The sequence below is a fragment of the Carassius carassius genome, chromosome 28 (assembly GCF_963082965.1).
Source record: "Carassius carassius chromosome 28, fCarCar2.1, whole genome shotgun sequence".
Taxonomy (NCBI): domain Eukaryota; kingdom Metazoa; phylum Chordata; class Actinopteri; order Cypriniformes; family Cyprinidae; genus Carassius; species Carassius carassius.
This window is the reverse complement of record NC_081782.1, coordinates 31275774-31347862: the sequence shown is the minus strand read 5'-3', so window position 1 is coordinate 31347862 and position 72089 is coordinate 31275774. Positions and strand designations below refer to the sequence as shown.

Sequence of the window (72089 nt, the reverse complement as noted above, 5' to 3'; positions counted from 1 at the left end):
TTATGTCCACTCTCTTAAAGCAGGTGTATCAGCTGCTGGGTATCGAGAGTTTACGTACAACTCCCTATCATCCGCAAACGGATGGCCTCACAGAGCGTTTCAATCAAACACTCAAACAAATGCTTCGCAAGTTCATCAGTGAGTCAGGCAAGGATTGGGACCAATGGTTGCCCTACCTCCTGTTTGCATATAGAGAAGTTCCCCAGGCCTCGACTGGGTTCTCTCCCTTTGAGTTATTATATGGACGTGAGGTGAGAGGCCCTTTGACCCTGCTTCGTGAGCTGTGGGAAGGAACCCAGGGTAGCGGGGACTTGGTAAACGTGATCTCTTATGTTGTGCGGATGAGGGAACGGTTGGAGGCGATGGCGAGACTGGCTCAAACTCACATGGCTGAGGCACAGAGATCCCAGAAATCGTGGTATGATCGATCTGCATGTGAACGGAGTTTTAACCCTGGCCAGCAGGTGTTGGTGATGTTACCAAGCCAGGAAAGCAAATTAATGGCGAAATGGCAGGGTCCATTTGAGATCCGGCGGAAGCTGGGACGCACCACTTATGAAGTCACCACACCAGGCTTGGACCGGCCTAGTCAAGTCTTGCACATTAATTTGCTGAAGGAGTGGATTCCTCGTCCTGAGAAGGAGTCACCAGTTTTGATGATTCAACAGGTGATTGAGGAGGAGGAACTGGAGGAGCAATATTTGCCTCAGCCGGTCGCAGGATGTGTTAATCTGGAGCATTTGCCAAAGGATTGCCAATCCCAAGTGAGAGCGCTTTGTCACCCTGGCCTTTTTTCTGAGTACCCTGGAGCCACCACGTTGATTGAACATGAGATTGTGTTGAAAGGTGATGCTGTTGTTAAAAGGATGAGTTATCGAATACCTGAGCGATTACAGGCCTCCTTAAGGGAAGAGATTGATCTGATGCTGACGTTGGGAATCATCGAGCCGTCTAAGAGTGAGTGGTGTCACCCAGTGGTGTTAGTCCCCAAAAAGGATGGAACCTTACGGTTCTGTATTGATTTTCGATACCTGAACTCCGTCTCTAAGTTCGATTCCTATCCAACACCCCGTATAAGCGACCTCATTGACCGCTTAGGTCAAAGCAAGTATCTGACCACCATTGACCTCGCCAAAGGATACTGGCAAGTTCCTCTCACTCTTCAATCTAGAGAGTTGACTGCCTTTAGAACCCCATGGGGGCTATTCCATTTTAGGGTCCTCCCTTTTGGCCTGCATGGGGCTCCAGCCACTTTTCAGAGGCTCATGGACCAGATATTACATGGTTTGTCTTTTACGGCCGCTTACTTGGATGACATTGTTATCTATAGTGACACTTGGGAACAGCACCTACAACATCTGCAAGAAGTTCTGCGGCGACTCCAGCAAGCTGGCCTCACCATCAATCCACTCAAATGTGCTGTAGCCCGGACTGAAATTGAATATCTGGGCTATGTCATTGGTAAAGGGGTGGTCAGACCCCAGGTAAAAAAAGTTCAAGTCATTCAACAGTGTCCTTTACCCCAAACACGGAAGGAATTGAGATCGTTCCTTGGTATGGCAGGTTTTTATAACCGATTCATTCCTAATTTCTCTGGCAGAGCAGCAGCCTTGACGGATATGGTGGGATCCAGATGCCCCAATCGACTTCAGTGGTCAGAGGAAGCAAAGATGGCTTTCCAAGACATCCAGACTGCCCTGGGTGAGGACCCTGTGTTGCATAATCCTGACTTTAATGAACTGTTTGTTGTGCAAACAGATGCTTCGGAACGAGGTATTGGAGCTGTGCTACTGCAAGGGCCAGGTGATGGACGACAGCTGGTGGCTTGTATCAGCCGTAAACTCTTCCCGCGAGAGGTCCGGTATTCTACAATCGAAAAGGAGTGCTTGGCTGTGAAATGGGCTCTGGATTCCCTAAAATATTATCTGCTGGGGAGAGAGTTTATTGTGGAAACTGACCATAAGGCTCTACAGTGGTTGAAGAGGATGAAGGACACAAATAGCAGAATTACTCGGTGGTACTTGGCCATGCAGCCCTTCCGATTCATTGTCCAGTATGTTCCAGGGAAAGACAATGTTACGGCTGATTTCCTCTCTCGGTGTGTCAGTGACGTGCCTGAAGGGGAGGGGAATGTGATGGCCGAGGACGTGGCCACACCAAAGGGGCAGTAACTGAGAACCCATGCACACATGCATCCCTCTTTCTGGGTTGTTTACACAATTATTTTAGATTATGTTTAGTATTTCATGACACATTTGTTACAGATACCTTGGTTACAGATCACGCTATTCGCATATTTCATAATAATGACAGACACAGATTTAGTTTACGTTCATTGTTTTATTTTCAAACTTGTTTTCTGCCATAAATTTCTAGTTTGGGTGCACACTTTCTAGTTGTTACTGGCATGTTAACATTTATTTCTTTTGAGTTGAAGTTCTTACGTGGAAAGAGTGGAGGGTTGGTGCTGTCTGGGACGTAGCGCTTCGGTGGAGGTCCGTTCCGATAAAGGACCGGCTGGCGTCAGTGGCTGCCATTTTGTTCTGTTGGATTAAACCATGTTGCTAATTAGCTGGGGGTGCCAGATTAATTATATCTGTTTATTTGGTTATTATAATTCTATGTATATTTTGTTGAGTATGATTCTTTGGCTATATTACTTTGTGGATGACCCATTTATTCATGTTTCTGAATTTATTACTTTATTTATTTGAATTGTGTTAAGTAATGTTGGTGTTATTCCCTGTGTATGTGTAATGGACTAGTCCTTTGTGTATATAAGTTCCCCATGTGTGTCATTTGAGAGGTCATGTTTCTTTTTGTCTAGTTTGGTTTTGATTACTGTTAAGTTTGGTTCTGTTCAGTTGACCCTGTTTTTGGGCCTAGACCTGACTTTATTTTGTTCAGTTTTCAAGTAATTTAATTTGTAATTTTGTTTGGCATTTAATAAATCATTTTCTTGTTTTTGGAAATCCTGCATTCTTTGCCCTTGACTGCTTGGTCCCTCACAGTGGGGAAGGTTAGTTTCAAATGATCACTCTTGACCACAGATGTTGGGTGCAGAGGAGGTGGATGTACAGACACGGATGTGTGGGGTGTTGACGTTTCACCTTCTGCAGCAGTGGAATGAGGAGGTGATTTTCGTGTCATCGAGGGAAAGTCAGTCACTGTTTTCCCAGGAAATTTGAAGTAACTGCTTATTTCTGATTTCAGCTCTTTCAAGGAGTCGCTTATGGTATTCAATTGGAAGCTACATTGACTGATTTCCTGGAACAGTTGGCCACGATCCTTTTGAGTACTGTGCTGCATTTCCTAGATGTCTTTCTGCACCTCTAGTTGCAATTGTTCCACCATAAATCTGACTTCAGAAATAATGGTGTGCCCACTTTTCTGCAGTTCTCCTGTCACCATCACCTTCTTGGCTTTTGTCAGCTGATCAGTGTCCTCTTCATCATGTAGTTTTTTATCAGTGATCGAGGCCTGAATTTGCTGGTGGTTGGTTTTAATCTTAGCAGTAAAGGTTTCAATCTTGGCATCATGCTGTGAAGTGGTAGTTGCAAGTTCCTGGGTGAGTACTTTCAAAACTGTGTCCTGCTGTTTGAGGCAATTAAACAGGATATCCCAGTTCCCTTGTACTTGCTCTGATAATTGATACATTCCTCTGCAAGGGGTCGGGAGAAATCCAGGTAAGTCATGCTGTGTTTCTGAAGGAGGTGTAAGTTCCCGGGAAGTGCACAACTGCATGTCACTAGTCTGTGGACGAGGAGCCCTTTCTCCTGGTGGTGGAGAGGAAAATCGTACATGGGTTCTTGGAGTAAGAGGGTGTAACTGTGTAGGAGTGGAGCAGAAAGTGGGAACAGAAGGCAGTTGTCTGGGTTGCTGCAGAGTTTGTTGCATCAGGGGCCAGTTGGGGGTTGCAATATCTGGAGGATCAATTGCAACAAAAGTGGATGGTGATTGAGGGTTATGGGCCATGGTTGGAATGTATGTGTGAGTGTGGCAATGGTCAATTGTGAAATGTAAAAAATAAAAAACGAGAACACTATTTAGCCAGTCTTAATTTCTTTGGGCAAAATAAGGAACCAAAACAAACTACAGGGTGGGTACACTTGCAAAATTCAGAAAAGAAAATACTATGCAACCTGTGTCAAAATCTTTTGGTCAAATGGGCACCAAAATAACAAACTACAGAGTACTTCACAGAATTTTTTTTTTTTTTTTTTTAATATAACACACACACTTTGGCTCAAACGTTTTCAATAGTCTGCTGGTTATATCGTAGTTCAATTCACTAAAAAACGAGCAAAAATGTTGATAATCACAAGAAAAAAGAAACCCAAAACAAAACAGTTCAAAAGATAAAGTAATATATTCAAGTTTTTAGATTACAAATTTCATGTTTCAAATGATATGTTTCATGTCCCTGTTCGGGCGCCACTTCTGTAACGGTGGTGACCCGATAATAAATAGAGAAACTCAAACCAATGATTTTCTCTTTAGGTTAAACTTAAATTCGGGCGCCTGACAGGAGTAACCCTGTCAAAAGTTTAAGAAAAAACATATCCCAGATAGCATAAATACCACCAGTTACATATATAAACTCAAATTCAAAGAAATAAATCACAAATCTCATAGGATTCCATTTAGACAACTGTATTTCTCACAAGAACAGAAAAAACACCATTTTAAATTATCAGTCACAAGAACAGAAAAAGAAAAAAAAAACTCTTTAAATTATCAGTCGAGGTTCAGTAAAAAAAAAATACAAATAAAATAAAAAAATATATATGTTACTCACTGCAGTTTGAGAGGAACCTGGTTAAATGCTCGGGACATTTTAAACGCTCTGCGCTGAAGACATCGCCATGGAGAGCGGTCCACTCTCTAGCATCCACTCCGGCAAAGACACAGCGTTCTCCCGCAGAGGATTATGTCACCGCCACACAGGTAAGTGTAGACACCTTCCTTCTCCCTTAATATTTTCCGTCCAACTACCAGCCAGCAGTTCATTTATTGGGTACTTCCAAATGGCGTTTAACTATATTACCAGCAATTCGTGGGGGCGTGGTCACATTAGATATAATGAAGGGAGACTTGAAAAACAGACATTGCGTTGTTTTAATATGGATTACTTTATCACAGAATATCTGTTTTCGGCGGCACTTGTTTAGTTAAAAAATAGACATGTCAAGCTTTCTATAGATACCTCTCTCATGTATTTTCGTTGAGTATTCACAGAGTTACAGTTCATTTAAATGACGTGTTTGTAAAAGAAGATCAGCGCAGACAAAGGGTGCAGACAGCGCACCTTGTTTGTTATCTTTATTTTATAAGTCCACAAAGTTTTGTTGTTATGTCTGTATCCAAAAAAAAAGTAGACCCTTTACAGATTCGATTGATGTATTGCTCTTATCTGTACGATTAAAACTGAAAGTGTAATTTAAGTTCTTTTCGGGGTTATCAGGAGAAAATGACTCAAAACGGGTATCCGCGTTAATCGACTCGAGAGGGTTAAAGTGGACGCCACAGAATATTCTGCCATGATTCCAGTTCAAAAGAAGCGTATATGTTCCATTCAAAAGGTATTAAAGTGTGCGAGATGTGACTTCTATGCAAATCTTAATGATTACGGTTAAGGCGGGCACTGTGCGATTTCTGTGCGATTTCGGCAAGGTACCAACTCACACTGTACGAGTAGATCGCATGCGATGTAAAGCCAAAGCTCACAATTTTTATGCGCTCACTGTACGGTCTGATCGCCGAGTTGTGATTTGACTGCTCACACTATACATGGGGAATCAACCGAATCAACACGTAGGATCCCTCAGAACCCGGATGTTTGTGGCTGTTTCAGAATAAACATGCTTTCCCGGGATAAATGCACTGCATTGGTGATATGCGCAATTCTATCTGCTGAAACGTCAAAAAAGAAAAGAAAAAAAAGGCGTCGGTGTATCTAGACGCACAGGTGGCTCGGAAGACGTGGCCAATATGGTTTATCCATTTTGCAACGCGAACTGGAGGTAGGCCTGTTTCACTAAGGAGGTTCAACCAACTCTGAGTTTAAACTTGAACTCTGAGTTGATTTACCCTGAGATGGGAAACTCTGAGTTTTTGGTCACAGAACAGCTGAAATGTGTTGGTTTAATCAACTCTAAATTGACTGACTCTGAGTTAAGCGCTTGCACCACAACTATAAAAAAGCCATTATCAATGAAGTGCCGATATTACAATTCACCATGGAAACAACTCCCACCAAAAAGCTGACATGTGATGGGAAAAGTGAGAAGAAGGAGCTCAGCAGAAGCCGGACTCTAACCCAATCAATCGTGTTACAAGCTAGTTTTCCATGCCCAAAACATTACTGCCTACACCATTGAAGCTGACATGTGTCGTATTTAACCTTATGTGTCGATGGAGGGCAGAGCTACAGTAGATTTGCACTTAGTAATAGACACTCAGAATAATCTTGTTTTCCATTTGCATTAAGATTATTTTTATTACCACACTGGCATATAATTTTACTTAAGTAAAATGCACTTAATTTAGATCCCCCAGGAAACAAAACTAAGTATCTTATATCATTTTCTTATATAGAAAATCAATCTTTATTTATTTATTTATTTTTTATCTATATTTGTACTTGAGGGGGGGGGGGGGGCATTTAGTAAGAAGAGCATTTTTCCAGCGTGCATCAATGAAGTGTTTAAAAAGGGGAGGAGACCGAAAGAAACTCTGGGTTTACCGAGGAAAACCTGCTTCTGACCAGGTTAGTTTCATAGTGTAAGTTACCATGGTAACTGACTCTGAGTATAAGTTACCTCTCTTTCAGAAAGGGGCTTGACTTACCCTGCTTTCTCGGGTTTGACAAACCTCCCATTCTGAAACAGAAAACCTAGAGTTTCCCAAATTTCAGGGTTAACATACTAAGAGTTATCACTTAACCTCCTTTGTGAAACAGGCCCCAGGCTTTTTCTTCCCTCTTTTATTTTTATTTTTCTTTGCCATAACTCCACAAGTTTTTCCCTCCACCACTTCAGTCCACACTACACGTTGTAGTGTGTAGTCCACACTACACACTACACGTAGTTCCTCTCACTGGACACACACTTAAAAATCCATCGCTGGCACGTTTAACTCGTCTTACCCAATGCTCTAGTGAAGATTTTTCCACAGCCTATCACGATGTACGTAACTGCCTGGAATCTGTCTCTACCCTGCATAACCTGGATGCTGATGGACATCTTAATCTTTTTAATTCCTCCTGCTCAGATATCATGAATTCTATTGCACCTTTGGGGTACAAAAATCACAAGCCTGCACCAGTGCCCTGGCACACTGACACTACACGTACCCTTAGATGGGTATGTAGACAGGTGGAGCGCCAATGGAAAAAGGACCATCTGCAGGTTTCGTATGAAATCATGAAAAATGTCTATAAGGTGTTTCAGAAAGCTGCAAAATGCAAACATTTTTCTGAACTTATTTCTAATAATTGCCATAAACCTCAAGTTCTCTTTGCTACTATTAACTCTGTTTTAAATCCCTCTGTGCATCCCATCTTAGAGCCCTCTACTGCTCTCTGTGACAATTTTGCTTAACAAAGTTATTTGTTGATAAGATCACAATTTTAAGATCTCAATTGTCTAACTCAGTGTATACACATGATGTTCCATTATGTTCTTCCATCTGGTCTGAGTTTGAGCCGATTGATCTGGACACATGTAATGCAACTGTTTGGTCACTTAAACCCCACTATCTGTCCACAGGATATTATTCCACCTTCTTTCCTTAGGCAAATTATGGACACAGTTGGACCTGGCCTGTTACTTTTAATTAACAAATGCCTGTCAACTGGTTCCATCCCTTACAGTCTGAAAGTTGCTGTGGTGACGCCCAATGTTTGGAATAACGGCGTTTAAAAGAACGGCGTTAGGTAACGACGTTATTTTTTCAGTAACGGGGTAATCTAACTAATTACTTTTCCTGTCGTTACAACGCCGTCAATGTTACTGAACGTTAAATGCGGTGCGTTACTATGCATTGATTCAATATGCAATCCGAACACACCCCTGGCTCACACAGCGAGTGAGCAGGTGGGTTAATAACGAGATAAGCGATTATGATTGGCTAAGGCAGAGTCATGTGTTTCATGGTAGCCAATCAGAGCCAGTGTTTTTTACACACACGCGCCAGCGGCGCCAAACACACACAGTCACACACACGCAACAGCTACACAGAGATTCGCAGCAGCAGCAGAAATGGCAAGTCAGGAGCAATCCGATGAAACGTTGGCATTTTCAAGGTGGAGATATAAGCACTACTTCAAATTCATTGTAGTCAAAGGGAAGAACGTGCATGTAATGTGTGGCACACGCATCTACAAAGCTAGTGGCCAAAAACACTTTTCTTACAAAGAGTGCAGGATAAAACTCTTGCTGTCTGTTGACGTGCAATAAATCTCGAAAGTTATGTACGAACACCTGTCTGTTCTGCTTATTTCAACTGACTTGTGAAAACTGCAAAAAAAATAAAATTCTTTGACATATAGCAACTTTTTTTTTTTTTTTACAGTAACGCAAACAGTTACTTTCCCTGGTAACGAGTTACTTTTATTATAGAGTAATTCAGTTACTAACTCGGTTACTTTTTGGAACAAGTAGTGAGTAACTATAACTAATTACTTTTTTAAAGTAACGATCCCAACAGTGGTGACACCATATCTTAAAAATAATAATCTTGATCCTTCCACTCTTTCTAACTATCGTCCTATTTCTAATCTACCTTTTATTTCAAAGATCCTTGAGAGAGTTGTACTGATTCAACTACAATCATACTTATCCACAAATTCTCTACATGAAACATTTCAATCTAGTTTTAAAGCTCTACACAGTACTGGATCTGCTCTTTTAAGAGTGTCAAGTGATATTTTTACTGAAACTGACTCTGGGAAATCAATGGCCTTAGTTTTATTAGATTTGAGTTCTGCATTTGACTTAGTCGACCATGAGGTCCTGTTGTTACGACTGGAAACATCTGTGGGCTTTCGAGGCGTTGTCTTGCAGTGGTCCCGCTCTTATCTGAACAACAGATGTTTTAGTGTCCGTATTGGTCATCAATCCTCCACTAGTGTACCTCTGAACTGCGGAGTCCCACAGGGATCAATCCTCGGCCCCATATTGTTTATTCTGTATCTGTTACCTCTGGCTTCCATCTTTAATAAATATGAAGTATCCTTCCATTTGTATGCCGACGATACTCAGATTTATTTTCCTTTAATACATAATGATAAAAATGGTCTACAACCCTTGTTTGCCTGTTTAAGTGATCTTAAACTTTGGCTTTCAAGTAACTTTTTAAACCTAAACGAAAATAAAACTGAAATAATTATCTTCGGGCCCAAGGAAAACGGTGTGTTTGATGTTGAGCGTGGTTCTCTCGCACCGTATGAAAGAAATCTGGGCTTTCTGTTTGACCACAACTTAAAATTTGAGAAACAGATCAGTGCTGTTGTAAAGTCATGCTTTTTTCAGCTCCGCCAACTCTCTAAAGTGAAACCGTTTTTAACTCAGAGTAATCTTCAAATAGTGAAGATTCGGAATCACACATTCGTAATATCACGACTAGACTACTGTAATTCACTTTACTTTGTCTTCTCTCTCTCGCCTACAGCTAGTGCAAAACGCAGCAGCTAGACTCCTCACTGGGACACGCAAGTATGAGTCGATCACCCCTATCTTATTCAAACTCCATTGGCTACCTATTAAATTTAGAATTTATTTTAAAATTTTACTTTTTGTGTATAAAGCTCTTAACAATTTGGCCCCTCAGTACCTGACTGATCTGCTCTGTCTGTACACTACTCCTCGTACTTCGAGATCCAGTGATCACTGCCTTCTCATCGTGCCTAGATCCAGGCTTAAAAAACGAGGCGACCGTGCTTTTGCGACTGCAGGCCCAAAACTTTGGAACAGTCTGCCTCTCTATATCAGACTGGCTCCTTCAGTTTCCATCTTCAAATCTTCTTTAAAGACTTTTTTGTTTTCTCTTGCTTTTGATGCTCATTGATTCTGATACGATTACTGCTTATTTGTTTTCTTTTGTTTTATTTTTTCAGTTGTTTCTTTTGTCCTGTACTGCTCTGCATTTTATTCTCTGCTATGTACAGCACTTTGGTCAGCCTTGGTTGTTTTTAAATGTGCTTTTTAAATAAATTTTGTATTGTATTGTATTGTATTGTATTGAGAGGCGACCTAAATTTCTGACATGTCAGAAATCCATCAGACCAACCGATTGCCAGTCGGGAGAGGTTAATCGCCTCTCATTTCCCCTTGTACACTGCATGAACACTGCACGACAAATGACTCACGAAAATGCTGAAAATCGACCCGACCCGTAAAAGAGTCCCACGAGTCAGAATTCGGCTCAAAATCGGATGAAAATCGTACAGTGTATGCCCGTCCTTAAATAACCCTGCACACTTCTGCAGTAAGTTTTGTCTGTGTGTGAAGATGCTGCAGACAGTGGTGTCACACAAATCTGTGGTTTTAAGTGATATAAACTTCAGCCGATTTCCTGTGTGCAGTGTTAGAGAGCAGTGAACGCAGAACACAGTTCATTCGTGGAGCTCTCTTTTAATGAGCTGGTTATCTAAATCAGGTGTGTTAAATGAGAGACAAGCAAAATATGCAGAGCAGGGGGAATCATGAGGACCAAGATTAAGAACCGCTGGTCTACAGAAATCTGCTCAACTTAACTAGTGAAACTGATTCAAACTATGTACAGTATATACTGTACAAATGGGCATCTAACAGTCTAACATCAAACATTAGATTTCTTAAGAACATTTTGGAAGGGGACACAAATATCTTTTGCCTTAAAGCCAAATTGCCTGAAAAATGATCTTATCCCAGATAGCAAAATACACTCGGGCTATTTCCGGTTAGATTCTCGCCTCCTGGAGACTTACCACTCGGCCCGACTCCATCTGCTACACTCAGGGCGGATGCCTGTGGACTCACTGCCCAATTCCGGTCAATCGGGCCAGATAGCTGGACTCAGAGGTGTCATGCCTATTCAAAGTGATTTCTGAGCCAAGTGGATTTTAAATGCACCTTCCAAACGGCAAAAAGAAAAAAATTATGTGAAAAAAATGATTAGATCGTTCAGCGCACAGCATCAGCTGCTAAATTCAGATCTGCATTCGCGTTCGTGGTTTTAAGAAAGTACACAGAGCTTAGCGTGTGTACGTAAAGGTTCCTACCCACTTATGTCTTTGCTGACGTTGAAAAGACGTCCACTGAGGAGCCAGAATGAAAGTTTTTATGACATTTTTTGACGTGTTCTGTACGTCCGATTTAGACGTTCAGAGAACCTCCTTACAAGGTTAAAAACTAGTTCAAAAGTGGTCAGCGGAAATATTTCAACATCATTTAAGGTTCATTTAGGCATAACTTATACTGTTTTTGGACCAAATCAACACTCTCAGGATGCGTTAGATTTAGAGTCATGTTATTTCAATGTACTTTCCAGACACTGTGTTTGTCCTAAAATCAAGAAAATAAAATAATCTTTATGAAATAATGAAATAACTGACGATTGAGCATGTGGTAAAAATCAACTGCAAATCAAATATAGTAAATCTCTTAAGATCTCAGCAGAGGAGGATCAAACATCTCCACAAACATGGAATCATTAGATTGACTTTATTTCTGTCAGACATCTAGAGATGTTAGACAAGCTAACACAAGAAGTATGAGGTCCAAGATCCCAACTAAACCCAACACTGATTCAAATGAATCAAATATCAACATTTAAACCTCTGTTAATTCTCAATAAGAGCTTATCTATATGTCTGACAGAAATAACGTCAATCTAATGAGTGAAGCTGATGAAGCTGTTTGTGGAGATGTTTGATCCTCCTCTGCTGAGATCTTCAGAGATTTAATGTCTTTGATTTGCAGTTGATTTTACCATATGCTCAATCATCAGTTATTTCATTATTTCATAAAGATTATTTTATTTTCTTGATTTTAGGACAAACACAGTGTCTGGAAATTACATTGAAATAACATGAGTCTACATCCTGAAAGTGTTGATTTGGTCCAGAAACAGTATAAATGATGCCTAAATGAACCTTAAATGATAACCACTGACCACTTTTGAACTAGTCTTTAACCTTGTAAGGAGGTTCTGTGAACGTCTAAATCAGACGGACAGAAGACGTCAAAAAAAGATGTCATAAAAACTTTCATTCTAGCTCCTCAGTCGACGTCTTTTCAACGTCAGCAAAGACATTAAAAAGACGTCCACTGGACGTAACTTTGCCCAGTGGGTAAATATCGCAGAGGCGCTGAACCGCATGGGAGAGACAAGCTCAGTTTTACAAACCTCGGGCGAGGGGAGCATCACCTGAGGCAGCTGATATAAGGCTCCACCTTAAAGACCTAAGGGTTACCTTGAATGAGATGCTGAAAAATGCAAGAAATAACTTCTTTTCTCAGCTTATATCCTCGAATAAGCGAAATCCCAGAATTTTATTTAACACTATCAATAAAATAGTTTCTCCAACTAGCCCTCAAACAAATGTTTTAACTAAATCTGACTGTGATGAATTCCTTCACTTTTTTGTTAATAAGATCAGTGATGCTAGGGCAAAGCATTGTTCCATCATTGCTCCTGAATTCTGACAAAACAGAAACACTAATTATTGCCCCTGAAAGTAAAATCCCTAATATAATAAAACATAGTGGTGATTTGGGCTCGTCTGTCCAACCGAGCCTCAGGAGCTTAGGTGTTGTTTTCGAGTCAGCTATGACCTTGGAGCTGCATTCTAAACAATTAGTTAGAAACTATTTCTTTCAACTGAGGAACATTTCCAAATTACGATCATTTGTGACCAAGGGTGAGTTGGAGATGATCATTTATGCATTCATCTCCTCTCGATTAGACTACTGTAACAGCCTTTTTACCTGTTTGAATAAGAAGGAGCTTTATCGTCTCCAGGCTGTCCAGAACTCTGCTGCAAGGCTTTTAACTCACATTAAGAAAAGAGAACACATCACGCCGGCTTTAGTAGCACTTCACTGGTTACCAGTCCAGTATAGAATTCATTTTAAAATCCTGGTCCTTACTTTTAGAGCCTTGCATGGCCAAGCCCCCACATACATCACTGACCTGATACAGCTTCATACTCCTACCTGGAGTCTCAGGTCATTTGACCAAAGGCTATTAGTCATTCTCCATACTCATTTTAAAACTAGAGGGGACCAGTCATTCCAGGCAATCGCTCCTAGGCTGTGGAATGCTTTGCCTCTTTCTTTGCGTTGTGCAAACTCTGTTGATTCTTTTAAAAAACAACTGAAGACTCTTCTCTTCAAGCAGGCTTTTGGTTAGTTGAGGGTTTTTTTATGGTTGTTTGTTGTGTTTCCTGTTTGTTTTTTATATTGTTATTGTATTACACCTTATTGTGAAGCACTTTGTGATTTTTATCTGTGAAAAGCGCTATATAAATAAATTTTACTTACTTCCCACATAGCAACATTGTGCCGGCCCAGATCCGGCCCACATCTGGCACCCGTGGAAAGATGATCTGGCCCACATGCAGCGTGGAATGATGGCACTTGGGCGGACTGCTCCTGTTTGCCAGAATTGAGCCACGAGCAGGCCATAGCAATGCCACATGTCAGCCAGAGTAAAGAAATTAACCAGAACTGGAGCTTATCTGAGCCACAAAATCTGTGTATATATTAAATATGAAGTAATTTCAGCCTTAATAAGCCTGTTAACAAGCAGAATCACTGAAGGAAAGAAAAGAACAGAAAAAGAGATAAGCAGAAGCACAAGAACTACAACTGACTTCAGCCACAACCTTAGATGAAATCAACTGAAGATAAAAGAAGACATTAAATCTCTGGAGATGTCACCAGAGGAGGATTAAACAACTCCACAAACAGCTTTACCAGCTTCACTTATTACAAACCAGACTGACTTTATTTATGTTAGACATCTACACAAGTGTTTTTATTGAGAATTAACAGAGGTTTAACTCTAATGTGTTTCACCATAACAGTGATTAGTGTTTCCATTAGTTGTACTCTTAACTCTTATTCTATCTTTTGTCTTTTTTGGCTGCTGTGATGGTGTGTTTGTTAAACACATTTGCGGCATCAAAGAAAGCTAAAAAGAATTGAGGTCAGGTGATGGAGGTTATCTGTTGATGAATTTATAATCCTCATGAAACTCATGCTAATTCTTTTAAATCTAACAATTGTTTCATTAATATCTTCACATCACAAACCATGTGTTTCTGCAGCACGAGATCCAGCAGTATTACAACAATCAGTTAGAAGATTTTAACGAGCATGAAAAAGTCAATCTATGATGACACACACAGACATCAACAGTCAGCACATGAATCTCAACAATGGTGACAATCAAATGTACCTTGCTGCAATGCATGCTGGGTACTAGCATAGTGCAAAACTCCCATTATCTAAATATTTTTGATAGTCACCATTATTGAGATTCATGTGCTGATTGTTTAAATCTGTGTGTGTCAGCATAGGTTAAGTTTTTTGAGCTCATGTTTGTTAAAAGATTGAAACTGTTTGTTATAATACTGCTGGATCTCATGCAGCAAAAACACAGAGTTTGTAATATGAATGTATCATTGGAACAACATAATTGTTAGATTTAAAAAAACATCAATGAACCAGTGTACTTCATGATGATTATAAAACCATCAACAGATAACAGCCGTCACTTGAAATCATATCAATCTAGCTTTCTTTGAAGCTGCAAATGTGTTAAACAAACACACTGAATATATAATATTCAGAGTTAAGAGCCCAACTAATGGAAACACTAATCACTGTTATGGTGAAACACATTAGAGTTAAACCTCTGTTAATTCTCAATAAAAACACTTGTGTAGATGTCTAACAGAAATAAAGTCAATCTGGTTTGTAATAAGTGAAGCTGTTAATGCAGTTTGTGGAGTTGTTTAATCCTCCTCTGGTGACATCTCCAGAGATTTAATGTCTTCTTTTATCTTCAGTTGATTTCATCTAAGGTTGTGGCTGAAGTCAGTTGTAGTTCTTGTGTTTCTGCTTATCTCTTTTTCTGTTCTTTTCTTTCCTTCAGTGATTCTGCTTGTTAACAGGCTTATTAAGGCTGATATTACTTCATATTTAATATATACACAGATTTTGTGGCTCAGATAAGGTCCAGTTCTGGTTAATTTCTTTACTCTTGGCTGACATGTGGCATTGCTATGGCCTGCTTGTGGCTCAAATCTGGCAAACAGGAGCGGTCCGCCCAAGTGCCATCATTCCACGATCATCTTTCCACGGGTGCCAGATGTGGGCCGGATCAGGGCCGACACAATGTTGCTATGTGGGTTAATTGAATTAATGATTATAAATTTTGGCATCTATTTTGGCAAAACGTCTTAAATATGGCCTGGATGACTTAATTGATGAGCGCTAGTCTGGGTTTATAAATACATATCAAATAATATAAGATTAGTTCTTGATTTGATCGATTATCAGAGTTTTATATTGTGCCCTAATTATGTATTTAGACTTCCAAAAAGCCTTTGATACTGTTAGCCACACCGTCATTCTTAGTGTATTACATTACTTTACATTACATTTACTATTACACATCTCCCAATATGCATACGATACCACGCTTTTCTTAAAAGATCAATCAGAGGTTCCTAAAGCAATGGAGATCATTAAAGATTTTTCTCAAGTGTCTGGCCTATCTCTTAATATTTCAAAATATGAGATATTTTCGTTAAAAAATATTGATAAAACAGCAATTTGTGGAATTCAGCTTAAAGATGTAATTAATTATTTTGGTGTAAAAATATCTTTAAATTCAAACATGGTTCTTTCAGAACTTAATCTCAATCCTATTAAAGACATGATTAGCAAGAAGTTTAATTCTTGAATAGCAAGAGATTTGTCTCTCACTGGTCGAGTCTTATCAAAGGCAGAGGGTCTATCAAGAATCTCTTATCTCTTCTCTGTAATGGATTGTCCTAAGTCATCATGTGTCTTTTTGGATAAATTATTATATAGTTTCATATGGAAAAACAAATCACACAAAGTTAAAAAGGAGGTTCTAAGAAATAAGATTAGTGATGGAGGTCTTGAAGTTGTTTACTTCACTCTCTTTAACCATTTATTAAAATTAAATTGGTTGAAAAGTTTCGTCAAAAAACCCTGAATCTATATGGAACACATTTCCTCATTTTACTTTTAAGAAAAATGGAGGCCTTTAATTCTTCTTTCAGTGCCTCGTCTCACATGGTAAATTACACCAACAGGCTTTAATGTCGTGGTGACTAGTTCACAAACACAATGTTTCCCCTTTATTTGGAATAATCAGAATATTGTTTATAGATATAAATCATTATTTTTTGAGAGATGGTATTTAAATAACATATACTCTGTTAATCAGTTGATAGTTGACAATGGTCAGCTGTATTCCTTTTCAGAATTGTCCAGGAAATTAGATTTTGGGGCTTTGCTAAAAGAATATAACACTGTATTTAATGCCATTCCTAGTGGTATAAAAACTCTACTGAAAGGAGAGCAAAGCTTTAATCCTGTTTCTATTTATACCCCTAACAATTCTATCTCAGTAGAAGGGATTTGGATTGTCGAGGACAAATTCAATAAACGCTTTGTTCGAAATCATATCAACAGAAAATCTGTTCCAGCGTCTTCTTTTAAATGGATGGCCTTGTACAATGTTAATTGTAGTGCGGCTTGGTCTCTTGCACACAAATATTTATTAACAAACAAAATAAAAGAAGTCATATATTACATATATGCCACCCTTGTAATAGTGTACTTAATAAATATATGCATAATATTGAGAAAAAAGTACTTTCTGTGATATAGAAGAGACCATTGTACATCTTTTTTGTGAATGTGTTTGTGTTAAATTGTTTTGGAATGAGTTATGTACCTATCTCTCAGATAAATGTATCAATACTTTTGATATTATTTTCTTTTATTATAACTCTAACTTTTGGATTCAATATATTGTTAATCTTATTATTATACTTGGCACATTTTTTATTCATAAGTGTACATTTTTGGGTAAGAACCCTGTACTGTCAAATTTTCAATCTTTATGTTTGATGGGCATAAAAACAACAAAAAGTCATTCAAAAGTCAAAAATTGCTTTCAATTTCACCTTTACTTTCATTTCATTCTTTCATAGCTATATTTATGTATATTTCATCTGTGTTGTATTCTTTAATAATTGCACTGTCCATGACTCTGCTGGTTATATAAGCTCTATATAATCCTGTATGTGACCAACACAAATCTTGAATCTTGAATGTTTAACCTTGTATAATTTCCCCCCTCTGGTTTATGTTATTTATTTGTTTGCTTTTTGGTTAATTTATTCATTTATTTTAATTATTTTGTACTTTTTATCTCTTTTTTATCTCTTTTGTCCTCTATTGTTTTTAAGGTTGTTGTGGATAAATAAATAAAAATCTTCCCTCCAGTAGTTTCAATGATGTCCTGCCGCGCTGGATGTTGGGCTCATGATCAATCATTTGTTTGCATTCACTCTAACTGATTTAGTAAATTAAAAAAGTGGAGGGTGAAGGGTGCAGTAAGGGTGTGAAGCGGGAGCTATTAAATCCTTCCTCCAACGCCTATGTTCACAGAGAAAACAATAATTTGCACAAAAAGAACGATTAGTTATCATTTGAGAATTTGTTACGGATATGGTCTAGTGTACATAATATGTGTTGCTGCTGTGAGTACAGGCTAAGTACAGCAAAGGCAGGCATCAACACATTTCAAATCAGTGAAATATGACCTCTGACCTTCATGATAGCTAACTGACCTTCACCTAGAGAGGACCTCTGCAGCCCTGAAAGACTGTGAGACCAGCACAACTAGAGCCCTTAAAACACCTCGTCTTCAAATACAAATAAACTATTGAATTATATTATACAACATTTTTTTTCTATCATACATTTAAAATTAATTATTTATTATTAAACATAAATAATTAAAATAAATTTTTACCATGATCTTCAGAAGACTAGAGTAAAATGTCATTCAGTGCAACTATAGTTTGTCATGCATATTTAAATAATTAATAATTAATAATTTAATGATAAATTAAAAGAGTAATTACTTGTAATTGTAAAGTTTTAAACTTTGTCATTATTCCAAGGTTTTGCCAATTTATCAGCAATACGTTATTAATCATTAAAACACAATTACATTTAGTATGGTCAGTTATTCTTTGATATATTTTAATATTTACAGGTGAGAATAAGTATGTTGTTTCTCGTTTTACATAAATATAAATGTTACACCGAATGACCACAAAACATTATTTCACCCACATTTTGGCATTTTATTTTCCCAAAATATATTTAAAAACATTAAAGTTGACACTTTACTTTCATTTGATCTGCTTTTTGTGTATACAAGATCACTTTTGTAGAAACATTTTGATAGTGTGATATATATATATACACAGTGCCCTCCATAAGTATTGGAGTCAAGAAATATATAAATATGATTCAAAGATGAATATGAGACAAACCTACAGAAGTATTGGAACAGTTGTATCACGGGTCTTTCTAAGTGTTCAGCTGTGTCCTGTTGCATTGATTCTTCAGACATTAAAAGCAGGGAATGTGTCTTATCAGTTATATGCACTGCTTCTGCATTCGAACAAATCTTGACCTCATCGATGGTGCAGCAGCTGTTGCGATGGGACGTGATGTCTCCGTTCCCTTCTTCAGGGAACAAGTGTTACAGAAGGTTACCGAGACGTTCCCTGTCAACCGGTCACACTCGATGTCGTGTCGCATGTCCAACGAATTGGGATTCCTACCGAAGCGCCATGCATGCTGCCCCTTCCAGTGCCCTGTGCAAGCCACCTGCGCCCCTTTTCGACAGGATGAAGCAAACAGGCTAGGATCAAGACACAGATGAATGAGGCAGTAAACAGGACTAGACTAGATTTAGACTCAGAAAAACATGTAATATCTCCATAATGTAGCTATCAGCCAACAAGCACTAACAATACTCTGTGATCTGACAAAGGTCTAAGTGGGTGTTATATAGTATGTGTGTGTGTGTGTGTGTGATTGGCTGCATTTGAGTCCATAATCAGTGCAATGGAACATGGGTAATGTAGTCTGGTGTGACAGGTAACAGTCTGTGTAGTGTGTGTCAATGTATCGAGAGGGCGACCTCTGGTGGCAAACAGATGAAAGACCACGAACAGAGACATGACAGGTGTGTTGCTAATGTTCTATTCGTGCATTTCTTTCATAAAAAAAGATGTTCAGATTCTGTAGTGTCTCGCAAACAGTAGACTTTTGTGCTTCCCTTTAAATAATAAAATGCCTTGGAATATTTTTTTCTCTCTTTCATCATAGCCGGGTAATGATTGTAAACTGAGGTTGAGTGATTTAAATGAAGTATCTGTGATAAACTGCACAACAATCTTGTGCTATGGGCACTGCCATTGATACAGGCTACACATTTCTATTGGAAGCTTTTGCTTTTCGAATGCAGAAGTGTGATAAAGGCTTATAATGAGTATCCTTGCACCCTCATGATAACAGCTCTTAAAGCTGTGATTCTACCTACAGAAAAACTAGGTAGACTAGGTTTTTACTACAGTGGCTAAATTAACAAGAAATATCAAATCACTGCACTGTCAAAATTCTGGCATTAATAACATCTAAATCAGTGGGAAGTAGATTATTTTCCTATTTAGTGCCCAAATTCTGAAACAGAACACCATTGTTTAACATTATCTTCCATCAAATCTACAATTATATGATCTCAAATCTCAGAATAATTTACCTCTGTCCACAAGGGGGAAGCAAAGAGCTTTTTTTGTATCACATACTTGCCAAGAAAGAAGACCACACATTATTGTGTATTATACTTTATTACATTTCATTTTGGATTTTCATTAATACATTAAGTTTGTTAGCAGTAGGAACCTGTTTTGCAGAAATTTCAGTGTAGACAAGTTTTGGTCTTGCTTAATCTGAAAGTTTGGTTAAGATGATGTATGAAAGTATGTGCTTTTCCTAATGTGAGTTATTATATGCACAAGGATAGGCAGCAATTGTTTTAGGTGCATTTATTGTTTGGTTGCATTTCTCTGTGTGTGTCCAATCATATTTGCAAAGTGAAGTCAGCATTACAGTTATGTGTCAAGAGAAATTATACAGGTAAAATCTGACTGTAAAATCTTCATATATATATATATATATATATATATATATGAAAATAATTATTTGCAAAAAATAAATAAAAATAGCGATTTATTTTTTCTTTGCATAAGGAAAATGTATCCTATTTTAATACCACTACATTAATTAAAATGGAAAGCAGTTAAAATAATATATCATAATATTTGTATTTTATTATATTTTTTTCAGTGAGGTAATGAAAATGTTACTAAAATTGCCATGTAAAAAAAAAAAAAGCCCTCTTGGTCCTAAAATAGGCTTTATGTTCAAATATAATTTCTTATTGTTTCCTTTAGATTTAGGGGTAAAATATGACTGGACATGTTCTCTCCTAGCGACAATCATTATTATAAATAATATAGGTCTATTAACTATAAGCTTTAAATGAATACAGTCACAAGATCATGTTGCTTTAGTAAGTAATAGTAATATGAGTTCCTTACAGTGTTTTTGACTGGTGTGTCATGAACAGTGACTCGAACAGTACTTTGTTATACCACTTATTCATTTTGAAATCATATTATAGAACATGACATCATAATATAGTGAACAAACTCTCTAACTTTTAAACACAAACACACTCGCTCACATAGTTGACAGATCTTTACAGAACTTAACTTGAACAGTCCCATGCCAGCTATCCACACTTAAAAGTCTGTAAGATGAAAGATCATTCACATTTTACTCAAAAGGGTTCATAGGGCACAAAATCCTCAGCCCATTAGGGTGTGTGTGCGTGTGTGTGTGTGTGTGTGTGTGTGTGTGTATGTGCATTTGCACAATTATATATAGTTATAATCACTGTAGTCTCATCAATATCATCAATTGCCGTTCTTTGAGACCCTCGAGTACGGCCGGCTTTACAAGCACTGAAATCATTCTGCGTTTAGATATGGCTCACTTCAGGAGGGATATGTCATCAGAGAAATCTCCAGCGCCCAGCGGATGAAGGCAGCGTGTAAAGCGCCACTGACAGACCATGAGGCACAGAGGCAGCATAAATAGGGCACAGATGCCCGCCATAATGTAGGCGATGGTCATTAATGTGGACTCGTCAGTCTGAGGGACATTGTAGCCACAGTCCTCGAGGTCCAGGCCATGGAAGGGCCCCTCCACTGCGGCGGTGCGGAACTCATCGTGGACTGGAGCACAGGAGAATTAAAAAACAACATGACATTGTTGTTGTTAGGGTCAGGGTAATGTTTTTGCATAGTAGTAATGAGAATTAATGAGCGTCCCAGTTATCTTGCTAAGCCTCTGAACAAGTTAGCTAAAGTTTATCTTAGGCATATATATTACTATTACAACAAAACACTTTAAACAGTATTGTCTTCTGCAATATAAACTAATTAAAGAAAAAATGTCCCTCTCCTTTTTGCAGTCATTTATTCTAAATATATACTTTCATCTATAACATAGAAACATGCACACCGTGGCTCAGTTTCCTTTGTTGTTGCCTGTTCTTGTAATAAAATGAATGAATGCTAAAGAAGACCTTGGTCTCTATGTGAACTGATTATTTTGTAGACATCTGATGAAAAATGAAAAAAAAACACGAAAGAAGTGAGTGTGATGGAATTAAAATCAACTGGTATTTAATCACAGTTGTACTAAATTGTCCCATTATGAATTTTTGAAAATTACCTTTTATTCAGTGTAGGGCTGTGTGATACTGAAGAAAAATGCGATAAGCAATAACTTATTAAATAATGTGATAGTCGATATGTGTTACGATAATGCATAAAGTGCAACATGCTCAGATTAAACAGTTTTACTCAGCTGTTGCTGAGTCAGTTCTGTGAACGTCTATAACTATCTTGTGTCATTATATATATATATATATATATATATATATATACAGTACAGACCAAAAGTTTGGACACACCTTCTCATTCAAAGAGTTTTCTTTATTTTCATGACTATGAAAATTGTAGAGTCACACTGAAGGCATCAAGTGTTATTTGACCAAGAAGGAGAGTGATGGGGTGCTGCGCCAGATGACCTGGCCTCCACAGTCACCGGACCTGAACCCAATCGAGATGGTTTAGGGGTGAGCTGGACCGCAGACAGAAGGCAAAAGGGCCAACAAGTGCTAAGCATCTCTCGGGGAACTCCTTCAAGACTGTTGGAAGACCATTTCAGGTGACTACCTCTTGAAGCTCATCAAGAGAATGCCAAGAGTGTGCAAAGCAGTAATCAAAGCAAAAGGTGGCTACTTTGAAGAACCTACTATATGACATATTTTCAGTTTTTCACACTTTTTTGTTATGTATATATTTCCATATATAATTCCATATGTGTTAATTCATAGTTTTGATGCCTTCAGTGTGAATCTATAATTTTCATAGTCATGAAAATAAAGAAAACTCTTTGAATGGGAAGGTGTGTCCAAACTTTCGGTCTGTATGTATATCCATCCATCCATCCATCCATCTTCTTCCGCTTATCCGGGGCCGGGTCGCGGGGGCAGCAGTCTAAGCAGAGAACCCCAGACTTCCCTCTCCCTAGACACTTCCTCCAGCTCTTGTGGGGGGACACCGAGGCGTTCCCAGGCCAGCCGGGAGACATAGTCTCTCCAGCGTGTCCTAGGTCTCCCCCGGGGTCTCCTCCCAGTGGGACGCGCCCGGAACACCTTCCCGGGAAGGCGTCCAGGAGGCATCCGAAACAGATGCCCGAGCCACCTCAGCTGACCCCTCTCGATGTGGAGGAGCAGCGGCTCTACTCTGAGCTCCTCCCGGGTGACTGAGCTTCTCACCCTATCTCTAAGGGATCGCCCAGCCACCCTGCGGAGAAAGCTCATTTCGGCCGCCTGTATCCGGGATCTTGTCCTTTCGGTCATGACCCAAAGCTCATGACCATAGGTGAGAGTAGGAACGTAGATTGACCGGTAAATCGAGAGCTTCTCCTTGCGGCTCAGCTCTTTCTTCACCACGACAGACCGGTTCATCGACCGCATTACTGCAGAAGCTGCACCGATCCGTCTGTCAATCTCCCGTTCCATCCTTCCCTCACTCGTGAACAAGACCCCAAGATACTTAAACTCCTCCACTTGAGGCAGGAACTCTCCACCAACCTGAAGTGGGCAAGCCACCCTTTTCCGACTGAGGACCATGGCCTCGGATTTGGAGGCCGCTTCACACTCGGCTGCAAACCGTCCCAGTGCATGCTGAAGGTCCTGGCTTGATGAGGCCAACACGACAACATCATCCGCAAAGAGCAGAGACGAAATCGTGTTGTCACCAAACCTGACCCCCTCCGGCCCCTGGCTGCGCCTAGAAATTCTGTCCATAAAAATCATGAACAGAACCGGCGACAAAGGGCAGCCTTGCCGGAGTCCAACATGCACCGGGAACCAGTCTGACTTACTGCTGGCAATATGAACCAAGCTCCTGCTCCGGTCGTACAGGGACCGGATAGCCCTTAGCAAAGGGCCCCGGACCCCATACTCCCGGAGCACCCTCCACAGGCCGCCGCGAGGGACACAGTCGAATGCCTTCTCCAAATCCACAAAGCACATGTGGACTGGTTGGGCAAACTCCCATGAACCCTCCAGCACCCTGTAGAGGGTATAGAGCTGGTATAGTGTTCCACGGCCTGGACGAAAACCACACTGTTCCTCCTGAATCCGAGGTTCTACTATCGGCCGGATTCTCCTCTCCAGTACCCTGGCATAGACTTTCCCAGTGAGGCTGAGATGAGTATATATATATATATATATATATATATAAGGGGTGTAACGGTACGCGAAAATCACGGTTCGGTACGTACCTCGGTTTTAAAGTCACGGTTCGGTTCATTTTCGGTACAGTAAGGGAAAGAAATGGAAACATTAGGCCTGCTGTGATTCCAAAGACCAGGTTAATTTGGTGGAGTGACATTAAGTCATGGCGGTCAAAGGAGCAGCGATAGAACTGAAGTTCCTAATGAATCGAATCCTAGGAAGCGCTGTAACTCTTAGATTGTCTGAGGAAGCGGCCATTCCAGAACTGCCTTTACCTTCTTCTCGTCCATCGCTACCCCCTCCTGGTTGATCACATTCCCCAAGAAAGTGGCGACTGTTTGATGAAACTCACATTTCTCAGCCTCTGCGTAGAGTTGTTACTGAATTCGGCGTTGTAATACAGCTCTGACCTGATGAATGTGTTCCTCTAGGGAATTTGAATACACCAGGATATCATCAATGTACATGATTACTCCTCTGTTGAGCATGTCATTCATGAAGGATTGAAAGATCGATGGACTGTTAGCCAGGCCGAAGGGCATAACCAAATATTCATAGTGCCCACTAGGGGTTGAGAATGCCATTTTCCATTTGTCCCCCTCTTGGATGCAAATCAGATTGTTAGCGTTGCGCAGATCCAATTTGGTGTAATATTTAGCCTGGCGGAGCTGTTCTAGCACTGTAGGGACCAATGGCAGGGGATAACGGAACTTAACAGTGAAGTCATTAAGGCCGCGTAATATGCTTTCCTCGTACTGAAGGCTTCCGCTAGGTCTGCATATTTGGTTGGCAGGCTTAATTTCACTGTGTTCTGAACAGACAGAGAAGAGTCATGAAAGGATGTCTGTGTGATCCTTCCTTGACAGTGATTCTGACAGGTAGTGTCCCATTGAATGATTTGCCCCTACCTCCAGGAGGTATGTGGATTGTGTCTGCGCAGCCAGGGTAATCCCAGAATGACAGTGTGATTGGGTGAGGGGATGACATAGAACTTGATGTGCTCAGAATGAAGGGTTCCTATTTGTAGTTTGAGTTCTGTGACACGTAAAACTCTCCCCTCTCCGATGGGTCAGCCATCTAGCGCCTCCAATGCCAAAGGGAGATCACAAGGGGTGAGATTGAGTTTATGTTGCAGGGCGAATTCATGTGACACAAAGTTACCAGCTGCCACGTAATCTAACAGGTCAGTAGTGGAAATAGCATCATCATTAACAGTTATTATAACTGGCAACCTTATGTTTGAGTAAGAGGTAGTGACTCGGGTACTGACACTCACTGTTCAGGGCTTAGATGATGGACGAATCGAACAAGAGGAGATCATGTGTCCAGCCTGACCGCAGTAGAGTTGGTTCTGCATACGATGTTCCCGTTTCTCGGGGAGTGAGGTGAGTAAATCCGAGCTGCGTTGGCTCTAGTGAAGCACTGGTGTCTGCCGTGAATCGGGACAGGGATCGGCAAGGACATCGTGAAGGACATCGTGAGGAAATTAAATTGTCAATTTGAATGGCGAGATCAATGAATTAATTCAGGCTTTTCCCCTCATCTCGGCAAGCCAACTCCGACTGGAGTTCTGAGTTCAATCCCCTTCAGAACAGAGGTTTCAGTGAGTCCTCTACCCAAACTGTCTTTGAAGTTTGGAGTTTGAAAAAATATCGCTTATTCAGCCGCCATACTCCTCACTTGTGCAAGTGTTAACAATTGGTCCCCCACATTTTTCCCCTCCGCAGGATGTTCAAAGACTTCACGAAAGTGTTGAAGAAAGGTCATGAAGGTGGGAAATGAGCAGCCGTCCGTTCCCCAAACTACGGTGTCCCAATCCAGCGCCCTCCTGGTAAGCAGTGAACACACAAAGGTAATGCGGCTAGAGTCTGTGAGGTATAGCGAGGGATGTTGATTAACAAACAGCAAGCACTGAAGCAAGAACCCTTTGCATCTGGCAGGATTTCCGCCAAATTTCTCCGGGAACGCTAATAGTGGGCTTACTGGTGAGGTTAGGGGTGACGTGGTGAGATTAGGTGCCGAGCCTGGGGGGGGTTGCGGTTGCAGCCGCGACTGGTGTTAGTTGCAGCCCTTGCAGTGCCTTCACTAACTCATCGGTGAGGGTGGTAAGCCGATTTAGTTGGTGGTGATGCAGGGCGAGCTGCGTCCCCTGTGCAGATAGCTCAATGGAGAACTGCATGAATGCTGCTGGATCACTTTGTGGCGAGGTCTTCTGTTGCGAAGCATCAGCAGAGGCGAGATCCATTTGCAGCTTTTATTCAGATAGTCAGACAAGACAGGGTCAATCACCAGTGGATACAGTGGAGAAGGCAAGGCTGAGACAAAACCAGGCACAGGCACAAGATCAGGGCAGATAGCAAACAATCACAGAAACAGGTAAATCCGAGTCAGGGCAGGCAGAGAACAATCAGTAAACGTTAAAACGTCCAGGTCAAAACGAGAAGGCAGAATAGATGAATACAAATGCTCAGTGGAGAAAGCCGTGGGCAAATCAAGACTTTACAGTGAGTTGGCTTGAGTGTGCTGCTTATATGTGCGTGTGTATTAGCTGCAAGTGTGTGTGTATTTAGATGCAGGTGTGTGTGTGCAATCAGTCCCAGGGATGAGGCAGGATGGAAATTGGAGTTCAATGGATAAAGTCAATATTCAGGAGAGAGTTCCCTCTGGTGGCGAGAAGGAGGCAGCATGGGAGCCTCCCTTGTAACACAAACACTGCTTTATCAGGTGTTACAGGCACGATCCAATCAGACCAATGACCGCAGATAAGAGTCAAAGGAGGGGTTTGGAAAGAAATTAATCGTTGAGCGAATCGTTGAGCAAGTAAGGTAAAAATAAATCCATATTATTAGACCATAATACTTCTTTTTTTTTTTTTTACCTTGGATGCACGTCAACCTGTTGTTATGGACTCTCAAAACCAAAATATGGACCTTTCATGACACATAATAGGGGCTATGGCTGGGTTAAAAATATCAATATCTCGATATTAATTTATTCTCATTTTTATGGACCAATATCAATTAATAAATCCCAAGAATCTATTAGTGTAGCCTGTTTTCAGTACATTTTAGACATAATATGGCTTGTTTTTGCTCAAATTTTCTACTGAAAATAATTCCAAACAGATCACAGAACTGTTTTGCATCTCTGAGCAATGGATAGTTTTTAATTATTGAATGAATCAGCTTTTTGAATCAATCGGTTGAATAAATGATTCAGTGATTGAGATTCACTCGTTTAACACAGCCAAATGCTTTGTTTCTGAATGAATCAGCTGTTTGAATTAATCGGCTGAATCTCAATGACTCACTCTTTAACATTCACTTGCTGTCGCCTACTGGCAGTTTTAATTTCACATTCCGATTATTATTTTTTTTGTTTTCATGTTTGAAAGTATTTAAAATATCAGTTATCAAGGTTTTATGCAGAAATAATAATAATAAAAAAGTACCAGAAGAAGAGCTTCCTATTCTTACCCAAAGAAACAAAATTAAAGAAATAGTTAAAACTGAACACAATATTGCTACTCAAGCTGTGTATGAACATATGTGTGTGTGTGTGTATATATATATATACACACACATATATGTATGTATATATGTGTATATATATATATATATATATATATATATATATATATATATATGTGTGTGTGTGTGTGTGTGTGTGTGTATATATATATATGTATCTATATACACACACATATATGTATGTATATATTTGTGTATATATATATATATATATATATATATTTGCACTTTCAATACTTAAGTACATTTAGGATTTAAAAAATACTTTTTGTACCTAAGAACAATAAATATGCCATGCTTTAAGATTTTACTCAAGTAATATTCTAAAAGGTGACTTCAACTTCTACCAAAGTCATTTTCTGGGAAGATATCTGTACTTTTACTTGAGTATGACTTTCAGGTACTTTATACACCACTGGCTAATACTTGGGTGATTGCATGGAGTTTTATGAGGCAGTAGGCAATGCTCCATAGTCGAAAAAAAATAACATTTGGGCGGTGTAATGCAAATCTCCCCAATTAATGACGTAGAGATGTGGGGGTGTGTCTCTCTTTGGATTTGAGACTTTAGTCTTTCCAACTTTACAGATCTTCATTATGCACCAAGAGCTTGTAACACTCCAAAGAGAAAGGGAAAAATTTAAATAGCATAATATGACACCTTTAATGAAGATCCAGGCTGTGTTAGTAAGAACGTGGTTCTTCGTTTACTTCATTTTACCATGGATTCGTTAACAAACAAGGCACAATTCAACGTGGGATTTTTTTTAGAAAGATTGAAACTAAAAGACTATATTGGATCTCATTCTTATTTGGATCGCTATTAGAGGTTGACCAATGTATCAGTTTTGCATGCAAATTTCCGTACATGCAAATACACTAAAACACAATTGGATGTACGGAAAGTTAAGGGGGGGGCAGCTGTGGCCTGAAGGTTAGAGGGTTGCCGGTTTGAGTCTCTGTGTTGGCAGGCGTTGTAGGTGGGGAAGTGAATTAACAGTGCTCTCTTCCACCCTCCATACTCATGACTGAAGTGCGCTTGAGCAAGGCACTTGCTCCCCGGGCACTGAATCTATAGCTGCCCACTGCTCCAGGTGTGTGTTCACTTCTCACTGCTGTGTGTGTGTGCACTCGGATGGGTTAAATGCAGAGCACCAATTCCGAGTATGGGTTACCATACTTGGCAAATGTCACGACTTTCACTTGCAGACACCGGTCACACTGAAGGTGTTCCCCAGTGCAACCCCTACAGGACACAGTTTGAAGTTCCCTTGGAAGGAAAACACTAGCCAATTTCTTCTTTCTATATTTGTCTTTTTAAACACTTATTTTATCTCACACACTTTAATCTGATCCAATTTTGAATAAATATTGAATAAATTTATTTGTAAATCATAATATATCTATCTGAAATAAAGAAAAAAAAATCCCATCCCATGTAAACATGATACCATTTGAGGCCTCTGTAAGTTTCTCTGAGAAAATGCTCTCTCACCGTGACACGTGCTGACTGCAAAGCCAATGCGTTTGTGTTCTCGGTCAAACACCACATAGAAGCCCTCCATGATGACGGCACCCATTACTGTACCAGTACTGGACTGAGACACAGCAAATTTATAACAGTCCTCCTGAGCCGAGGCTATGTCCTCCACCGGCCTCAGATACTGCTGCAGAGAGACGAAACACAGACGGATATCAGCCTCACACATGAGGAAACTTATGATCATGTAGACATTAATCAATTAAATTCAAGCCAATGTCAACATGAAACATTAGCATATTGCATATCATGCAAAGGAGGGGTTTGGAAAAATGAATCGCTGACCGAATCGTTTGGGAGTCATTGAGCAAGTAAAGTAAAAATAAATGCATTTATAAGACAATGAAAGTGTTTTTTGATGTATGTCAACCTGTTGTTGGGTACTCCCAAAACCAAAATATTTGAACCTTTCATAACCCATAATAGGTGCTCTTTTAAATAAATGATGCCCTAAAAGCAGAAAAAGCTGATAATTTCCAAATAGACAGACCTCAATGGAGCACTGCTGTTATCCTAACATTTATATCTGTATATAGTTCACCCAAAAATGAAAATGTGGTTAACAAAAGAGTTGTTGGTAGCCCTTGACTTCCAAAAAAAAAATGGTCAATGGCTATAATTAACTAAATTGATTGATTGCTTGATTGATTGATTGATTGATAAGTTTATTTTCGAGCAAATATATATACACTGAATAAAATTATAAATGTTTTTGTCCCCATTCTTCATGAGCTGAACTCAAAGATCTAAGACTTTTTCTATGTACACAAATTGCCTATTTCTCTCAAAGATTGTTCACAAATCTGTCTAAATCTCTTGTTAGTGAGCAGCACTTCTCCTTTGCCGATATAATCCATACTCCTCACAGGTGTGGCATATTAAGATGCTGATTAGACAGCATGATTATTGCACAGGTGTGCCTTAGGCTGGCCACAATAAAAGGCCACTCTAAAATGTGCAGTTTTACTATATTGGGGGGGGGGGGGCATATATATATATATATATATATATATACATTCACTGGCCACTTTATTAGGTACACCTTGCTAGTAACGGGTTGGACCTCTTTTTGCCTTCAGAACTGCCTTAATTCTTTGTGGCATAGATTCAACAAGGTGTTGGAAACATTCCTCAGGGATTTTGGTCCATAGTGACATGATAGCTTCACGCAGTTGCTGCAGATTTGTTTGCTGCACATCCATGATGTAAATCTCCCGAAAAATCTCCCAAAGCTGCTCTATTGGATTGAGATCTGGTGACTGTGGAGGCCATTTGAGTAAAGTGAACTCATTGTCATGCTCAAGAAACCAGTCTGAGATGATTCGAGCTTTGTGACGATGTGCATTATCCTGCTGGAAGTAGCCATCAGAAGATGGGTACACTGTAGTCATAAAGGGATGGACATGGTCAGCAACAATACTCAGGTAGACTGTGGTGTTTAAACCATGCTCAGTTGGTACTAAGGGGCCCAAAGTGTTCTGACCCTATCATCTGAATGTCGCAGCAAAAATCGAGACTCGTCAGACCAGGCAATGTTTTTCCAATCTTCTATTGTCCAATTTCGGTGACCCTGTCTGAATTGTAGCCTCTGTTTACTGTTTCCTTAGCTGACAGGACCAGCACCCCGTGTGGTCTTCTGCATCTGTAGTCCATCTGTTTCAGGGTTCGATGTGTTGTGTGTTCAGAGATGGTCTTCTGCTGCTGTAGATCATCTGTTTCAAGGTTCGATGTGTTTTGTGTGTTGTGATCTCTTAAGCCCTAATTGGCATTAAGACAAGTACACACAGGAGTTATCACGCTGAACTTCTAGCAAGTATGTTCACACTCTATTCATAATGTTGGCTACCAGCCATACAACAGTGGGTCATACCAACTACACAAACTGTATGGGGGCGTACTGGACAGAACCACTCAGTGCATATACTACATCCCCCTTATTAAACTATAAAAAAATATTAATCAGACATAAAGCAAAGAAAGTATGCTGAAAATATCACCAGTGTATAAAATAAACATTTGCTATGAACAAGCAATAGTAAAACTAATCTAGCATACTTAAGTAAGCACATAATCCTTAAACCGTGCCGGTTGTCTGACGATACGCCCGGCTCTTATGTATTCTGGACGTTGCACACTCCTTTTCACATCTTTAGGGGGCTCAATTGGAGCAAGATGTCCACGGAACAGTCAGGTTGTGAGTCACTTTTGATTGACCTGTCAGGCCTGAGGTGACGTCTGTTCCTGCGGTAAATTGTGCCCGATGATGTGACAACGTCATATGAGCGGGGCTCTTCTCGGATACTGACAACTGTGGCTGGTTTCCATGCATTTCTGATTCTCATATATACTCTCTGTCCCCCCTTGAAGGCTGGAAGGGGGGCTGCTGTTCTATTGTACCATCTTTTTTGCTGTGATTGAAGATGCTGCAGCGCTTCCTGCATATGTGTTGGTATAGAAGGTTGCAGAACCGCTTTGCTGGCCGGTAAAGTGGAACATAAGACTCTGCCCATAAGGATCTGGGCTGGGGAGTATTTGAGACCAGTGACAGGAGTGTTGCGGAGAGTCAATAAAGCTAGGTGAGGGTCAGTGCCAGACTGAGCAGCAGTTTTCAGCATCGATTTGACAGTCTTTACGGCTTTCTCTGCCATGCCATTGGACTGAGGGAAATTTGGGCTGGAGTGTGTGATGTTGAAACCCCAGTCAAGAGCAAATCGAGCCATTTCAGCACTGGCAAAGGGTACATGATCTGCAATCAGGGTCTCAGGCACACCATGTCTTGCAAACACTGTTTTGAAATGTGCTATCAGTGAGGCTGATGTTTTGTCTGACAGCTTTAGGACTTCTGGATATTTAGAGAAATAGTCCACAATCAGAAGAAATGAACGTCTTTGTAAGTCAAAAATGTCAGCAGCTATTTTCTGCCAGGGTCCCATTGGAATTGGATGTGAGATAAGTGATTTTCTTTTGATTTTCAGGACGACTCTCTTGACAGAAACTACAGGCTTCCACCATCTGACGTACAGCTTCAGTGAGTCCTGGCCAGTAGAAGCATGATCTGGTGTGTGCTAGAGACCGCTGTATACCCTGATGTGCAGCATGAAGTTGTTTTAAAAAAAAAAAAAAAGAAAAAAAAAAAAAAAAAAAAAAAAAAAGTGAAGAAGTGAAAAAAAAGTGAAGTGAGATTCAGCCAAGTATGGTGACCCATACTCAGAATTTGTGCTCTGCATTTAACCCATCCGAAGTGCACACACACAGAGCAGTGAACACACACACACACTGTGAACACACACCCGGAGCAGTGTTCATCATTTATGCTGCGGCGCCCGGGGAGCAGTTGGGGGTTCGATGCCTTGCTCAAGGGCACCTAAGTCGTGGTATTGAAGGTGGAGAGAGCACTGTACATGCACTCCCCCCACCCACAATTCCTGCCGGCCCGGGACTCGAACTCACAACCTTTCGATTGGGAGTCCAACTCTCTAACCACTAGGCCACAACTTCCACAACTTTTTAGCACTTCTGGTCGCAGTGCACAAGGTGCGATGATGCGATCATCTTTCATGAGTAGCTCATCATCTATGCTAATAGTGTGTCTGACTGGCCAGTAAGCTTGAGCAGCCAGTGGGATATTTTTCTTTCTGCCCGGCCATCCTTGCTCTAGCTGCTGTATCAGTTGAAGAATTCAGCTTCATTGGGAATGTATTGCGACAGGTAGCGTGTCATACCTAGCAGACCTTGAAGGGCTTTTCTGTCAGTGGGAGGGGGAAATTGCAATATTGCTGAGACCTTGGACTCATCAGGCTTCACCCCCTCAGCGGTGATTACGTGGCCTAGGTAAGTCACCTCATTGACCATATACTGCAACTTGTCTTTGTTGAATTTCACATATAGAGTCAACGCTCTGTTCATCACTTTCGCTAGGATGACATCATGCTCCGCTTTGGTGGATGCCGCTATGATCATGTCATCAGCCACCATGAAAACACCTTCAATGTCCCCAAAGCTTTCTGAGTTCAAACGCTGAAATACCTCGCTCGCTGACTTTATGCCAAAAGGCATGCAATGAAAACAGTACCTGCTCCACTCAACTACCGAATCCACAAACAGTGCGTCTATTCCAGATATCTCAGTATCTATGTCAAGCGTGTCCATTTTTGCTTTAGATTTGCACACTAGTGAGAAGTGGTTCTTTTTGCCACATTTTTTGCATACTTCATTATAGGCAGGGCACTGACTTGGCATGTGAATGCGTCCGCATTTGCCACAATTTTTTTAATGTGCTCTAGTTGGTGCTCTAATTAATCTCCATTTAGGGTGCTGACTATTTTTTGTGACGGCATGCACAAATTGTGTTTCTGATGATGCTGCCATAGCTGTAACCTATAAAGGTAAATCAGTTGCAAAACTCGAGAGGTTGAAGATTTGATTGTGAGAACTTGTCATATTAATATTTGTATTTGTAAGTTAAAATTTACACTCACAGCTCTGATGTGAAAAGCTGAATCTTTCAATTTGCACACACAGACAATGATCAAAACACCCGTGTTTTGAATTGGAAGTTGTAGATAAATAGTCACAAATGTGTAGAATGACATTCACACAAAGAAAATGACATACACACATTTTTACGACATATTTACTTTTGCACTTTATTTCAGTTTCGCTGCACAACGTAAAGTCGGCACTTACAACCTCTCAGATCTGGAAGTACAAGTTCAAATCCTAGCGCTCTGACTTGTGCTACTCTTTTTGCGCTATTCTGTTGCAAAACTCACTTGTGCACTTGTATATGCAGATGTGAGAGAGCAGAGCTGGGGGCGGGGCTTTGGTGCGAATGAAGACATTTTATTGGTCGATGCCCGACCAATGAACAACGCCAATTGTTTTCACTGAATATCCTTAGCTTTGACAGGATTTTAAGACACTGCATTCATTTTGCCATTCAGGTATTATCTAGTAGACAAATAATGCCACATATTTTATATGTATATCCCACTGCATATCACTCTACCAGAGTTGCAATATAATGCTGTTTTTATTATTTTTATGTTTTGTAAAAATAATTTTAACTTCTTCATTGGGTTAAATTCCCAATTTGCTTGTCAGTAATGAACCTTTTTAAATGCAACATTATTATTATTATTTAATAATATTAATCGAAACTGAAGTAAAGTGCAAAAGTAAATATGTCGTAAACATGTGTGTATGTAATTTTCTTTGTGTGAATGTCATTCTACACATTTGTGACTATTAATCTACAACTTCCAATTCAAAACACGAGTGTTTTGATCATTGTCTGTGTGTGCAAATTGAAAGATTCAGCTTTTCACATCAGAGCTGTGAGTGTAAATTTTAACTTACAAATACAAATATTAATATGACAAGTTCTCACATTCAGATCTTCAACCTCTCGAGTTTAGCTACTGATTTACCTCCATAGTAACCTGCCGTCGTGACTTCTTTAGCTCTGCACATGTCAATGGCTTTTGAAAGGGTTAACTCAGTTATAGACAGCAATCGTTCACAAAGGCCAGAGTCTGTTATGCTGAAAACTATTTTGTCTCGTATCATGAGGTCTTCAGTTACTCCGAATTCACATGTGCATGCTTTGTTTCTTAGCTCCAAGAGAAATTTGTCAATGCCTGCTTGCTCAGAGAATGTTTGGGCCCAGAACTGATGTCGTTCAAAGACGGTATTCTTTCGCGGAGCACAGAATTTTTGCAGTGCTGCAAGGACCTCTGATAATTTTTTATCTCGTGAATCTTCGTATTCAATTTCGAGCAAGTTATAAATGTTTAGCGCCTCTTCTCTTTTGCTATGCAGCAGTACAGCAATTTTTCTCGTCTCAGATTCATCCACTAGAGCTGAGGCAGTAAGATACAAATTAAATCTTTGTTCCCACTTACGTCAATTTTCAGCCAAGTTCCCAGTCAGGTACAAAGGTGGCGGCGGATGAAGCATTTCCATTTTGTCCGTCTAGTTAGCTCGTAGGGCTCGCTAGGAAAATCCGGCGGTGAAGCTGTTCGTCACTGTTTTAAACTACCCGCGCCACGGTGATCTTCAGTCACAACTTGACGTGCGCTGTGTTATTCAGTGGATAATTTGACTTCTGACACCATGTTGTGATCTTGGTTAAGCCTTAATTCACAAGCTAGGACCACGCCACAAACAAACTAAGAAACTGGGGAAGAGTAGAAAGAGGATGAAGGGGTCGAGGGAATGGGACGAAGGGGTCGAGGGAATGAGATGATGGTCAGGTTGATCAGGGCATCTTGAATTGAGGGCTCAGAGAGACTCAGGGTGGGGGTACCACCTTTAGCATATATTTAGGCCAGACAATGAGGACCCCCAAAGTTGGGAAGAGCTGAGTCAAGTGTGAGCTTGGAATGCCCGATCATACAGAGAGGACGCAGAGGCTGATTAGTTCAAGCGTTAAATGGTTAATGCAGGTTCTTGTTTTCGTAAGCCTTTAGAAGTATGAATGTGTGAGAATGAGCGAAAATGGGCAATCACAGCCAGTGGTTATTCGAAGGAATAGATGATCCCTCAAGTAGGTTTAAATGCACGTGGGGATCTGAAGAAGGAATGATTGTAAGATGTTAAGTTGTAGATGGACGGTGGGTCGGTTGATGGGAACGGAAGCTTTGAGACAGTTCCGGCGGAGTGGTATCCTGGAGATCATGCTTGGAGCAAGGCAATTAAGAATGGCTTCTTGGAAAGCCTATATTGTGTTTGGTCTGTGGTATGACCGGCGAGAGATGTATTTATTTTCGAGCTAAGTCTAACTTCTGAAATGGGAAATGAGACGAAGAGCTGGTTTACGATATTAAGGAGTCATGGTATAGAAGTTGCTTGGAGGAGGAATTGTTGTTGAGTAGATTAAGTGGCCTATTCATGAATTGCATAACTGCCAAACATAATCATCCCTTGTTTATGGTTTCAATTTCTACTGCATAGTCTGAGCGGATGAGCAGATTCGGACTATTCAAACCCCCAAGGATGGCTGTTATGACTATGTTATGACTACTACGTTTAGTAATGCTGTGGCGACTGCCCTTGACTGTGGATTGTAGGAACTGAATTCTGGAGGCTGTTCAGAATCGACCCGGCAGCCACCATATTAACTGCCGAAGTCTATTTAGGGTGTTGCATCCATATACAGTTAGATGCAGCCAGATGAGAGATGTAGATTAGTGTGGATATGCTCATTATCGAGGTGCAGATGAAGGTTACGACTATATGAAGTCTTCGAGAAGGTGAAGAAAGTAAGGAGACTGTGGTTGTTAGTAAGAATCCTTTGTAGCTTCGGGAGAGAGACCAACATCCTAGGCTGCTTCTGCAAACGAATGAGGCTCATGATGAATTAACGGTACCATCCCAGAAGCCTCACCAGATTCATGATGGATAGGCAAGACTTGGCATTTAGTGGTATCGGCTTTGGTCGGCCAGCTCCGTGGCTTGCTAAGTGAATGATTATTCTGTGGTTGTGGTATGGTTAATAGTTGGAATGAGAGTGTCATGGAGAGAAGATAAGTTGGTTCAGTACAGTCTCTTCTGCTAGTGACCTGTCGACAATGTCAGGTTCTTGGTAGGAGTGCGGAGGTGCTTTGCAAGTCAGTCTGCTGGTGTCGTAGGGTTATGAGAGCAGGAGTTTCTCGCGTGGCTTCGTCACGGAATGCACAGGTGTGAAGGCGCCTGTAGACGAGAGGCAGCCTTGACAGTGGCTGAAGGAAGGGTGGAAGAAAGGATGATGGAATGAAAGGATGTCTTTGAGTGGGGGGGGGGTTGAGGATGAGAGGATATAGGAGGGGGGAGGAGGTAGGGGAAGGTAGGGAGAGCGGACGGGTGGAAGAAGGGATGTTGGGATGAAAGGATGTTTGTGAGTAGGGTGTGTTGCAAGATGCAGGGAGGGAGGCGGAGAACGGAAAGAAGGTTTAGGGAGACCGACTGGTCTGTGTGAGCAAGGACTTTAGAACATGCAATGCTCAATAGGTTGCTTAATAGCAGGAAGCCCCACCTTCTGAATGAAAGAGCCAAACAGTAAGTCAGCGCTTCACTGTAGCTGGCGTTAGAAGCTTCACGGTTACTACTGAAACAGTCAGCAGTCTTAGACATGCACTTAGGACTGCTCGTTCACACTGACTGATCTAGCCGGAATAAGATAACAGTGCTGTTTGCAGCTGCAGGCTTGTCCACTTGAGGTGTTGCTGTGGTGATGCTGTTGTTAGCTGCGAGATGTCCGCATGAGGTGTCACCATGGTGGCGTGGTTGGCTGCGGGCTCTTCCGCTGAGGCGCTGTCTTGGTGGTCCGTTTGTTAACTGTATGACCGTTCGCCTGAGGCCCTGCTGGCGGTGCTGTTGTAGCTGTATGGTCGTTTCGCCTGAAGCGCTGGAGGGGCTGCTATTGTAGCTGAATGATCGTTTCGCCTGAGGCTGCTGGTGGCGGTGCTGTTGTAGCTGAATGATCGTTTTGCCTTGGGCACTGGTGGTGGTGCTGTTGTAACTGTATGATCGTTTCGCCTGAGGCCGCTGGTGACGGTGCTGTTGTAGCTGTATGATCGTTTCGCCTGAGGCGCTGGTGGTGGTGCTGTCGTAGCGGCATGATTGTTTCACATGAAGCGCTGGTGGGGCTGCTGTTGTAGCTGAATGATCGTTTCGCCTGAGGCCGCTGGTGGCGGTGCTGTTGTAGCTGAATGATCGTTTTGCCTTGGGCACTGGTGGTGGTGCTGTTGTAACTGTATGATCGTTTCGCCTGAGGCCGCTGGTGGCGGTGCTGTTGTAGCTGAATGATCGTTTTGCCTTGGGCACTGGTGGTGGTGCTGTTGTAACTGTATGATCGTTTCGCCTGAGGCCGCTGGTGACGGTGCTGTTGTAGCTGTATGATCGTTTCGCCTGAGGCGCTGGTGGTGGTGCTGTCGTAGCGGAATGATTGTTTCACCTGAGGCGCTGGTGGGGCTGCTGTTGTAGCTGAATGATTGTTTCGCCAGAGGTGCTGCTGGCGGTGCTGTTGTAGCTGTATGATCGTTTCACCTGAGGCGCTGCTGATGGTGCTGTTGTAGCTGAATGATCGTTTCACCTGAGGCGCTGCTGATGGTGCTGTTGTTAGCTGCGGGCTCTTCAGCTGAGGCGCTGCCTTGGTGGTGCGGTTGTTAACCGTATGATCGTTTCACCTGAGGCGCTGGTGACGGTGCTGTTGTAGCTGTATGATCGTTTCGCCTGAGGCGCTGGTGGTAGTGCTGTCGTAGCGGAATGATTGTTTCGCCAGAGGTGCTGCTGGCGGTGCTGTTGTAGCTGTATGATCGTTTCGCCTGAGGCGCTGGTGGTAGTGCTGTCGTAGCGGAATGATTGTTTCGCCAGAGGTGCTGCTGGCGGTGCTGTTGTAGCTGTATGATCATTTCACCTGAGGCGCTGCTGATGGTGCTGTTGTAGCTGAATGATCGTTTCACCTGAGGCGCTGCTGATGGTGCTGTTGTAGCTGAATGATTGTTTCACCAGTGGCGCTGCTGGTGCTGCTGTTGTTAGCTGCGGGCTCTTCAGCTGAGGCGCTGCCTTGGTGGTGCGGTTGTTAACCGTATGATCGTTTCACCTGAGGCGCTGGTGACGGTGCTGTTGTAGCTGTATGATCGTTTCGCCTGAGGCGCTGGTGGTGGTGCTGTCGTAGCGGAATGATTGTTTCACCTGAGGCGCTGGTGGGGCTGCTGTTGTAGCTGAATGATTGTTTCGCCAGAGGTGCTGCTGGCGGTGCTGTTGTAGCTGTATGATCGTTTCACCTGAGGCGCTGCTGATGGTGCTGTTGTAGCTGAATGATCGTTTCACCTGAGGCGCTGCTGATGGTGCTGTTGTAGCTGAATGATTGTTTCACCAGTGGCGCTGCTGGTGCTGCTGTTGTTAGCTGCGGGCTCTTCAGCTGAGGCGCTGCCTTGGTGGTGCGGTTGTTAACCGTATGATCGTTTCACCTGAGGCGCTGCTGATGGTGCTGTTGTAGCTGAATGATCGTTTCACCTGAGGCGCTGCTGATGGTGCTGTTGTAGCTGAATGATTGTTTCACCTGAGGCGCTGCTGTTGTAGCTGTATGGTCGTTTCGCCTGAAGCGCTGGAGGGGCTGCTGTTGTAGCTGTATGATCGTTTCACCTGAAGCGCTGGTGGCGGTGCTGTTGTAGCTGTATAATTGTTTCGCCAGAGGTGCTGCTGGCTATGTTGTTGTAGCAGAATGATAGTTTCATCTGAAGCGCTGCTGGCGGTGCTGTTGTAGCAGAATGATAGTTTCACCTGAAGCGCTGGTGGCGGTGCTGTTGTAGCTGTATGATTGTTTCGCCAGAGGTGCTGCTGGCAGTGCTGTTGTAGCAGAATGATAGTTTCATCTGAAGCGCTGCTGGCGGTGCTGTTGTAGCAGAATGATAGTTTCACCTGAAGCGCTGGTGGCGGTGCTGTTGTAGCTGTATGATTGTTTCGCCAGAGGTGCTGCTGGCAGTGCTGTTGTAGCAGAATGATAGTTTCATCTGAAGCGCTGCTGGCGGTGCTGTTGTAGCAGAATGATAGTTTCACCTGAAGCGCTGGTGGCGGTGCTGTTGTAGCTGTATGATCGTTTTGCCTGAGGCGCTGGTGGCGGTGCTGTTGTAGCTGTATGATCGTTTTGCCTGAGGCGCTGGTGGCGGTGCTGTTGTAGCTGTATGATCGTTTTGCCTGAGGTGCTGCTGATGGTTCTGTTGTAGCTGAATGATTGTTTCACCTAAGGCGCTGGTGGCGGTGCTGTTGTAGCTGTATGATCGTTTTGCCTGAGGCGCTGGTGGCGGTGCTGTTGTAGCTGTATGATCGTTTCGCCTGAGGCGCTGCTGATGGTGCTGTTGTAGCTGAATGATTGTTTCACCTGAGGCGCTGCTGTTGTAGCTGTATGGTCGTTTCGCCTGAAGCGCTGGAGGGGCTGCTGTTGTAGCTGTATGATCGTTTCACCTGAAGCGCTGGTGGCGGTGCTGTTGTAGCTGTATAATTGTTTCGCCAGAGGTGCTGCTGGCTATGTTGTTGTAGCAGAATGATAGTTTCATCTGAAGCGCTGCTGGCGGTGCTGTTGTAGCAGAATGATAGTTTCACCTGAAGCGCTGGTGGCGGTGCTGTTGTAGCTGTATGATCGTTTCACCTGAGGTGCTGCTGATGGTTCTGTTGTAGCTGAATGATTGTTTCACCTAAGGCGCTGGTTGCGGTGCTGTTGTAGCTGTATGATCGTTTCACCTAAGGCGCTGGTGGCGGTGCTGTTGTAGCAGTATGATCGTTTCACCTGAAGCGCTGGTGGCGGTGCTGTTGTAGCTGTATGATCGTTTTGCCTGAGGCGCTGGTGGCGGTGCTGTTGTAGCTCTATGATCATTTTGCCTGAAGCGCTGGTGGCGGTGCTGGTGTAGCTGAATGATAGTTTCACCTGAGGCGCTGCCAGCGGTGCTGTTGTAGCTGTATGATCGTTTCGCCTGAAGCGCTGGTGTGGCTGCTGTTGTAGCTGTGTGATCGTTTAAATTCGCAGACGAGATTGTCAAATTTGTTGTTTGTAAGTGAGATGCAACGTCGGACATCACATGTAAACCCATTAGAGTAAAACACTTCCTTAAACACATCCCCCACCCAGCAGAACCAGACTGAAATTCCTAGGGGGGGTTGGGGTCTTTGAACCTCTGGTCTCCACAGAAATCTTTGTCAAGAGAATGGCAAAGAAATTGTCTTTTCTACATGTATATGGACCAAAATGAACTCAAAGGATTTATAAATGAAAATCAGTCCATCGCTTCACTCCATATTCATTTATGTGTAACCCACACATTTGACTATCATGTTACAATCACTTATTGTGTATGTCTTTTAATAACTATGGGATAGCTTAAGGATACATATTCATGTCTAGTATCTATGTAATCGAATCTGCTTGCTTGAAATAGTCCAGACAATCAATTATTTGTCAAATGTATCATATTCTTCTTATAGGAATCATGTCCAAAATTAGACCCTGCAAGAGCGGGAAAATTCGGACCACATGCTTGGTAAGATAACATATGATTTATGATACGCCCGAGCCAAGACAATATCTGTTTGGTCAAGACAACATTTGAGGTGTGGCCAACAGGCCAGTTTAAATACTCAGGACACCATAAAATGTATGCTTTTAGCTTATAGCTTTGCTCTGCTATTAGTCATGTATGCTTTTAGTTTTAGCTCTGCTTTTGCTATCAGTCATGCCAGCTTTTAGTATGCTTTTAGTTTGCTTTTAGCTTTGCTTCTTAGCTTTAGCTTTTAGCCATGCTGTTTGTCATCCCTGTTCTTTGAGCGCGGTTCCAGCGTGCTTCAGCCTGCACGCCTGCTGCTACTTAGCCACGATGAGAAGAAACACCACCTAGTCACATCAAACTTTATTTCTTTTCTTTTCCGTTTGAGAGTTTCGTGTTCTGAGTTAAGTTTTTTAACGCCGTCTGACATCGACTGCCCATTCAACTTCAACCAGCCACACAACTCTGCATCCTCAGCCAACGCCCAACCACGGGCTTCCCAAGACGTCACTTCAACGACTACTGAACTTCCAGCCAATCAGCGACATCGGGGGAACCCCATTTCAACGACAACTTTCCACAGGCAATGTACCTTCAGACATTTGTACTGGACTGGTGTATCTAATATAATTTTAACCTCATTGAGGAACTCAATGCGAGGTTTAATTAAGTGATTGATGGTTGTTCATGTCTATGCAATTTAACGTATTGCTGTAAACTTGGGATTCCACATTTCCATTCTCTTAAACTCATCTTTCCCTAACTTTCGATCTTCCTGCAACTTGTGTGAATGTGTGTGTGCATGTGTTTATGTGTTAGAATAGTTTATATGTCTTAGATTTATCCAATAAAGCCTTATTCATATTGAAAAGAGAAGTATCTTGTGTTTTGTGCTTACAAGTTAATGTCTTAAAATGCCGATCTTGTTACTGTGCAAATTGATAGTGTTTTCACTATACTTTGGATATTAATATCCAGCGCAGATTTGATGTTAAACGGCCCGTTCAGTGAATCGCAGGGCGTCTCAGTGATCAGCCGTGAAACAGTGATTCTGTTCAAATTCCCTTTAAAATCTTAAATGATTCCCTTTGAGCTAAATTGACCTGTTTCCCTTACAGTGGAAAAAGGATGTTGGGATGAAAGGATGTTTGTGAGTGTGGTGTGGTGCGTTGCAAGATGCAGTGAGAGAGGGAGGTTGGGAGGTAGAGAATGAAAAGAAGATTTAAATAGAATTGGAGGTTGAAGGGAGACCAGCTGGTCTGCATGAGCGAAGATTAAAGAATACACAAGATGTGTCACTCCTTTAGTTTTGAATGGCGTGAGGGACGATGAATGGGCATCTGGAATTTTGAAGTAGCTGTAGAGAATTATTAGAAAACATGGAGCCGTATTGCTGATTGTTGTCTATTTACTTATTCAGCCATACCAGCATACGAGGCTATATGTCATGGCAAAAATCAGTTAATACAAAAAATCAATCCGTGTGCAAGTCTTTAATACATACGAGTCAAGGGGGGAACAAGATTGTTCAATTTGACCAGCCTGCGTGTCTTTGGGCTGTGAGCCGTATTGCTGTAATCAGCTGAAAAGAAGGAATGGATGTTGGGATGAAAGGATGTTTGTGAGTGGAGTTTTATGAACGAAATGTGAGCATAGAGAAGAGAGATCAGGTTGAATGAGTGCAGGTGGAATTATGTCTTGCCTGCGGTTTGATGCTGTGGAGGAAAAATTCCCGTAACGTCACGTGTGATGGAGAGTGGAGTTGCCGGAAGTGCTGAGGGCTCAAAGTTTGTCATGACAGAAGTTTTATTGAAACTAAATACAGTTATAGTGTTTGTTATCTGCACGATTGAATTGGATACCTTGGATTTAAGAGCGTGTTGAAGGCGACCCGTGGTTCAGTTGTCCTCGGCTCTGGATTCTAGAAGACATGCAATGAGAGCGCTGAGGAAGCGTGAGAGGGCGGCCGCGACGGGAGCAATAATTCAGTTTCTGCGTTCACCACGCAAATGATGATGGCGAACTCAGAATTCGCCTGAGATGAGCCTGTGAGTGGGCGCTCGTGGCCCAGAATGTGCGCAATCGAACGCGACCGCTCTGAAAGAGACTGTGATCGGAATGATGAGAGGAGATCGTCGAGTGTCGTCAGTGACATTGAATCAAACAGCGCGCCGGCCAGACCAGGCAAGTACACCTGTCCTTCGAGAGAACGAGACTAGCAGTGCGTTGTGACGTTGCCTGGTATATATATGGAGGTTCTTAGAAGTCAGGTGATTGTTTGGGCGTGCCCCTGCCCCGACCTTTAGTTAATACCAATTAACTCCATTTGGCATTAAGACAAGTACACACAGGAGTTATAGCGCTGAACTTCTTTACTAGCAAGTGTTTTCACACTCTATTCACAACGTTGGCTACCAGCCATACAACAGTGGGTCATACCAACTACACAAACTGTATGGGGGCGTACTGGACAGAACCACTCAGTGCATATACTACAGTGTGTTCAGAGATGGTATTCTGCATACCTTGGTTGTACAATACAGCAATACCAATACTATGACTAAATTAACAGTGCAATTTTGTTGTAAATTACAATATTGTGGTCATGTATTTAACTGCTCATGTTATTATCATTTTTATTTGCTCAGCTATGTAATTGTATCCCATTATTTTATATTCATATCAAAATTTACAGTATAAATATTAATAGTAAGAACGATTATGATCATCCCTACTACCATTTTTATACAATAACCATCACCCCCATCATCACAATCCTGAGAACAACCCTCAAAACATCCCTCCCTCAGCCTTGTATTTTGTCAACATCATTTCTTTTATCTTGATTTAAATAGGCACATATTTGAAAGTTTGACACCACACGCAGACATCCACCACCTGGACTTTAAAGTTCCCACATCCCCTCAGATTATTTATGCGTGTCATGGTTACCAACATTCTTCAAAATCTTATTTTGCATTCAGCATAAGAAAAACATTTATACAGATTTTGAACAACTTGATGATGAGTATATTATGACTGAATTTTCATTTTTGGATGAACTAAGATGCATGCTAACATTTGTTACTCTTCATAAGTGCGAGCTGAAGTTTGCTGTGTGGATATATTGTTAATGTTTGGTTTCAGGGAGTAACTGACAAAACTCATCCTTCAAGGTAATAGATACAGCTTCATGTGTGGTGGTACAGAAACATGATCCAGCTCCTCAACAAGGGGGATTGATTGTAGCTGGTAAAAGTGAGAGAACTGCATTGAACTGTGGGATACAGTGTTACAGGCAGTGCACTTTGCACATATTAGCAGATAGTTTTGTTTGTCAGTATGAAGCTTTTCTAATGGCAGAATGAAGTACCTGTGGCAGGATGGAAATGCGGAAAGACTGGTTTCTGTTTTCACTCATCAGGTAGAGAGAGATGACAGGGAAGATGTGCCACGGTGTGGTGCCCACCTGCCAACACACCAGCTGCTCGCCCAGCCAGAAACCTGAGGGAAACTGTTCAGTCTGTGGGGGAAAAGAGCCAGTTGATTGAGAAACAACATTCAGCATGTTCAAAAATGAGACCAACTCAGACGATAACCTGACCGATGAAGCTGCTTCGATGGCCTTCACAGCCGCCTGGAACACTTTACGAGGGAGACGCAGGTTTGTGGTGCCACTGTCCACGATACTTTTATCATAGTTATACTGAGAGACAGAGAGAAACAATGAGAATGTTTGCTTTAACTTTACCTCTGTGTAATAAATAATAATTCTGAACCATGACCCACTGGAAAAGTACAGAGATGTTTCTTGAAGTGTATGTAATTTTGCCTTTTGCACATTTGGAAATAGACTTGTTTAAAATGCACTTTTCACACACCTCCTAGTTTATTCAATGTATTCAATTCAATTCAAGACTTCTTATAACCCAGTGGGCAATTGATATTGAAAAGACATCAAACTGACATCAATATTGACATCAAAAAACAGGTTGAATATGCGTCAAAAACCTTGACATGGGGTTGATCTGATGTAAAATGAAAAGTCAAACATATTGGCCTACATATAGATTAAAACAATTTCAGTGTGGCTTTAACTTCCTAATTTCTCCCAATTACCCCTGGAAGAAACTGCCATCTAAACTGAATTTAAAGTGATGTTGCAGCATCTTGAACAAGTCTTGACTAATATTTGACGTCAGATTGATGTCAAGGTGTGCGCTGGGAATGTCCAACACTGGGCATACATGAAGAAGAGGCGAAGTTTGATTTAGAGGTTCATCTTTCCATCAAAGCTTCATTTCCATTACATTTTAAATTATGTTTCGTGTTTTCTGAAATTAAATGGCAAACTCCTTTGTCTCCCTAATGCTAATTATGTCCATCCAAAATACACTTAAATAATATTTTTACAGTTTTTGCACAATTTGACAAAGTCGCTTCCCTTACAATGTATATTATACTTTTATATACATCTAACAATAGCTTTTTTGTACTCTTACTGAAGGCAAAATTGTTGGTCTGGTTATAAATGATGAAAGGCCAGGTGTAACTGAAAAAAAATAAAATCACAATAATTATTAAATTATTTATCTTATTGTAGTCTTTGTTTACAACCCGAATTCCGGAAAAGTTGGGACGTTTTTTTAATTTTAATAAAATGAAAACTAAAAGACTTTCAAATCACATGAGCCAATATTTTATTCACAATAGAACATAGATAACATAGCAAATGTTTAAACTGAGAAAGTTTACAATTTTATGCACAAAATGAGCTCATTTCAATTTTGATTTCTGCTACAGGTCTCAAAATAGTTGGGACGGGGCATGTTTACCATGGTGTAGCATCTCCTTTTCTTTTCAAAACAGTTTGAAGACGTCTGGGCATTGAGGCTATGAGTTGCTGGAGTTTTGCTGTTGGAATTTGGTCCCATTCTTGCCTTATATAGATTTCCAGCTGCTGAAGAGTTCGTGGTCGTCTTTGACGTATTTTTCGTTTAATGATGCGCCAAATGTTCTCTATAGGTGAAAGATCTGGACTGCAGGCAGGCCAGGTTAGCACCCGGACTCTTCTACGACGAAGCCATGCGGTTGTTTAGCTGCAGTATGTGGTTTTGCATTGTCCTGCTGAAATAAACAAGGCCTTCCCTGAAATAGACGTTGTTTGGAGGGAAGCATATGTTGCTCTAAAACCTTTATATACCTTTCAGCATTCACAGAGCCTTCCAAAACATGCAACTGCCCATACCGTATGCACTTATGCACCCCCATACCATCAGAGATGCTGGCTTTTGAACTGAACGCTGATAACATGCTGGAAGGTCTCCCTCCTCTTTAGCCCGGAGGACACGGCGTCCGTGATTTCCAACAAGAATGTCAAATTTGGACTCGCCTGACCATAAAACACTATTCCACTTTGAAATAGTCCATTTTAAATGAGCCTTGGCCCACAGGACACGACGGCCCTTCTGGACCATGTTCACATATGGCTTCCTTTTTGCATGATAGAGCTTTAGTTGGCATCTGCTGATGGTACAGCGAAATTGTGTTTACCGACAGTGGTTTCTGAAAGTATTCCTGGGCCCATTCAGTAATGTCATTGACACAATCATGCCGATGAGTGATGCAGTGTCGTCTGAGAGCCCGAAGACCACGGGCATCCAATAAAGGTCTCCGGCCTTGTCCCTTACGCACAGAGATTTCTCCAGTTTCTCTGAATCTTTTGATGATGTTATGCACTGTAGATGATGAGATTTGCAAAGCCTTTGCAATTTGACGTTGAGGAACATTGTTTTTAAAGTTTTCCACAATTTTTTTACGCAGTCTTTCACAGATTGGAGAGCCTCTGCCCATCTTTACTTCTGAGAGACTCTGCTTCTCTAAGACAAAGCTTTTATAGCTAATCATGTTACAGACCTGATATCAATTAACTTAATTAATCACTAGATGTTCTCCCAGCTGAATCTTTTCAAAACTGCTTGCTTTTTTAGCCATTTGTTGCCCCCGTGCCAACTTTTTTGAGACCTGTAGCAGGCATTAAATTTTAAATGAGCTAATTAAGTGGATAAAAGTGTAAAATTTCTCAGTTTAAACATTTGCTACGTTATCTATGTTCTATTGTGAATAAAATATTGGCTCATGTGATTTGAAATTCCTTTAGTTTTCATTTTATTAAAATTTAAAAAACGTCCCAACTTTTCCGGAATTCGGGTTGTAGATCATAATTGTACTAATATTTTTAAAATGTAGTTCACAGATTATTTTATTTTTATTTTAAGATTATCTGGACTTGAGACAAGAGTAAATCAATAAAATCAATATGTAAAAGGCATGTGAAAACAGCAACAGATTGTTCAGGAAACGTAAATGTGCATGTGCTTGAAGATACTGAAACTGTATCTGTGAAGTCAAACCCAGGAGAGGTGTTCTCACTTCTTTGCAGTCCATGTTAAGGTCCTGTCCGTTGACCTCGATGCGCACGATGATGACCTCATAATACCACTCTCGTCTGATTGGTGTGTACCACAGCTCGCCCACGTACAGGGACGGATCGATTCCCCCAATTATCTGTGAAGAACAACACAATCTTTTATAGTGTGTCACTGAAGTTATTTTGTTTCACGTTACATAAAGCTGTTTAACTACAATAAATAAATAAATAATAGTGGACTGTGTTTTATGATGATTTTATTGTATTATTAAAAAAGTCTAACCACCAAGTGGTTTGGGTGATTTTACTAACAGTAAGGGTACATTTCAATTTATTTATGTCAGTGCAAAACACAAAAGAGATGTTAAGCACAATGTACATGCCTACAAGCTCCAAAAAGAACACAAAATAAATAGAAGTAAAAATATTTCATATGGCTCCACATACAGAACTATCCTATGATTTCCTAAGACTTCAAATAATCTTAATATTTTGATGATGTTTTATTAAAGGTTTCTTGTCCTTTTCAGGGCTTTCAGTCTGCTATATGATAATATGCTGAACACCTCTCTCAGTGTTAATGGTGAACACCTCTCTCAGTGTTAATGGTGAACACCTCTCTCAGTGTTAATGGTGAATGACCTCTCTCAGTGTTAATGGTGAATGACCTCTCTCAGTGTTAATGGTGAACACCTATCTCATTGTTACATGGGTGAACACCTCTCAGTGTTAATGCTGAACACCTATCTCAGTGTTAATGGTGAACACCTCTCTCAGTGTTAATTGTGAACACCTCTCTCAGTGTTAATGGTGGATGACCTCTCTCAGTGTTAATGGTAAACACCTCTCTCAGTGTTAATGGTGAATGACCTCTCTCAGTGTCAATGGTGAACACCTCTCTCAGTGTTAATGGTGAATGACCTCTCTCAGTGTTAATGGTGAATGACCTCTCTCAGTGTTAATGGTGAACACCTCTCTCAGTGTTAATGGTGAATGACCTCTCTCAGTGTTAATGGTGAATGATCTCTCTCAGTGTTAATGGTGAACACCTCTCTCAGTGTTAATGGTGAATGACCTCTCTCAGTGTTAATGGTGAATGATCTCTCTCAGTGTTAATGGTGAACACCTCTCTCAGTGTTAATAGTGAATGACCTCTCTCAGTGTTAATGGTGAATGACCTCTCTCAGTGTTAATGGTGAATGACCTCTCTCAGTGTTAATGGTGAATGACCTCTCTCAGTGTTAATGCTGAACACCTCTCTCAGTGTTAATGGTGAATGACCTCTCTCAGTGTCAATGGTGAACACCTATCTCAGTGTTAATGGTGAATGACCTCTCTCAGTGTTAATTGTGAACACCTCTCTCAGTGTTAATGGTGGATGACCTCTCTCAGTGTTAATGGTAAACACCTCTCTCATTGTTACTGGTGAACACCTCTCTCAGTGTTAATTGTGAACACCTCTCTCAGTGTTAATGGTGAATGACCTCTCTCAGTGTTAATGGTGAACACCTATCTCATTGTTACATGGGTGAACACCTCTCAGTGTTAATGCTGAACACCTATCTCAGTGTTAATGGTGAATGACCTCTCTCAGTGTTAATACTGAACACCTCTCTCAGTGTTAATGGTGAATGACCTCTCTCAGTGTTAATGGTGAATGACCTCTCACAGTGTTAATGCTGAACACCTCTCTCAGTGTTAATGGTGAATGACCTCTCTCAGTGTTAATGGTGAATGACCTCTCTCAGTGTTAATGGTGAATGACCTCTCTCAGTGTTAATGGTGAATGACCTCTCTCAGTGTTAATGCTGAACACCTCTCTCAGTGTTAATGGTGAACACCTCTCTCAGTGTTAATGGTGAATGACCTCTCTCAGTGTTCATGGTGAATGACCTCTCTCAGTGTTCATGGTGAATGACCTCTCTCAGTGTTAATGGTGAATGACCTCTCTCAGTGTTAATGGTGAATGACCTCTCTCAGTGTTAATGCTGAACACCTCTCTCAGTGTTAATGGTGAATGACCTCTCTCAGTGTTCATGGTGAATGACCTCTCTCAGTGTTAATGGTGAACACCTCTCTCAGTGTTAATGGTGAATGACCTCTCTCAGTGTTAATGGTGAACACCTCTCTCAGTGTTAATGGTGAATGGCCTCTCTCAGTGTTAATGGTGAATGACCTCTATCAGTGTTAATGGTGAATGACCTCTCTCAGTGTTAATGCTGAACACCTCTCTCAGTGTTAATGGTGAACACCTCTCTCAGTGTTAATGGTGAACACCTCTCTCAGTGTTAATGGTGAATGACCTCTATCAGTGTTAATGGTGAATGACCTCTCTCAGTGTTAATGGTGAACACCTCTCTCAGTGTTAATGGTGAACACCTCTCTCACTGTTAATGGTGAACACCTCTCTCATTGTTACTGGTGAACACCTCTCTCAGTGTTAATGGTGAACACCTCTCTCAGTGTTAATGGTGAATGACCTCTCTCATTGTTACTGGTGAATACCTATCTCATTGTTACTGGTGAACACCTCTCTCAGTGTTAATGGTGAATGACCTCTCTCAGTGTTAATGGTGAATGACCTCTCTCATTGTTACTGGTGAACACCTCTCTCAGTGTTAATGCTGAACACCTATCTCAGTGTTAATGGTGAATGACCTCTCTCAGTGTTAATGCTGAACACCTCTCTCAGTGTTAATGGTGAATGACCTCTCTCAGTGTTAATGCTGAACACCTCTCTCAGTGTTAATGGTGAATGACCTCTCTCAGTGTTAATGGTGAATGACCTCTCTCAGTGTTAATGGTGAATGACCTCTCTCAGTGTTAATGGTGAATGACCTCTCTCAGTGTTAATGCTGAACACCTCTCTCAGTGTTAATGGTGAATGACCTCTCTCAGTGTTAATGGTGAATGATCTCTCTCAGTGTTAATGCTGAACACCTCTCTCAATGTTAATGGTGAATGACCTCTCTCAGTGTTAATGCTGAACACCTCTCTCAGTGTTAATGGTGAATGACCTCTCTCAGTGTTCATGGTGAATGACCTCTCTCAGTGTTCATGGTGAATGACCTCTCTCAGTGTTAATGGTGAATGACCTCTCTCAGTGTTCATGGTGAATGACCTCTCTCAGTGTTCATTGTGAATGACCTCTCTCAGTGTTAATGGTGAATGACCTCTCTCAGTGTTCATGGTGAATGACCTCTTTCAGTGTTAATGGTGAACACCTCTCTCAGTGTTATTGGTGAACACCTCTATCAGTGTTAATGGTGAATGACCTCTCTCAGTGTTAATGGTGAACACCTCTCTCAGTGTTAATGGTGAATGACCTCTCTCAGTGTTAATGGTGAATGACCTCTCTCAGTGTTCATGGTGAATGACCTCTTTCAGTGTTAATGGTGAACACCTCTCTCAGTGTTATTGGTGAACACCTCTATCAGTGTTAATGGTGAATGACCTCTCTCAGTGTTAATGGTGAACACCTCTCTCAGTGTTAATGGTGAATGACCTCTCTCAGTGTTAATGGTGAATGACCTCTCTCAGTGTTAATGGTGAATGACCTCTCTCAGTGTTAATGCTGAACACCTCTCTCAGTGTTAATGGTGAATGACCTCTCTCAGTGTTAATGGTGAATGACCTCTCTCAGTGTTAATGGTGAACACCTCTCTCAGTGTTAATGGTGAATGACCTCTCTCAGTGTTAATGGTGAATGACCTCTCTCAGTGTTAATGGTGAATGACCTCTCTCAGTGTTAATGGTGAATGACCTCTCTCAGTGTTAATGGTGAATGACCTCTCTCAGTGTTAATGGTGAATGACCTCTCTCAGTGTTAATGGTGAATGACATCTCTCAGTGTTAATGGTGAACACCTCTCTCAGTGTTAATGGTGAACACCTCTCTCAGTGTTAATGGTGAATGACCTCTCTCAGTGTTAATGGTGAATGACCTCTCTCAGTGTTAATGGTGAACACCTCTCTCAGTGTTCATGGTGAATGACCTCTCTCAGTGTTAATGGTGAACACCTCTCTCAGTGTTAATGGTGAATGACCTCTCTCAGTGTTCATGGTGAATGACCTCTCTCAGTGTTATTGGTGAATGACCTCTCTCAGTGTTAATGGTGAATGACCTCTCTCAGTGTTATTGGTGAACACCACTCTCAGTGTTAATGGTGAATGACCTCTCTCAGTGTTATTGGTGAATGACCTCTCTCAGTGTTAATGGTGAATGACCTCTCTCAGTGTTATTGGTGAACACCTCTCTCAGTGTTAATGGTGAATGACCTTTCTCAGTGTTAATGGTGAATGACCTCTCTCAGTGTTCATGGTGAATGACCTCTCTCAGTGTTATTGGTGAATGACCTCCCTCAGTGTTAATGGTGAATGACCTCTCTCAGTGTTAATGGTGAATGACCTCCCTCAGTGTTAATGGTGAATGACCTCTCTCAGTGTTCATGGTGAATGACCTCTCTCAGTGTTAATGGTGAATGACCTCTCTCAGTGTTCATGGTGAATGACCTCTCTCAGTGTTCATGGTGAATGACCTCTCTCAGTGTTAATGGTGAATGACCTCTCTCAGTGTTATTGGTGAACACCTCTCTCAGTGTTAATGGTGAACACCTCTCTCAGTGTTCATGGTGAATGACCTCTCTCAGTGTTAATGGTGAATGACCTCTCTCAGTGTTAATGGTGAATGACCTCTCTCAGTGTTCATGGTGAATGACCTCTCTCAGTGTTCATGGTGAATGACCTCTCTCAGTGTTAATGGTGAATGACCTCTCTCAGTGTTATTGGTGAATGACCTCTCTCAGTGTTATTGGTGAACACCTCTCTCAGTGTTAATGGTGAATGACCTATCTCAGTGTTAATGGTGAATGACCTCTCTCATTGTTAATGCTGAACACCTATCTCAGTGTTAATGCTGAACACCTATCTCAGTGTTAATGGTGAACACCTCTCTCAGTGTTAATGGTGAATGACCTCTCTCAGTGTTAATGGTGAACAACTCTCTCAGTGTTAATGGTGAACACCTCTCTCAGTGTTAATGGTGAACACCTCTCTCAGTGTTAATGGTGAACAACTCTCTCAGTGTTAATGGTGAATGACCTCTCTCAGTGTTATTGGTGAATGACCTCTCTCAGTGTTAATGGTGAACACCTCTCTCAGTGTTAATGGTGAACAACTCTCTCAGTGTTAATGGTGAATGACCTCTCTCAGTGTTAATGGTGAATGACCTCTCTCAGTGTTAATGGTGAACACCTCTCTCAGTGTTAATGGTGAACACCTCTCTCAGTGTTAATGGTGAACACCTCTCTCAGTGTTAATGGTGAATGACCTCTCTCAGTGTTAATGCTGAACACCTCTCTCAGTGTTAATGGTGAACACCTCTCTCAGAGTTAATGGTGAACAATTCTCTCAGTGTTAATGGTGAATGACCTCTCTCAGTGTTAATGCTGAACACCTTTCTCAGTGTTAATGGTGAACACCTCTCTCAGTGTTAATGGTGAATGTAGGGGTCAGCTCTCACCATACTGCCCCCTACAGTGGAGCTGCCCGCGCTGTAGTTCTGGGTGAACCCCGCTCCACAGAGCTGCAAGGAGAAGACGTCTGGGACGCTGGTCTGCCTCAACAGAGAGTCGAAGAACGGCTCCAGAGTCTCGTCCGGCTGAAAGACACAACACCGGGTCAGAAGCGCCTCTTCATCAAGCTCTGTGAAGTTATGACAGCTACAGAAAGATCACCCTGGCGATCTCGGCGTAGGCCAGTCCGAGGATGCCCTCCCAGTTGGATCCGTTGATGAAGAAGCGGTCAGACTGGGTGATTGCAGCGATGTTGGCCCTCAGAGACATGTTGGGCCCGTGAGGAATGGAAAGCAGGTCTGTGCCCAGCTCGCCCTCCCAGCGGCCCTGTGTGTACGGCACATACACACCAAGACCCAGATCTCTGTACGACGACGAGCTGAAGACACAGACACCAAGCTGACTCTGGCAACAGCTTCTTCAGATATACACATCGTGCCCCTTTTGTGTGTGAATCAGGGGTGTAGCAGTACACATACTCAGAACAAACATTTCCGGTATGCTTGGAGTGAAACTTCACTGGAAACTTCCAGTTTATATATAGTTACTTTTCACAAGAAAGGAAGTCTCCCCTTTTAAATTATGCCTTTTTTATCTTCTTCAGTAAACTCAGAAAATAAACGCTGTCTTGACGCTCTTTGATGAGGAGTGACAGATGGCTGTGTAAACATCTCCGTTCTGACAGCAGTGCGATCATCCCTTCCTCTTACTATTAATATTAATGTGAAATAAACATGAATGAACATGTCAAGCCTCATGTAATCACTCAATCAGTGTTTCACTCACAGAAATACCTCAGTAAATCAGCTTGTAAACTAAATGTCACGTAATATTTCATTTAGCTCAGGCTAGTCATCAGTGTCCACGGCTTGATAGTTCACAAGAGAAATCAAGTCAAGAGGAGAGTGTTACTCGAAATATTACACTACATACCCATTATAGTTTATAAAATACCCATTATAGTTTCATAACAGACAAATAAGTCTGTTATGAAACAAGTTAGACAGCCACTGTGTAAATGATTATATTTTAACAACAAATCTTAATTTTATAATTGGATTTAGAAGTTAATTTAAAAACTGCATTATGTGCAATTTATATGTTTCTATACATTTTTAAAGTTGTTTGCTGATTATTATATTTAAAAATAAACAAATAACCACTAATTTAATTTTGGGCTCTGATGTTAACTGTAATCTTATAGTAATGTGAAAGGGTTCACCGTAGTATAGACTTTAGGGCAGAAGCTGAGATAGATTTTTTATCTAAATTTTTTAGAAAATTTTAATTATAATTGAATTTATTTAAAGAGTGAGCAATGTGTTCAGTAAACCACGGTTTAATTTTGAAAAAAAAAAGCAATTTAGTCTTTCTTTCCTCCTGCTGTACCGAAACCATCCTGAAGAGTGACGTTAAGACCGGTGTGTGTAGCAAAGCGTCATGTTTGTAGTGTTACAGTCCTGGTGTGAGATGTTAGCAGTACTCACAGAGAGCGATGGTAATATCTGTGGAGGAACGGGTGAGCGGTGGCGCCGACTGCGAAGTTACTGCTGCCCGTATCCACCAGGATATTCAGCTGAAACAGAGGGAAACATTCAAGATTACATGCAAACAATGTGTGCAGAAATGTGAGTGGTGCAATGTTAGCAGCGTATTTTAGGGCACTGTAATGATACGGTCACTAGTCCACCCTGCAGTCTGACGCTCGTTCTGTGACCTTGCGGGTGTTTGTGTGTTTGTGAAGGGGTATTTAAGAATGAGATGTATTATTGATCTAGACTCCCTGAGCGAGCAGAACGTGATCCACACTGAGGGAGAGAGACGAGGGCTGAAACCTGAGCACGAGACGGAGCTGCAGACATGTCTGGGACTCCTGAGATCTCAAGCAGGTTTAGCAGATGGACGGCTGATCGATGGCCATGTCATCGTTCATTCTGAAATGATTAAGCTCATTGACTGTGTCCACAATGACCATTTCAGAGTCTAGCTGGCAGCAGACTGCTGAATATTTCGAGAGACTTGCTGAGTGAGTCACTCTGTCACTTGCCTTCATTAGACTCTATAATTATACGTCATCAGCTGCTCTGCACTCAACATCAGCTAATGAAAGCTTTTTTGAATAGCTGATGCTGATAGCCGAGTGACTGAAGACATAAAACATTGACTGACCACTTCTGTAGTCATCACGCCTGTGCATCACGAGACTTCCCAAATGTACCTCTGTGTATGAAAGCTATCAGAAGAATGTTTTAGATTCAGCACACTTCTCCTTCTCTCTGTCTCTGCTGTAGTCTCCTCATGTCATAGATTTGTCCTGTGGGCTTCCTGTTATTTCTGCTCACTGCGTCCTAACCTCGTCCCAGTGCACCCCTACACCACAGGACTTCTCTTCCTCGTGCATTATGTGACCTTACCCACAGTAATGATGATGTGACAGCTGTCAGCTGCAGAAACACTCATTCATTTCCTTCCACATCATTCTCAAGCTTGTGTATGAGGCAGTGGACTTCACCAAACACACTTTATTCAATCCTAACAGCATTTAGTCATTAATTATCAATGGTGCAATATTTCCATAAAGCACAAAGATCTAAAACAAAGCAGAAAACAATGGGGTAAAAAAATGTTTTGAATAAAAGTAAAACATTTTCTTTATTTCTTGTTTTACTTTAAGTCAATATGTAAATTCTAGTCTAATCATTTTTGAAGATGGTTCTGAATTAAATAATTCTGAAATGTTTTTTAAAGTTTTTGTGTCCACACTGGAATATATTTGGAATAGTTTTCTGTATTTTACTGTACATTGTGGTGATATTCATATTGCAAGACTATTTCTGCAAATAAATGAACAAGTAGAGATAACGTTAAGACAAAATATGAAAGAAAATGTGAATGGCCTGTGTCTGAGAACAGCACACATAGCCTATAGGAGAATAGTCTGGTGTTGGACTCCTCACCTTCTGAGGCGGAGTGCCCACAGCCATCTCGATGTAGTAGCCTTGTCCTGACTTTCCTCGAAGGTTGTCGATCATGTTGACAAATGTCCCCGCCCTGAGTGCTCTGCGTGCGCGTGTGTGTGCGCGTGCGGAGCTGGAGGGGCCCCGGGGGCCCGCCGTCTGTGAGAGGGGCCCCTGCCGCAGCGGGACGCGGAGCAGCACTGATCCGGAGCAGGGGACCGGCAGAAGGGACACTAATGTCCATGAGAACAGAAGCAGACACGGGACCCTCATCTCTTCAGAGGTTCAGATCCGTTCGTGTACTTCAGATCGCTCAAGTGTTGTGTCTGCTATGGCGTCATAACGCACAGAATGCGCAAGTTCCCAATCCCTGCGAGCACTAGAGGACACCAGGCTTCGAGCGCTGTCTCCATCCTCCGCATCGACAATCAGCGACAACCATCCCCGTTTCCCGCACTGCTTGTTATTGTTTATGAGAATTATTATATGGAAATTACCTCCCGGCACGCTCTTAAAGAAACGAGCTGTTAAAATGAGACGGCTATTCTGTTTCTATGGATGCAGACGGGAAGCGCTCTTTTAGGGTCCTGTCGGTGACCTGTGCTCGTCCCCGTGTCCATTTCGCGTCATCTCTGGTGCTTTGTTCATTTGACGGCGCAAGCCTCCATAATCCGCATCTCTGTGTCCTCACACAGCTCCTGCCTCCTCCTCCATCTTCCCCGCATCCGCGCGCACTGTGGCGATGTCCGACTCCTCACCGAGCCATTCACGGGAATCGATTCTTTAGAACAATTCGGACAGACCGAATTAATCACTCGACTGAAAAAGCATTGTAGTGGATTGAAGTAAAATTAAGGTTAAATTAGGTTAAATTTAATTTAGGTTAAATCACAAACGATGCACATTACACGCATTATTTTTATATCCTATAAAAATAAATCGATATTTAGCAAAACATCTATTAAACGTGGTGCGGTTCGTTAAAGTGAATCACTCAAACGAGCCGATTCGCTGAATGAATCAGACTGCTCTACCACTAGCGCACTGACACAGACACTGCAGTGAAGCATCATGGAGCTTGGAGTTTATTCATCAGACCATTTCCTCTTGTTCTGCATAACAGTGAAACACGTTAACATTATTATTCAGTGTTTTCATGCAAATCATTAACATTGTCCCCAGCATTGCTATCACAGCACAGTGACACTATCAGCTGGAAATACCTCAACACTGTCATATACACCAAGGAGCAAAATAAATGCAGTATTTTACCGCTATTGCAAGATTCCTGCATCATTAAAAAGAAGGAAAACACATAAAATGTTCAGTTTTAGTGTTTTTATGTAATTGTGATTACATGATTTTGAAATGTATATTTAAATAAAAATAATGACAATTATGAACATCTGCTATTATCAAAATCAGGACAAAAATTGTGTGTCGTTGGTAAGCATGAACACAGAGCCCTTGTTTTGATTCATGTGTAATGCAATAAATCTACTCTGTAAAAATATTGTTATCACGAGGAGTCATTTCCAGTTGACTTGACCATTTCAATTAATTTATTTGATTTGAGTTTATTATTTTTTTATTATGATTGCTGTGGTTGTTGATGTTAAGCACAGTTTCAGATGACCTGACACAATATGTTTAGAGTGTGGGGTTAATAAAGACATCACTGCTGCATCCTACATATCCCAAAACAGACAAGTCAAGATGCATTGCACTGTGAAGAGCGCAGGAGTGTGAAGAACAGGAGTGTGCATTCACAACCAGAAAGGATTCTCAGCAACACAGGCTGCTTACAGTTAAAGTCAACTTGAACAAAATTGCAACTTGCACTGAAATCCATGCACAAAAATGCAATGTCTACATTGTGCAGTATTAACAACAACTTGTAATGTCAAACTATACAAAAGATATATTTTGAATCGTGTGTTTTAGGATGCAGCGGTGATGAGACGAGTCCTGGTTTGAGCAGTGGTCACTCAAACCCTCTCCATGGCTAACACAGGTCAGCAGATTCAGCTGGACAGACATGATAAAGAACTCTTTATATATATATATATATATCTATATATATCTATATATATAGATAATCATTAACAGTTATTTTAAGAGTAATGCCATCCCACTAATAATGACTCAAAACTCATTTATTAACAACCTATTTTGTTAATTGATTGTCTGCCTCATTTTTCAGTTCCATGCTAGCTTTCATTACTCATCTTGTACTTTAGATTATCTCTGTCTGCTCTATTTGTTTGATCATGTGACTATATATTTGTATATGTGTTCATGTTATTTATTAACGTCATGTAGAGTGTCCTTGGGTTTCTATACGGCACTATATAAATAAGACATTATTATTATTATTATTACCATATTTAATATTATAATTAGTGTTACTACATCATTCTGAAGGAATTACTAATTATTTGGAAGATCGTGGTTACTTACTAATAATGACTCGAGCGTTACCAAATCCATCAGAAGGAAGGAATGACTATCCAAATCCTCAAACGCTTACAGTCATTATATCTTGCTTTTTTCTTTCTGAATACTGTTCTGAACTATTAGTAATTAGGTCTACATCTGAAGGATATGTCCTTGAATACTTGAGTCATTCCTTTACCTTGAGAAACAGCTTCTTATAACAGAATACCATAAAACACAAATCTTAAAATTGATTATTTGAGGACCATCCTGACGGAGAACTCGGAATAATGAATAAAACGCTCCAGACACTCAACAGTTTGCAGTGTTGAGGAAAGTTACTTTTAAAAGTGATTACAATATTTGATTATTTCCTTAAAAGGGTGATTAATTATGATATGAAAACGTATCTTTTTATGGAAAGTAATGTGTTGCGTTGCATTACTTTTTAAATCTGGATGTCAGGGATCTGGCAGTTCCGGTCCCTGCCAATCAACAACGATCCCAGTCACCTGAGTTAACCAGCCACACCTGCCACGCATTACGTTATCCAATCACCAACAGGATAAGAGCACTCAACCACACCACAGATCCCCGTCAAGCCTCCAACAGGAACAGTCTCTTCTCTCTCGTCTCCTGAAGCTCTACTTGCCAGACATAACGTATTCTCACCTTTTGGCGTTACACTAACCTGTGTCTTTGTTCTGCTGCCCTCAGGACCGCGGATCACCAGCTCTTTACCTGTGATTCAATCGTCGCTGAAATCTCCTGTGATTCTCCAGAGTTGTTACTGGCTTCGGCACCTAAAGAGAAAGACAACATTAGTGAACGATCTGTGACTGTGGCTTTGACGTTACAAGAACCTAGCAAACTTACCTGCCTGGATGACTAATCCATGTGACACTCAGAGCGCCTATATCTTCATTTGAGATTCAACGAACACTTGAGGATACAGATTCACCACACACTTGTACATATATCACTCAATAAATCACTGTTCTGAATTCACCTACCTCTGTCTCCTGAGTATATCCTGACACTGTGCAGGGCTTGCTTTTTTAATTTAATATAAAAAAAACTATTCTTTTAAAAATGTAAGAGCGCGTTCGCACCAAAAGTGAAATGAATCCGCCTCCGGTGGAAGGAAATGTAAGTCTGTACAGTAGAGGGCGGCGCTCAAACTAATCACATGAACAATATGACACAGGAGAAGAAAGATCAACACTATTCAGCAATAACACAAATAAGACATTGTATCTTATTAGTTTGGTTGAATTGGATAATCAAAGGAAAATATCAAAGACGCTGGTTAATAAAAAAAATGGGATTAGTTAGATAAATCCTATTCGTCTTATTTAACATATTTAATTATTGTAAGTTTGTTTAATATTCTGAGTTTGCATTTGACTGTTTTTGTTCATTCTGAGGAACACTGAGTGTGTTTTTGACTGAACACATGTTCATATTGAGTCTAGATCTACAGAGAGATCATGTTCACACTCAACACTGCACTGACTCCTGATCTCTGTCTCCATGGCAACACCAGAACTGTCACTCAACACATGAGAAACAAAGTAACTGGTGTAACGTGTTTGGAAAAAGTAACTCAGATATTTCCTTCTAAATAAAAAGTGATGCGTTACTTTACTAGCTACTTTAAAAAGAAATCAGATTTTGTAACTCATGTTACTTGTGATGCATTACCCCCCCAACACTGAGAGTGTGTGCGTGTCTTACATGGATGATGTCATCCAGCAGGTTGTTGGTGAGTTTGAGGCAGTCAAATGAGATGGTCTGTTTGACCCACATGCTTGCACACCTCCAGCCGGACAGTCCGGGTGGAAGTGCACTCGTTCCGGATGGCTATATCTCTGCATCCCGCTACCAGCCATGAGGAGCTGTGGAAGGCAGACCTGCTCACAGAACAGAGCTTCAGAAACACTTTTACACGTATTAAAATCATCATCATTATCATTGCTCAGATCCCTAATACTAATTACTGTAATGTGTAACTCAACAAACAACCACTCAGAATCTCAAAAACCCCACAACAGCTTCAATATTCACTCGTTCATTCGGACAACGTAAACATGGGATTGCTAACTCAATGAGATTGTATTAGCAAAGGAGTGATGTCTGGTGAAACCTTCCAGCTTTTATCCCAATCACCTCAGTGGCGCCACAGGCTCTGCATTTGCAATGCTCTACCACTTGAGCTACATGAATACTGGTATGAGTTATATCTACTTAAAAAATTAGCATCATGTATCTTAGTGATAGGACATGTGGTTATCCATAGCCATAAGATTGACTCTTCTGCACAGTGGTAATAACAGAAACTTCAACATAACAGAAACTCTTTCAAATGTCAAACATGACTGAACATTAAACATAAATAGATGTTTCCATTAGTTTAAGTAGCATTTAATTGCACTATTTACTCTCCACATACAGCCACATGCTAAGCCTGCTGGGAACTAAGAATCACGGCCAAGATAAAACTTCAAAATTGAGCTAATTCTCTTAAAACAAATAGGTAGCCTTCTTTCCTCATTTATTTATTTATTTAGATTAATCAGTTCCTCAATTTAAGTCTCAAAACTTTTTATCAGTGAAGAGTTCTCTTTATTTTCTATACAACACTGAACCACAATTTCTTTAATAAGTATAAGACTATAAAAATATAGTCTAAACACTAATTATCAGCTTACTTTTTAAGTGAAAATTACTAGAACCATGATTCATTTTTCACAGTGCATGTTTCGAGGATGCTTACATATATAACGTTAGAACAAGACATTGTTTCTAATGAAAAAATAAATAAATAAAAAATCAGTCACTACAGTAATTGTAAAAGTAACTAATTAATTGACGATCTTTTCAAAAAGAAGAAATAGAGCACAATCTGAATATGACCGTTCATCATTGCTGCTGGTCCAGTGTCCAGTCTCGTACACATTCAAAGTCACCTTTATTTATCTAGCGCTTTAAACAAAATACATTGCGTCAAAGCAACTGAACAACATTCATTAGGAAAACAGTGTCAATAATGAAAAAATGATAGTTAAAGGCAGTTCATCATTGGATTCAGTTATGTCATCTCTGTTCAGTTAAATAGTGTCTGTGCATTTATTTGCAATCAAGTCAACGATATCGCTGTAGATGAAGTGTCCCCAACTAAGCAAGCCAGAGGCGACAGCGGCAAGGAACCGAAACTCCATCGGTGACAGAATGGAGAAAAAAACCTTGGGAGAAACCAGGCTCAGTTGGGGGGGGCAGTTCTCCTCTGACCAGACGAAACCAGTAGTTCAATTCCAGGCTGCAGCAAAGTCAGATTGTGCAGAAGGATCATCTGTTTCCTGTGGTCTTGTCCTGGTGCTCCTCGGAGACAAGGTCTTTACAGGGGATCTGTATCTGGGGCTCTAGTTGTCCTGGTCTCCGCTGTCTTTCAGGGATGTAGAGGTCCTTTCTAGGTGCTGATCCAGCATCTGGTCTGGATACGTACTGGATCCGGGTGACTGCAGTGACCCTCTGATCTGGACACAGACTGGATCTGGTGGCTACGGTGACCTCGGAACAAGAGAGAAACAGACAAATATTAGCGTAGATGCCATTCTTCTAATGATGTAGCAAGTACATAGGGTGTTATGGGAAGTGTTTCCGGTTCCGGTTTACCTAATTAATGCAGCCTAAAAATCCTTTAACGGATTTGGATAATAAAAGCATATTAGTATGTTATGTGTATGCCAGGTTAAAGAGATGGGTCTTTAATCTAGATTTAAACTGCAAGAGTGTGTCTGCCTCCCGAACAATGTTAGGTAGGTTATTCCAGAGTTTAGGCGCCAAATAGGAAAAGGATCTGCTGCCCGCAGTTGATTTTGATATTCTAGGTATTATCAAATTGCCTGAGTTTTGAGAACGTAGAGGACGTAGAGGATTATAATGTAAAAGGAGCTCATTCAAATACTGAGGTGCTAAACCATTCAGGGCTTTATAAGTAATAAGCAATATTTTAAAATCTATGCGATGCTTGATAGGGAGCCAGTGCAGTGTTGACAGGACCGGGCTAATATGGTCATACTTCCTGGTTCTAGTAAGAACTCTTGCTGCTGCATTTTGGACTAGCTGTAGTTTGTTTACTAAGCGTGCAGAACAACCACCCAATAAAGCATTACAATGATCTAACCTTAAGGTCATAAAAGCATGGATTAACATTTCTGCATTTGACATTGAGAGCATAGGCCGTAATTTAGATATATTTTTTAGATGGAAATTAAATGGATAATTAACACCTCTGTTTTTTCAGAATTTAACAGTAAGAAATTACTTGTCATCCAGTTTTTTATATCGACCAAGCAAACACCAACAGTGAAAGCTAACACCATGTTTCCTGATGATATCTCCCAAGGGTAACATATAAAGCGTGAAGAGTAGCGGCCCTAGTACTGAGCCTTGAGGTACTCCATACTGCACTTGTGATCGATAGGATACATCTTCATTCACTGCTACGAACTGATGGCGGTCATATAAGTACGATTTAAACCATGCTAATGCACTTCCACTGATGCCAACAAAGTGTTCAAGTCTATGCAAAAGAATGTTGTGGTCAATTGTGTCAAACGCAGCACTAAGATCCAATAAAACTAATAGAGAGATACACCCACGATCAGATGATAAGAGCAGATCATTTGTAACTCTAAGAAGAGCAGTCTCAGTACTATGATACGGTCTAAATCCTGACTGGAAATCCTCACATATACCATTTTTCTCTAAGAAGGAATATAATTGTGAGGATACCACCTTTTCTAGTATCTTGGACAGAAAAGGGAGATTCGAGATTGGTCTATAATTAACTAGTTCTTTGGGGTCAAGTTGTGGTTTTTTGATGAGAGGCTTAATAACAGCCAGTTTGAAGGTTTTGGGGACATATCCTAATGACAATGAGGAATTAATAATAGTCAGAAGAGGATCTATGACTTCTGGAAGCACCTCTTTTAGGAGTTTAGATGGTATAGGGTCTAACATACATGTTGTTGGTTTAGATGATTTAACAAGTTTATACAATTCTTCCTCTCCTATAGTAGAGAATGAGTGGAACTGTTCCTCAGGGGTCTATAGTGCACTGTCTGATGTGATACTGTAGCTGACGGCTGAATGGTTGCAATTTTATCTCTAATAGTATCGATTTTAGAAGTAAAGTAGTTCATAAAGTCATTACTGCTGTGATGTTGGGAAATGTCAACACTTGTTGAGGCTTTATTTTTCGTTAATTTAGCCACTGTATTGAATAAATACCTGGGGTTATGTTTGTTTTCTTCTAAAAGAGAAGAAAAGTAATCGGATCTAGCAGTTTTTAATGCTTTTCTGTAGAATATGTTACTTTCCCGCCAAGCAATACGAAATACCTCTAGTTTTGTTTTCCTCCTGCTACGCTCCATTTTTCGGGCTGCTCTCTTTAGGGTGCGAGTATGCTCATTATACCATGGTGTCAAACTGTTTTCCTTAACCTTCCTTAAGCGTAAAGGAGTAACTTTATTTAAAGTGCTAGAAAAGAGAGAGTCCATAGTTTCTGTTACATCATCAAGTTGTTCTGAGGTTTTGGATATGCTAAGGAATTTGGATACATCAGGAAGATAACTTAAAAAGCAGTCTTTTGTGGTAGAAGTGATGGTTCTTCCATACTTGTAACAAGAAGTAGAATTTACAATTTTGGCTATATGAAGTTTGCAAAGAACTAAATAATGATCTGAGATATCATCACTTGGCTGAATAATTTCAACACCATCAACATCAATTCCATGTGACAGTATTAAATCTAGAGTTTGATTTCGACAATGAGTAGGTCCTGAAACGTGTTGTCTAACCCCAATAGAGTTCAGAATGTCTATAAATGCTGATCCCAATGCATCTTTTTCATTATCAACATGGATAATATAAGTCTGTATGGTGCCCTGGTGGCCTGTATACAGTAGCCAGTGCAAACATAACAGGGGATTTATCATTAACATTTGTTTCTCTGGATAATGTTATATGAAGCACCATTACTTCAAACGAGTTATACTTGAAGCCTGCTCTCTGAGAGATCTAGAAAAATACTGAAAAAAATACCGAACTAGAAAATACAAAAAATGTCCAAACCAAGTTAAGATTAACAATTTAATTGAGGTTCAACAATTAAAAAACAGATGCAATATGGATAAACAAATGATCAGATCCCTTTCTATGAAAACACTTTTTGTAAATAATATGATCACTGATCATAATATAGATGTACTCTGTTTGACAGAAACCTGGCTAAAACCTGATGATTACATTATTTTAACCCTTTCACGCATAGTAGTCACTGCAGTGGACAGCTATTAAAAAAGCATTTTCTTGAATTTGCACGGGTTTTTATGGCAAAGTTGCACATCAATCTCTTCATTGGACCCTGGAGCATCATCCTATAAATTGCAACCAAGTGGCAAGCCTTTGTGTTTCGATTTTTTCCCCCTCCAAACCAAGATGGCCAAGGGTCAGTGAGACATGCCAAGTTGCTCCAGAATGTCCACCCATTCCTTCTATCCTAGGAGACTCTTGTAGGTAAAAAAAAATATTGCAGCATAAAGCAATATCTAATAAGTCATATCACAGTAAAATTTTCCAAGTTTTGATTTTAGATTGAGGGAAAACTTTGATTAATCACGTCCACTGTAGTGGACGTCATGCATGCAATGGCTATATTTCAGCTACAATTCATAGTTATAATGTGAATATTGTTTTTGAAATTTAAAACTTAAAAACTTAATATGCATTGACTTTTTCTACTGTAAATAAATGTATTTGTATTATTAGAATGTAATTTTCATTGACATCGAAAAAAGTCATGTGATTACATAATGTATGACACTTGTAATGCATTACCTTACTTGTTAGATCAAAAAGGAATCTGATTTTATAATGCATGTTATTGTAATGCGTTTTTTTACTAATAACATCAAAAAGTAATCTGATTACGTAATGCATGTTACTTTTAATGCGTTTTTTTACTAATAATATCAAAAAGTAATCTGATTACGTAATGCATGTTACTTGTAATTCGTTTCTTTACTCGTTACATCAAAAAGTAATCTGATTAGGTAATGCACATTACTTGTAGTTAATTACTTGTTAGATCAAAAAGTAATCTGATTAGGTAATGCATGTTACTTGTAACACATTACTTTACTTGTAACATCAAAAAAGTAATCTGAATGGGTTATGCATGTTACTTGTAATGCGTTACCCCCAACACTGATCATTTCAGATGAGATTGAAAAAACGTATCGCTAGGTTTTCTCAGAGGAGGGCTATGATAGAAATGTGCATGTCCATCTTGAACATAATCATAATTATCAGCTAATAAGGGTAAATATCCATACTCTGGTGCACTGGAGGGAGCATCTGAGTGGTTTCCACAGTTGTACCTTGACAGGCTGTAGAACATTCTGATGGAATCACGTCCTCATGTTCTGATATCATAGTTACGCGAAGTGCAATTTGTATGAAGTTGTATGAAGCCATTGCAATATTTTGCATTTATATTTTTTGCATATATTTTATAGTTTTCACATTATTTGATATAATTGCATTGATTAGATTGTTAAATTCACATACTTTATCTGTTTGATTATTGTCTTATATTTAATACAGTATATCTTCAGTTTAAACCAACCGCATGCGGTCCACTCAAGTGGACATCCGAAGATCTCTTTGAAAAATTTGTAAAAAAATAAAATAAAAATCAATTCTTGTTTTTCATGCCCTAAGAGCAATAAAAACACATAGGAAAAAAATCCTGACTGAGGTTATCATAATTCATGCATGAAAGGGTTAAATGAGTCCACCCCCCCAAGATAACTGTTATAAACATGAGCCGCATCTAAAAGGCAAAGGGGGAGGTGTTGCTTCAATTTATAACAACGTTTTCAGGATTTCTCAGAGGGCAGGCTTCAAGTATAACTCGTTTGAAGTAATGGTACTTCATATAACATTATCCAAAGAAACAAATGTTAATGATAAATCCCCTGCTATGTTTGTACTGGCTACTGTATACAGGCCACCAGGGCACCATACAGACTTTATTAAAGAGTTTGGTGATTTTACATCCGAGTTAGTTCTGGCTGCAGATAAAGTCTTAATAGTTGGTGATTTTAATATCCATGTTGATAATGAAAAAGATGCATTGGGATCAGCATTTATAGACATTCTGAACTCTATTGGTGTTAGACAACACGTTTCAGGACCTACTCATTGTCGAAATCATACTCTAGATTTAATACTGTCACATGGAATTGATGTTGATAGTGTTGTATATGGAATGATATTCCGGACTTTATTCAAAAGGTATTGCAAATTGTATTTGTATTTATCACTCATTACCGTTTTCATTTTCGTTTAAGCGAACGCACAGTGTCTGCCAAATTTAAAATGGAAATGCAAAGTCTGTTTGCAATTGTGTTTCCCATATTTTACGAGCTATGAGCCGGTCATATTTAAATAGCAATTTTAATTACCACATTTGCTTTTTCACTCTCTCTGCACTGTGCTTGTAAACTGCCAAAACTCATATGGAATCGCAATACCTTTTGCATTTGAATTTCCAACATCTACACGGAAACCTGTCAATCAAGTGACAGGGGTGGGGCCATTTTATTGGCCGTGTTTGCATTGGGAAGTGACCACTCACAGTCGACGTAATAAAAGAGGCAATTGATATATTTAGTTTAATATGTAATGACTGTATATATACACATTTGCCTTAACTAAGTACATTTCTGCAGCTGTTATTATGTTTAAATGAAAAATGAAAGGAGGCAGTGGTATTTCATATCCTTTTTCATTTATTGTAAATATACAGTAATCAAGGCGAGCTGACTGAAGTTATCATGTACGCTGCTGTTTGCAGAATTACCGGACCTGCGTCCTCGCAGACATCACACTCCCGAGCTGAATGCACAAAGTCTGAACTACTGAGGATGCAAGTCCGAAATCAGCGTACTTTGTATTGAGAAATGCGCGTAGATCCTACGTCACCAGTCTATTTGCCTAATCTTCCCGGTGTTACGGTTTAACTGGTTACGGTGTTATCTGGTGACAAACTTCCTGGTTCAGGTCTCCGCTGCAGATGTGCTGGAACGACGGCAGCAGACTCGGCGATTCTGAAAGCACAAACTGACGTGATATTAAGTGTTTAATAAACGCAGACTTGCTCATTGCATGATTCAGATATTCTTGTAAAGATTACAAGTTATTAGTATGATCGCCCGTTTCGCGGCTGAAGTAAGTAGGATAAACAAAAAAATAAAAATAAAGTACGTCTATGTTGGCGAGGGTTTTGAACACGCATTAAAAGGCGGCGCGCCGCAAGACGACAGTCACGAACCACTGAGCTACCGATCTACTCCGAATTAACTCCAGATCTCTAAATTCAAGACTGGACTCTCGGCTCCAAATCGTGCAGCTGCTGAATCAAGGAAATGTGACCGTGTTAACTTGTGACCTGGGTTTACCTATTATGAAAATAAACCATAGCAGACCACTGACTACATTTTATGGTTCATGATGTTAAAGAATATTTCATAACGTCTCAGACAACTGTACATTTGTGGCTACTGTGGTTTAATTATAAACACTATCGATAACTCATATTTACCATAGTAAAGACATGGTACATTTTAGTATGATCGAAGATACAAAAATTCTTCCAGAACAGACTTGTATATGTGCATTCCCAGAAGAGATGAGAAATGGATTCGTGTTCAGCACCACAAAAAGGACATAAAGTGTCAGGAAACATCTTTTTTAAGTAAAGCTTCACAGGATAGAAAAGATTAAGTAATTTGTAAGACACATCCTTAACCTTATTGGTTATTAAGTATTTAGAAGACAAAGTCCACACTAATTAATTAATAAATCGAGCATCGCGTTAGTTCAGTCAGGCCATGTTAATCATGCTTGCATCAGCTGACAGTCAGCTGTTCCTGACGTGGACCAATCCAGTCTTGACACCTATCACCTGCGGCCTATTTAAATTCCCATTATTCGGTGTCTCTTCCATCGCATGGCTGCTTGCAAATCAAACTGTTGCATCGGTTCTTGCAAATCAAACGGTTGCAGTTTGTTTCAGAACATATGAAATCCAAATCTAAGATAAGTGAATGCTTTTTAATCCATATCGCTGTGTTTGTTGCCTGGTGGTTTTGCATCGGTTAAAGGAACAAATATTAAGCATATTTGCACCAGCATTTATACATCTGTTCATACACCTGGAGTAATACGCAGGACACGCTGATAAGGCCATGAGAACAGGGTCAAATGAGATCAGCTTTCTCGTGTAAGCATTTAAACGGGGGTTCGTTGTATTTAGCGGCGAAATATCAATGTCACTGGTGTTTATTTCTAAGGCTGATGTCACATTAGCTGTGTGAGTGTTTCAGATGCACGCAGCTTCAAAAGCACGCAGTTAATCACTCTATAGCTTCTATATGTGGCATGGGCAGTAGGTTTGATGACAGAAAGAATTTGGAAAAGACAGAGGCAAAGCAAGAAGAACGAGAAAGAAAAAAAAAAAGTTGACTACGCCACCCTGGTCACTAAGCCAGGGACGTATCCCATCAAGGACACACAGGTTCGATTTTTCCCTTATACAGAGACATGGATATAACGATGTACAAAAATATTCTTTATTAGACAAAGATAAAATACTGAAGTGCAAGGCGATTAGGCTCAATCATAACCACCGCACGATAATGAGGAAGGATTATCAGGACTCGTGATTACCAGGAGCAGGACGAGCTAGTGCCAGGCTTCACCAACGTCAGCGATGGCCAAGAGGCACCCACACGTGCACGATACTGCACACACACACTCACACATCAACCAAGATCAATCACTATGGGTTGTAGACCACACACTGTGCACCATCAGGACCCACCACCAAATAAAGCATCTAGCCTTCCTGCTCCGTACTCACATGGCCTGTAACACAAGAAATGCAAATTACAAAAAAAGAAAATAATTTGCTTACATTTGGGTACTCTATTTACAAGACACATACAAAACAAAAACAATATAACAAAAGAAAGAAAGAGAGACGATCCACTCAAACCTTCACTCGTCGGTTTCAGTGGTTGTGAATAGACCACGGTCACCAACCTGTCCAAACTGCACAAGCTGGTTATCACTCACAACCCCTCTTTCCTTAGACCGGACGAGTATCACTCACAATAACAATTAATAGAAGAAAATATGACTCACAACAACAAAAAAATACAAGGACAGCACCCAAACAACAAAAGAAAGAAAAACAAAAGAAAATGAATTAAATAAATCACAATAATAAAGCAAAATAACTCAAACATCACCAATACTAAAACACCCTCACATTAGAGCAACTGCACTCAAATGTGCATGTTGAGGAAACCGGACAATGGAAACAAAAGTTAAAATAGTAGGAAAAAAACAACAGTGGAGTCCCAATCAGGGCAACAGTCTTCAGGTGCCCATATACAGGCAGATTAATTCACCTGCAAAAGGCTGAATGTAAGCTAAAAAAAAAATAAAAAAAAAACATTAACTCCTCATTGTTATACACATACCAAACATGCGAAGATCACGTCATTCATCCGGCAACATCAGATGAACAAAGTTCACAAAGGCGAGCTGGAATACACGCATAAACCCCATCACTATACATTACTTAAATACAGCTACAAAAGCTAGAAAGAGACTTACCAGGAAGCCAAGCAGCAATACACCAGTGACGCTTAGTGCAATATATAACATGCGTTGGTATCAGGCAAACAGCGCATATTGCCAATGGCTACAAACACTCAGCACAACATGTGCTAATCCACACACAGCCCAGCACCTGACGAGAGTAACACTGTTAACCGTTTAAAGTCTGGTAGATTTGAGCAACAATCTTAAACGGCCGTCACACTCACCTCCAGCCAGAACACCAGACTGACAGCAGAATAATGACGCGCTAGAGAGACGGTCACGCATTGACGCCATGTCCGGTGGCAAAACAGCCACCCTAATATACTCGTGGAGATAAGACGCTGATTACCTGCGGGCCTCTAGGGCGGAGTCAACATACTCCGAGAAGACGCAACCCAAACAGCGGCACTTCACTACATATACATAGAACGTGACAAAAATAGCCATGTTTACATGTATTTTATTTCTTTATCCAGATTTTAAGATTCGGTGGACCACATGAGACGTTATTTAATCCGATGTGGTGTGTACATGTGCTCGTGCTTCGATTTTGGGACATAAGTGGCTACGACATGCAAATTACCAGAGAGAGAGAGAGAGAGAGAGAGCGAGAAAAACCGGGGGTTGCATTAATATTTTTAATAGCTGTTCGCACTTGCTTGGAATTAACAGACTAATATTGAACCTCTAGTGTTCATTCATGTGCTCAGTCATGTGGCCTGAACACGATCACATACACACTAAGGCAGTCTTCAATCGTACCACTGGTGTGGTCGGGGTTATTAAGTATACCCACTTGTTTTGTTGCTTCGCAAAATCTGTAATTTACTATCATGAATCGTTCCCTTCAGTGGTGTACCATACAGTTGTGAAACTAGTGATTCTTTGTTGTAATTGGTGCATTATCAATTCTGTCATCTCCCATTTCCCCGCCCATCATCTACTGAGTGCGCGTGTCCGCTGAGAAGGGTCTGTCTGCAGACTGCAAGACGGAGGCGTAAATAGAAGTTGTTCAAATCACACAGAAACACGCGAGATGTCAAAACGAGACTTTGTCGGGATGCGTTCAAAACCGCATTTCCTTTAATTAGGCACTTAATTTCAATAAGTACTAACTTAACGAGCGCTAAAAGAGTACGTACTCTACAGCCTAAATGCGTATGTATGAAGTATGAATGCAAATTGTATATCATCATCTGCTATGTTGATCCTGTGACCTACAAAGTTAAAACAAGCACAAAAACTTAAAAGATATAAGTGACAGGTAGTCTTGTTGCAGAAACGGCTGCCTTTTTATTTTGTGATTGTAGTATAACCAATACTGTTGATTTTTAATTTTTAATATTTTTAACTCCACTAATGTGACCAAGTGTTATCCTTAAAGCATTTTTTTATTATTTGAAAACCCAAAATCGTTATCTCTTGAATATTTTTTCAATTATTTTGTTAAAAATGTTTTTCTTGTATAGTATCTCATACTATGATGAAAACATGATTTTTATTGACTGTTTTATGGCATTATGATTGTTTATTGTTAGATACAACCGTCTTACCATGATCTTTTATGTAATAATTTGGCAATAATAATGCAAAAGAGGGTCAGGTGCACAAACTCCTCACAGTGACTCTGCAATAATTGATTTTCTACTCTAAAAATGTAAGTATTACTACTCAAAAATTAACATTACCCCATAATGAATTACATCTTTTGCCCACCCCAAGACTTACCATGCAATAATAACGATAAATGCCAACCAATAATTATATTATTTTTTTCTTAAAATTACATTTAAGTAAAAGAAGCTAAATTTATTTTCTTTTGTGACACAGCTAAACATGACTATATACAATTAAACAAATGCAGTCGA

The 72089-nt window shown here is 40.6% G+C and overlaps 1 protein-coding gene across 1 annotated transcript; it reads right to left on the bottom strand.

Moving 5' to 3' along the window:
• Nucleotides 1-20816: 20816 nt before the first annotated feature.
• On the bottom strand, nucleotides 20817-56488 carry LOC132108303 (beta-secretase 1-like). Its single transcript, XM_059515004.1, has 9 exons — nucleotides 56044-56488; nucleotides 54574-54662; nucleotides 53249-53465; nucleotides 53035-53172; nucleotides 47517-47651; nucleotides 44689-44790; nucleotides 44458-44607; nucleotides 29020-29191; nucleotides 20817-21415 (listed from the first exon to the last, which is right to left on the bottom strand). Exons 1-9 carry the CDS (start codon nucleotides 56314-56316, stop codon nucleotides 21171-21173), a joined length of 1521 nt encoding a protein of 506 aa, XP_059370987.1. The 5' UTR covers nucleotides 56317-56488; the 3' UTR covers nucleotides 20817-21170.
• Nucleotides 56489-72089: the final 15601 nt, after the last annotated feature.

What these genes read in the sequence shown, in the direction of transcription:
- LOC132108303 (XM_059515004.1), bottom strand. Translation starts at nt 56,316, where the DNA reads ATGAGGGTCCCGTGTCTGCTTCTGTTCTCATGGACATTAGTGTCCCTT. An exon ending in CCTACGCCGAGATCGCCAGG is followed by an intron (nt 53,173 to 53,248) that starts GTGATCTTTCTG and finishes TGTGTCTTTCAG; the next exon opens with CCGGACGAGACTCTGGAGCC. An exon ending in CCATCGAAGCAGCTTCATCG is followed by an intron (nt 44,608 to 44,688) that starts GTCAGGTTATCG and finishes TTTCCCCCACAG; the next exon opens with ACTGAACAGTTTCCCTCAGG.